The sequence below is a fragment of the Zeus faber genome (genome assembly GCF_960531495.2).
Source record: "Zeus faber genome assembly, chromosome: 4".
Lineage (NCBI taxonomy): Eukaryota > Metazoa > Chordata > Actinopteri > Zeiformes > Zeidae > Zeus > Zeus faber.
This window is the reverse complement of record NC_137191.1, coordinates 13,517,796-13,585,106: the sequence shown is the minus strand read 5'-3', so window position 1 is coordinate 13,585,106 and position 67,311 is coordinate 13,517,796. Positions and strand designations below refer to the sequence as shown.

Sequence of the window (67,311 nt, the reverse complement as noted above, 5' to 3'; positions counted from 1 at the left end):
CTGAGCTGAATTGGGGTCGGTGTCTGCTTCCCGTGTCTCGATTTCCCGGCAGAATATAACCGGCACAGCTTTGGGTGAGGATACCATCTTGGTTTTGGGGAACATGGTCTGCACCCTGGACGGTTCCTACATCCAGAACTCCCACCCGTCCATCCTGGAGAAGCTCAAAAACTGCCCGGACTTAAACAACCCTCAAGTGGCCGCGATGGAAACTCTGCTGCTGTCGGGGACGACAACCTACGGGTGAGTCCATAGAGGGTTTAAACACGAAGATATCCTTAAATTAATAAATCATTTAAAGATATGAATGAACGATCAATGAAAGTCTATTTTTGTTAGACAAACTAGTTATAATGGAGGAATTTCAAGTTGGGTGCAGATTACGCTCAGAGTCAGCAATGAATCAAGTTATTTTATTCATTTTTATTTCTTTGTGTTTGGGAACTCAGAGCTGCTTCAACATGGAACGGCCAAACTTTGAACGGCTTAGGGATCCTACCGCTCTACTTAACCAAAACCTTCTACGACAACTTTGATAAAGTGAGTGATATATGTTATATTATATTCTGAGTCTGTACCATAAACAATAAAGAACAATGTGCCTCATTCTCTCAACTTTGTGTGTGTATTCAATTTCCTCTTTCAGAAAACTAAGAGGACGTTCCTCAGGGCTTTCCAAAGGACTCTCAGGGCAAACGGCACGGAAAAACGGAAAATCAGGAGGATGAGGCGCGCCATTCGAAAGTCCATAAGAAACCTGTCCAAGCGATCAATCGGTAGGTTTCTCCCTCCATTTTGGGAAATGTGAATCGCTGTTGCTACTGTGCTCTTGCCATTTCCCTGTTGCAATTGTTCTGGGGCGTGTCTCCGGTGGGGGATCCAGCGACGTTAATCGATCATCCTGGTAATTCATGTTATTTCACGTGCTTTTAGACTGCGCTTGCACGGTGGGGCAGATCACCCAGGTCACGATCGGCGATGAAACCTTCCCCTTCGACTACGCCGACGCAACCCAATTCAACTGCTGCCTCAGCGCAGAGACTGTGAGAACCAACCTGGCGGCCATCACTCAGAAGGTGGACGATGAAGACTACCTCAGAATCGTCCTCGACAGACTGCGACAGGTAGTCTACCTCCAAGCCGACCGGGGTTGGTTTGACCGGAAACCATTTTTACCAGACATCAGTGCAATGAAATAGTACACGGCTATGCGTGCTTGTACTCTATGAGGTCCTAATGTCCAAATACCGTCTAATAATCAGTAGATGTGGATCTATGTTAGTTTTCATTACTCGTCCCATTGACCAGGAAAATAAGTTCCAGTGCTTTTACTGTAAAAATGACTTCTATTCTGGAAAGGACGTCCCACATCCTGTTCAAATACGGATTCTTCACTCCCTCAGGCATATGACCCGACCATACCAGAAGATCAGGTTCTCGTTCTGGGGCTGGCGTCTCGGACGGCGACCAGCGATGACGTCAGCGCGTGGACGATCACCGTGAACGACACCCTGGCGGCTTTAATGGACCCCTCCGACGGAGAGTGGGACCCGGCTTTGGTGGGTAAACGATTACCGAGTACGCCGTGTGGTTTCAAAATGTCTGGATGCTCATGCTCATCGATGTCCACTCCCTGTTACTTTTCCAGGCAAAGTCCATCATCACCAAGTATCTGAGTACGGAGGGGAACAGCCTCGGAACTGTGGAGCTCAACTCCATCAGAGGGGCCAACCTGTGTACCCTGGACGTCAGCGTTCTGAGGACGATCTCCAAGGAGAGTCTCAGGTGAGACGTGGGAGCGTGTGGGATCACTAAGGGTGTAAAATCACCCAATTCTAGTGGCCACCCAGATCACCCCCGTTGTGTTTTTCTTTTTACCACCATCATAGCATAGGTTTATAATAGTGTAATAATACTTGTTTATATATTGCCGAAGAGATATCCATTGACACTGAACATTGCAACATCGACATTTGGGTCAACAGTTAATTTGCTTCAACGCCAACTGAAAGAAATGCACCTAATTTGCATTTTGCTCATTGCAACAATTCTAACATTGAGTTAAAAACGTCCTTAAATTTGGATTGAAACGTGATTATATAATCGAACGATTTTACGACATGATGAGCTCAAATAATTGCGATCGGGTGATTATGTGACAATTGTGACAGCTTTACCCGCGACATTTCGTAAAATAAATCGGGGTTAAATCTCCACGACAAAGTTTTGACGCAGAATGTGACGCATTGCGATGTTTCGGCGTTTAGCGAAATTGTAGCTTGCTTAAAGAAAAACACCCACGCAGCTGCATCGGTGAAGCGGCTATTCCTCTTTAACCCTCTCGCAGCAAGGCCAACGCCCTGACGGTGTCCACCTGCATACTCGAGCAGAAGAAGGAGCTGTTCGCCATCGCCAGCGCAGGCTCCTCCAGAAACACCCGGGCGGCCGTGTCCCCCACAGAGTACCAGCTGATCGAGCAGTTCCTCGGTAGGAGCACGCACGGACACACGAGGCAAAAAGAGAGAGAGAGAGAGAACAGGAACGACAGTACTTAGTTATCACACTGCTTTTTCTCTTCCATTCCTGGCACCACAGGCGGCGCAGACAGTGAGTATATTCAAAACCTGGCTGGCTCCAATATCAACATGGACATGGAGACTTTCGTCGGACTGGATGAGAACGTTATAATGGTAAGGGGTGGGTTCAAATCCAAGACAGTGGATCAGAGTAAAAAAATAAAACAAAACAATTATAATAAAGTCCATGGTCATTTCAGGGTTGCCGTTTGTATGTTTGTGCAAACATGTTCTTACGCTCTGTCCCTGCCAGGCCCTGAACGTCGACCAGGTCAGGGGTCTTTTGGGAACCAACCTTCCCGAGCTGAAGTCCTATGAAAACCAACCAGTGGTGCAGAGCTGGACCAGGGCGCAGCTCCAGTCCGACCTCGACAAACTTGACGTGGCGTTATCGGGGGGCAGAGCCGACCCCACGACCACGGCAGGACCCGCCGCCACCACCGCCGCCCCCGCTCCAGCCGCTTCAACGGCAACCACGCCGGCAGCGACAACTCCACCTTCCTCGGCAACAGCAAGCCCATCGGCGGCAACGACGGTGACCACGGGTGGCGCTGCAGCCACCACCACAGGTGCGATACTCCCTTTTAGATCTCTTTTTTAAAATTTATTTTATGAATTGATGAAAAGTCATTGCTCGCGCCGCTCCTTCCCAACGTCTTGTCATGCCTTGGCCTTCGCTCGCAGGTAGCGGCGGTGCACGCGCCAGACCAGACCACACCCTCTCCTTCCTGGTTTTCCTGATTCTCTTCATCACTTCTCAGGATGTCCTGCAGGGATAAGGCGGCGCTCTGGCTTGTGCGGCCCTATACCTATACCTGTAATGCAAATCCATAGGAAAAGGGCTGAACTTATTATAAAGACTTTTATTGTTTATTTTCGTTTACAGAAAAAACATGATCATAAATAGATTCAAGCACTTGGTAATTACTGTAAGTGGAACACACATCACTGAATATATGCTTTATGATATACTGTATGTAAATTAGAGCAATTCGGCTGGAGTATAAAATGTATGCTCAGAAACCTTCTTATATACCTCATATATATGCTAATTTATTTTATGGTGAGTTATTTTGTCATGGTGGCTGGACTGATTTTTATGCGTACATTGCAACCAAGGGTAGGTTAACTGAAATATCAACATCCCACATATGCCTGGAGTGTGGTTTTTATTAATAAAATCGTATATATTGTTACACAATCACAAACATGCTTTTGCTTTATAGCCACTTCTCTGAATCAACATTTACCGCAATATTCAATGTTTTTAATTGATCTGATTTGAATTTCCGTCCGGGACTAATAAAGTTTCATCTTGTCTGCAGGACGCAGAGTTTACAAACTGTTGATAAAAGCAACAACATTTACTTTCCATGCATCACATTGAAAACTATAATACACTCTTTATTCTAGTGTCACCAAGAACTACTAAATGATCGATCCTGTGGGAACCTTCGAATCCTCCTTTAATGTCGACCGTGGGGATTACCAGCAAAAGACATCTTTAATATTCCATTTATAAGCGTTTATAAAGCCCAAGGGGAGTCTTGCATGAAGGGCAGATGTGCTTGGCGTCTTTCAGCCGGTCCACACAGAAAGGGATGAGACAGCAGCCAAATACAAATCTGGAAGAGAGGGATTTACTGTGTGAAATACAATATACCAAAAAAAGCTTACACATACAGTCTATTAGATGCTTTATTCATGTATTTGACAGTATATCCCTCTAATGTCAAAGTAGCCGGATTGAAAATCATTTCACAGTTCAAACTCAGTCAACGAGTACGTTCTCAGCAAATAAAAGTCGATTAGATGCTGTAGTGCCCTTTCTGATTTGATAGCACAGATGACACTTTGAGGACCAAGTACATTAGGACGTACCCGCAGAGGAACAGGCCTCCACAGAGCAGGTAGGTGAGCAACCCGGGGGAGAACTCCACCTGAGTGGCGACCGTCTGGCGGCAGTTTGGACAGACGACCTGGGCGGTGTCTCCTCCAAACTGACCGACTGCAGCTGGAAGGAAGACGGACGGCTCGTGATGTGAAGGATGGGAAACCAAGAAGAAAAGTGGACAGAATAACGGCGAATAAAGGATAATAACAGATAACGAGATGCAGCAGGAATGGAATAAAGTGAAGCGAATAAACGTGCACTGGACTTACCAACAGGCACTTGGGCGTTTTCCATATTCCCTGTAGATGAACGTGAGAAATTAAACGATAGAAGTTGAACAAAACACAGCGTAGCCCATTCTTGGTCATCGAAATCAATTTCTAAACAAAATAAAATTGCATTTTTAAAAAGAGAGCCATTATACTTACAGATTTGGTTTTTCGAAGGAGGTGCAGCCCGGGCGGAACCCTCCAAACAGATGGAGGCGGAGGACAGCTGTCCCTGTGAACATTGCCCTCTAAAGAGCACCACCTCCCCTCCTCCTACGTCCCTGTTTACGCCATCAGCAGTAATTCAATGTCCGGGTTAATTAGATGCAGCTCGCATTTCCACGTCGTGTCTGCAGCCAAACCTCACGGTGAGTCTGTGGAGATGAAGAGGAAGGGTGTCAACCATGACACCTCATGGGATTTATACTTTTTATATTTCTTTACACTTTTATTTTATTCAATTTTTTTCTTTTTACTACTCACCCAGCAGTCTCTGGAGTTCGGAGAAAAAAAACAACACATTTCACTACATGACGTACAGTACACACAAAACACCTTCAGCGATCCTTCAGCTTCCAAATCCAATTTACTCCAAGGGTCCATAGAAATTCAGAGGCTTTAAAGCATCAGATTAGGTAAGGTGGTGCTTCATAGTGTGCTTAACAGGTTTGTTTTCACTGTACACCTAAAAAAAAAAAAGCCTTTGGAGAGAAGTTCTCAACGCACGGTACATCTCCCATAGAGAATAGAGGTCCAGAATTCCATGGACAATCGACCATTCGACGGTAGAACAGACAACACTGTATATCTACTTTTTCTTTTCTGTGCTCATCTCTCAGTCGGAGGCTGCTGACTGTACAAAACAAAGCCATTCCACTGGTTTGGTCCACTGGAAAAGGCGATGGCAAAGAGGGAGACTGAGCTTCTGTTGGTGAAGTTTTAAGCTGTATGTCTTAACCTGAGCGATATTGAGACTGAAATGAACAGCGCATGTTTCAATTGTGCCAGATTGGATTATGCCTTTTACTCCTGGCTGAACTGTTAGTTAGGCACACACACACACACACACACACACACACACACACACACACACACACACACACACACACACACACACACACACACACACACACACACACACACACACACACACACACACACACACACACACAGTCATAAAAATCCATGTAAATTCGCCATCCTAAGATTAGCAGTATAGGATTCTGAAGAGAGCAAAATGCACTGATTGGCTGAAGTGATTTCTGGGTGAAGTTGGAAGCATGACAAAAACCGACGCAACCCCCCTAAAAAACAGGAAAGCACAGATAATCAATGCAGCCTGACTGCGCAATTTCCTAACGCAGGGCATCCCAATTTGGGCTCTGCATGAAAAAATATTTTTCCCCCTCTTGATTTTAATCATTTTTTTCTCACATGTTTTTTTGGGGCGGAAAAAAGGGAGCAACAGGAGGTAAAACTTGATTAGAATATAGCAAATTGTTTACAGTATAGGGGGCAGGGCCTGGTCTCTAATATAAAAGATGTGTTGGAGAATGGCTCCAACATAAACAATGAATTTGTGCAACTAAGGCCAAATGAAAGAATAGAAAGTTCCAGGGGGCATTTTTTTTCCCAATTCAATGTCCCCCCCCCCCCTTTTTCCAAATGGTGTTGAGAAATGACGCAACCAATGTAGTGAACATTAATTCAGTATAGATGAGATAAAATAAGCAGCTTGACATGTTTTTTTTTTTTTTTTTTAACTCAGTAAAATCCGGTGAAACATTTTACATGTAAACAATTGCAGCATCGTATTTCCTTATACCTGAATAATTACATAGAAATAGAAAGGAAATTTCTGTGATTCAGACATTCATGTAAAAATAGATTAATTTACAAAAAAAAGGTTAGCGTAGTGATCACACTCGAAAAGCAAAGTATCACTAATTAGTGCTCATAGATCAAAAACACAGAACAGGCCCATCTTCAGTACTGATTTAATACATCAGCTTCATTAGTGGCTCTCTCTCTATAAATAGTTCGCCTTTAGTCCTACTCTTACCTAACACCCAGTAGACTGCTGAAAGACATTAGAAAAAAACTTTCAGGTAAGAGCACTGTAGATAAGTACGGCATAGGTGCAGGGTCTCTGTAGTAACTCTCGTGACTTCTCCTTCATTGGCTGTTTGGGTTAAGATGGCCTAAAAAAAAAAAAAAAAAAAAAAAAAAAAAAAAAAAAGCAACTTATCTCTTATGTGAGAGAGCCATCCCAAAAATCCCATTATTAAGTTTGCAAATTCGGAGCGTGTGTTATTGTCATCAATGCACACATTCTAGTTTATCCCGAGACCTTCTTGCTAGGTAGAATTCATTGTGTTCCCCTAGAAATAAGAGAAACCTCCCAAACTAAACTTATCTTTCCCATGACAGGAGTTTTGGGTTCGTTTCCTTTTGGTTCCCCCCCACTTACGCGCAACATCTCTTTTGAAGTATAACAACCAAACCAAATAAACTACTTTTTTTTTCTCCTCCACTTCCTCCTTTGACGCTTCCTCTCGCGGCCACCTTGTTCTCTTGACAAGCATTATGCTCAGTGGCTGTTCTCAGGATCCTCTCAGACCAAGTGTCTGTTGTGATGAAACCCACTTTATATTTTTTCTTTCACGCTCCCATTTCCGCCTCCTCCTTTTCCATTTCTGTCCTGTCCTTCAGCGCCTTCAGGAGAATCCGGAGCAGCGTGTTCTCGTTCAGGAGGCTCTCCGAGGTGTCCACCAGCTCTTGCAGGCGTCTCACCGCCTTCCCGAGCTGAAGGCTTTTCTCCCGGTGTTGGTCCTCCAGGTTTTGCATTTCCTGCTGCAGCTCGGTGTTCCGGGCTTCTAAGGTCTGCGTGTCGAAGGTCAGGCGGCGGTTCTCGCGCCAGAGCCGCGCGAGCTGCTCGGAGAGACGCCCGCGAGCGAGGTGAAGAGTGTGGACCTCGGCTTGGAGTGCCTGGAGCTCCGCCTGGAGGGCAGTGGGCCCCGGCCCCTGTCCTTCGCCGGAGGATTTCGCCGACCTGGCCTCGGAGGGACGGGCGGAGCCTGAATGCTTCAGGATGAACCGTAAGAGGTTTGGCAGAGTGATGGACTCCTCGCTGGGAAACTTCACGCTCAGGTGTTTCCTTGAAGAATGATGATGATAACAGGTCACAAATGGGTTTGATGTTTGAGCAATGTTCACTTTCATGGCATCGACAAAACGCCCAAAAAAAACTTTATTTGTATGTGTGTCTCTATCTCACCTGTATCTAGGAAAAAGAAGAATGGACGGAACATGGTCGACCATGAACTCCCAAGGAAGGTCATTGCGCGCGACATTGACCCTGCATACAGGAGAGCGGCGGTTACAGCAGACCCATAATATTCGCCAATTCAATTTACAGTCATTAACACACACACACAGACACACACACACACACACACTTACCTAGCAATAGTCATGGTGCTGTTGCCCTGGAATAACCTGGCCAGTTGGATGATGATGTGGTTAAGAACAGAGCAGAAGCCACACCACTGTGTATAGTAGAACACCAGCACATCCTTGTGGAACACACACATAAAATAAAATACAATTAAACTTTCTCTGCGGCTCAAGGCCAACGTATCAGATGAAGTCGTACTCTCCGCCTCGCACTTGGCACCGCTCGCCTGTACCTTGTGAACATCCATGACGGCCGGCACGAAGGAGGAGGTGGTGAGCTCCTCGATGAGGTGGGGGCGGAGGGGATTCTCCTGCGTGTGACGTCTGGACTCGGCTCCGCCTCCCCCTCCCCCCTCGCCCACCAGATTCCTCTGCAGGGGGCTGTAGGGAGCGCTGAAGTTCCTGATGAAGAACTCTACAACACAGACACAAGCGCTCTGGTGAACAGGCGCTGATAATAGATGGATTAAATAGTGAGTAAAAGGTTGATGTAGCCTGGCGTCGTTGACACCCAGCTCTTACCCAGAGATTCCATCACGGAGGTAGAGCGGCTTCGGTCGAGGACATAATGAACCTCGTCTTTCAGGTTGACGATGGTGGCGAACGACAAGTCGCCGCTCCCATCGCCTCGCAGCCCCTGCTCACTGCGAGGGGAAGCACTTTTGTTGCCCGTTGCGCCGAGCCTCTCGGCAAGGGGCCAGTTCAGAGCAACATCCAGTACATAGAATCTCAGTGTTTTATTGGTCCGGCACTGGAGGCCGGTGACTCCCTCGCCTTCCCGGAAAGGGACAGAGGATGGAGGGGGGGAGGCAGAGTGAGGCACTAGGAGAACCCCCCCGGACGTCAACCTCCCGCTGGCTTCTGGGAAGGAGTCATTTAGCCGAGGGTTTCTTGTTCTACAACAGGCACTGTACGAACTAAATGGGTTGTAGCTGTTTAGAAAGTTACTACAGGCGAACGCGGCCGGTTCTGTTGCCATGGTTTCAGACGCCACGCGCCGTGTTTGATTGAGGCGTCTGAGGTAAGACTGTAGCGACGCTCCTCCCGGAGGCGCGGAGAGGAAGGCGCATTGGAAAGAGCTCGCCGAGCCCGACCGCGACAAGATGAGGCACAGCTCGCATACAGCGGCGGTGCCGCCCACACCGGAGCCGGGAACGACCACCGACTGGCAGCACACAGAGGGGAACAGAGACGCACAGGAGTGATAACGCACGGCGATGTCTGCAATCTGGAAAACAATGCAAACAGCTTTCAGAACGTTCCGTCATTTTCGTTGGTAGTTCAGCGAACGCAGCTTTGTTTAAGATCCACAGCTCACCTGCTTGAGAACGTGGTTGGACTTCGACTGCACCGGGTCGTGGGTCAAGAACAGCAGGAGTGCGGGGCCTTTGGACAGCTCCTGCTCCAGGAGACTGGACTTGGTTCCCGGCGGCTGCAGCCACCTGAGGACGCTCTCACTGTGCTCAAACACCCAGCTACAGATGCCCTCCGAGGTGAAGTTCCTTTCCCAGCGAGGAAAGATCTGAGAGAAGAAACCAAAATAATTTATTCTTAATGCAATACTATGACACTATGTGCCATACGTCAACACCTACTAGTTCTCAAATGTTCGAAGTTCACACCTTTTTTAATTTTTTTGTTCTAGTGCAATAAATCAGAACATTTCATTGGGTTAAATGTAAATTCATTCACAGATTATATAATGTACCCCCTCCCCCAGTCACCTCACTTTAATACACATACAGCATAATAATAACCTTTTCTAAACATGTTAACATCTCTCATCACTCACCAGGGAAGGGTTGAATCGTCGATGGAGGTAAACGGTTTCGTCGTCTTTCACGGAGATGGCCTCTGCCACCTGCCTGCTGGTCACCACCCCGAAACGTATCCCACCATGGAAATCTGCGACGGCAAACATGGACAGGGAAAATAAATGAAAACAGTTTCAAGGCAACATTTCAGGCGTATAAAATAACTGCCAAGGCTGCGTTCTTACCCCTCTTGAGGGCATGCAGGGCGGAGCACAGGTAGGTGATGTACCCTGGAGGCTGAGGGGACGAGTTGAACTGGAAGAATCCAACCACCCCTGGCTTCAAGTCCCCAAGAGGAAGGACACAATTGTCAAAGATGGAAGAAGAGAGAGTTGGTAGAGGACCGGCACACACACTGTATGAAACAGAACCTGGTTGGAATACAAAGGCCACTTACAAATACAAATAAATGGGGAATAAATAAAATCGGTGTATGCATGAGTGACCTCAAACCAGGCGGAGCGCTCCACACAGAGACTGCGTATTCACAATACATCGAGAAAAATTACAGATTTAATAGCATGTCTATCCTCCCCACCGAGCACCTATCTGGATGCAGCCCTCAACTCAGTCGGCCCAGAACCTAGAACCCACCTCATGGTCAGACAGAAAATCTTCCAGTCTGGCTCTTGACGGCAGGTATGTGAGCGGCGTCAGGACTCTGAGCACAAAACTCTCCACGTAGGCGGCGATGAACGGACCCCTGTAGTTGATAGGCCCAAACCTGCGACGCAGTACCATAGATGCACAAAACATCTTCTAACTTATTTTCAGCTGAAAGAACCAGCCCTCAAGTTTTTTTTTTTGTGTTGAAGGTTAATACCATTAAATTGTCATATTAACTATTAATTACATTGAAATTTTTAATCAATTGTTTTTTTTATAGCTGATTAATATTCTATTGTAAATAAAAGCCATGGCTAGATGTTATATGTGGTGCTTGAAATTGTGACAAGATTATTTTCATTGAATTTCATTTACACAAAACAATACTGAAGTGTACTGTCTCAACATTTCTTTACCTTTTGTAGAAGAGGTGGATGACTGGGTACTGATGGAAACGATTATGTTTCCGGCATTTTCCCTGACTCCACCAGCAATTTACAGCCACAAACTGCACCTGCGTTTAACAATAAAACAAAACAAGTAAAAATGTTACTGCAGCGCAAACCACAAACAAAATGTTTATCTTGGCCTTTTGCCACAATTTTTACTCTGATCCAAGTTTAAGTTTATAACCAAACAACAAACCAGTCGGCCAACGAACAACATTAATATTTGACATAAGGTATGCAGCTTCTGCACAATCGAATGAGAAAATGTGTTAAAATAAGAGTTTTTCTGAAATTTGGGCAATTAGTTAATGATTCATTTACAGTGATCCATTTAACATCAACATTATATCCACATTTACTATTATTATTATCTGTTCAGAATTTTTGTCCCCAACACAATTCATCCCCTAGCCCCACCTCCTCTGAGTTGATGTAAATACCATAATAACAACGTGCTGTCGTGATGATGGAACGAACTTCACGATGAACTTTTACAACAAACAGGTACACTTCCGTACCTGTTTGGCCAACTTCTTGGCGACCTTCTGGACCTCCTGCCGGGCTGCCATGGAGTGAGCACACCAGGGTGCATAGAAGAAGATGAGAGACACTTCTGCCACGCTCCGCAAACGCTCCACCTTGAGAAGGACTTGACAGGTTAATGACAACATACAAGCTCATGTTGAAGAGTGTGTATAAAGGTGATGTGAGGGGAAAATAGGGAATGTACATGAATGCATTGTGTGATTCTCTCTTTTAGCTGTCATACTTTTTAATGATCTCACTCATTCTGTATTTTTTTTCCCCTTCTAAAATCACATACAGTAATATTTGGTAATTATTTTCTTTGTATCTTGCCTGGTCCAGCTGTCCCAGGTACAGGTCCACAACCGGGGCCTCAGTAGAGAAGAAGCGCACTGGAGGTCTAGCCGCCGCCACCACATTCTTAGCTCGGCTGGGAAGAGATCATTTTAAATAGGGCATGAAGAGCCACAAAGATTGATGCTTCTATACATAGCACACATGTAAATTGATACTGTATACAATAACTAGTACTAAGTGTCAAGGAGTGACGAAGGACATGACTGATATTTTATAAACAAGTTGTGAATCATCTTGGCTGCAAGGGGGTGGATAAGTCAATATCAGATATTATTGTTCATTCTCTTTCCATTTTTCTCCCTGCTGGTTAAAGAGGATATACACCAATCAGCCACAACATTAAAACCACTGACATGTGAAATGAATAAAAATGATCATCTCGTTCCAATGACACCTGTCAAGGGGTGGGATATATTAGGCAGCAGGTGAACCGTCAGTTCTTGAAGTTAATGTGTTGGAAGCAGGAAAAATGGACAAGCGTAAGGATCTGGGTGACTGAGCGAAGGGCCAAACTGTGATGGCTAGACGACTGGGTCAGAGCATGTCCAAAACGGCCTCTTGTGTTGTGTTCCCAGTATGCAGTGGTTAGTACCTACCAAAAGTGGTCCAAGGAAGGACAACTGGTGAACTGGCGACAGGGCACCCAAGGCTCATTGATGCACATGGGGAGCGAAGGCTCGCCCGTCTGGTCTGATCCCACATCATGTGGATGGCCGGTTGCTTGTGGATCCTTTACCTGGGAAAAAGATGGCACCAAGATGCACTACGGAAGAAGAAGGCAAGCTGGCGGAGGCAGTGTGATCCCCTGGACAATGTTCTGCTGTGAAACCTTGGGACCTGGCAGGATGTTACTTTAACACGTACCACCTACCGAAACATTGTTGCAGACCAAGTACACCCCTACATGGCAACTGTATTCCCTGATGGCAGTGGCCTCTTTCAGCAGGACAATGCTGCCTCCCACACTGCAAAAAATGTTCAGTAATGGTTTGGGGAACATGACAAAGAGTTCAAGGTGTTGATTTGGCCTCCAAATTCCCCAGATCTCAATCTGATCGAGCATCTGTGGGATGTGCTGCGATCCATGGAGGACCCACATCACAACTTCCGGGACTTAAAGGATCTGGTGCTACCGTCTTGGTGTCAGATACCACAGGACACCTTCAGAGGTCTTGTGGAGTCCATGCCTCCACGGGTCAGAGCTGTTTTGGCGGCACGAGGGGGAGCTGCACAATATTCGGCAGGTGGTTTTAAAGTTGTGGCTGATTGGTGTGTAAACTGAAATATTAGAGTAACAGCTGGGGGATGACGGAATAATGCTCATTGACACTGGTTCTCTCGATCAACTTGCACGGTAAAATGAAAATTAAGAACAACCCGGATTCTTCACACACGGGTGGACCATCACAGATCTCATATATAGTACTATTACTACCTGGCACACGATCTCCATCACTCATACACCTATGAGGCATGAATAAACCCAACAATAAACAGTAACCCTCTGTATCAACACAGAATTCAGAAAAATTACGAAAGTATGCAAATTAGCACACTTATATATAGAATCAAAACCTTTATATATACTGTGTGTACCGGGGTGGACCACAAAATAGTTATAACAATAATAATATACACAGCATTGCAGTGTTAAGACGTATTCTAACAAGCTCGGTCCGTTTCAGATCAGCCGTGTGAGGCTAGGCAGAGGAGGACGTACAAAGCAGCTATGGTTATAGTTATGATTATAGTTGCTTTACCTGCAGGTGAACCTGACAGCCAGGACGAGCAGCACGCTGAGCGCCACAGCCCCGCACAGCAGCTCGGGTCTCCGGGCCATCACACACACCACCTGCCGGAGAGACCGCCACAGCCGGCGCAGCATTACCGTTTCTCGGCTCTCCGTCTTCCCATTTAGACGCCCCGGGTGGTGCGGAACACGTCCACGGTCTTCTCGGGTGGGTGGGGAGGTTGCCGGTAGGACAGACGGAGTGACCCGGGATTGGACGCGGGTCCTGTTAATGAATTCGCGGGTTCAAACACGAGTGGACCAACCTTCCTCACCCACGTAGACTTGTGACTTCCGCAATACCGACGCAGGGGAGTGTCACGCTGTTGCTGTTATTATAGTTGCTGTAGTAAAGCCTGACTACTAGTAGCCGTACTGCAGCATATGTACACAAAAAAATTTCAAAAAAAATTAAAAAATTAAAAAAATTGACGGGACTGCAATTCTACACCTCGTGACTAAATAAATATTTATTCGCTTTCGATTTACGAATGGCCCTTTGCAGTTTCGCGTGTCAACAAAGGATACAACTTGTACACGGTCCCTACATTGTGATGACGCGAGAAGTGCACTCATGCGCGCTTTTCTTTGGACACTAGATGGCGCTCGATGTATGGATGAACATATGGCAATTAATATCCCAATTAAATAGTAAAAAAAAACAAAAAACCTGAATTGGTGGTTTTACAATTGACTTGTCCTAACTTTACATAAGTGTTCGATTGCATGTTTCAAACATACAGCATGAAGATTGAATTATAAAATATTGAGTCTTAATTATACGGCAAGTATAAAGTACACCCTATTATATATTAACACTACTGTGTGTCGTCATGGCGTTCATAAAATCTGAAATACCCCAACAACGGATGGAAATTACAATCCCAATATTCAAAAATCTTTATTGATTCTTTTGGCAATTTCAACATCCTAAAATCCCAATTTAAGAACAGAATCACAGTGTAGTACTATAAGTGCAAATAACTTCAAAAAATAAAGATGAACTTTATGCACCAGATGAAAATGGAAGAGAATATTGCAAAATGTTTATTGAACAGAATGCGCAATGTAATCCTCAATATCATACTAGCAAAAGAAGAACTGTTTACTGAAAACATAATAAAAAATAGAAAAAATCTGAACCAACTCTGAATTTCTCGATCAAAATAAAAAAGGATATTATATATCACAAGTGCCAAAGCCCATGTAAAAGGGAACAATCCCCAAAATGCACTTCAACTATTTAATATAAGCCTTCAAAAACCGCTTTTTTTTTTCTCCTTTTGAAATAAGGTTCAGATGCCAAACCTTGCAGTAGACCAGTGCCATTCTACACTGAAATAAATTGCATAGGCATTTGCACATAATGTTTTTGTGTCCAAATGATGATTCTTTCATATGTAAATTATAATCTGTTACTGTAGATGTTACTAACAAAACAATGCTTGTGGGTTATGTTTCATTAGTAAATTATGAAGGAAAAACAACTATTTCTGCATTTTTTGGATTCAGATAATCCGCCCCCCCCCCCCAGTGAAAGGTATATGCATGATGCATAGCAAACCTTTCAAGAGGAAATACTAATGCTACAAGCCCTTGGCTTTCAGCAATTGCTATTATTTTGCATTAACTTCCAAAAGTTTGATGACACTTTCCAGTGAATGCTATAAAATACCACGGCCACACAGCTAGATAGTGCGTTATGCATGAGGATCACTGTGGCAGAGAATTCATATCTTTAGTATTACATTATTATTTATCTTATGGTCATTGTTTTCCATATTGTTATCACCCATTGGGGAAAATACTATCAATGATTATAGGACAATTTGGCTGCCCAAAATAAATGCATTTTCTTTTCAGCAACTATGCTTTGTTTTTTTTTGTTTGCTATTTTGTGCATATATCAGACGGCAATTTTATGAGATGGATCGGGATACAGACCATTTTCATGCCTGTGTTTCCGGGTGCATCAGCTGCTGCACTACCAGGTCTATGTTAATAATGGGACTGAAGTAGAGAGCCCAGTAGAACAGACAGTTGCACACAAACTGAGGGACAAAAGGCCACAGGAGAGCGAAGGCAAACCCCTGGGATAATATCTTCCACAAGTGGCTCCACATCCGGCTCGGCAGTGTCCTGAGGGAAGCAGGGTTACAGGTGAGTGTTTGTGCGAAAACTGTATGTGCGCGCGCCAAGGCAGAAGGAAACAAAGGCAGAGCTTGCACACCTGATCCTGGCTCCTGTCCAGAGCCTCCACAGGGCACAGCCTTCCAGCACGGAGAGCAGCATGGCATTGACAATGATGAAGCGAGACGTCCAGTAGTGGATTGCGAGCCAGTCCCAAGCAAACTCGGCGATCAGCTGGTACGGAAGCAGCAAATACTTGACAAGAAACTCCGCCCACTGTCGCCAGCTGGGCTCATGCTGGAAAAACAAGATAAACGCAGGAGAAGCGGGTAAAGCAATGTGGTGCTTCCAACCAACAGAGTAGATACAGTGTACATTTCACAATTAAAAAAAACAGTACAGATTCTGTTACATTGACATGTCAGGTCAATATTATATGGTCAATCACCTCCTTTTGGCCAAGTTGAGGTTCTAGTTTAATTTGACTTGCTTCTTTAAAGTGCTCCAGTCTCACCAGAGGTAGACACGATCCTGTAGTACTGTTCCACACGCAAACAACAACAGCAACGAACAGTGCCGAGCAGGAACATTTCTATACCGACCAAATATTTTTAGTTCATTTCGAACAAAAGTAAATCAGCACCAATTGAATTTTCCCAGTGATGTGAATCCCGGAAGGGTGAAGAATGTGTTTCTATTGTCGCATCAATAGGAAAAAGAATAAATACCAAAACATTCTGAAAAGATTTTATGAAGGTGCACCTGATACCGAAAGGGCTGCCGCCGTGTATAGCTACATCAACAACTACAATCGGTTACTGTATGAAAGGAAAAATAATTTGAATTAAACTGGAATATCTCATGAAAGCACCAATAGTCATGGCCAAAATGTTGTCAAATATTCTGATATTTGAATTTGACAATATCGCCCAGCTCGGGTGCATGATCCATCCACTGCCCTCTTCCACCTTACCTGCATGTCAAGCGGGAGGCTGCTCTCCACCGACTCCACTGAGCGCGTGAAGGCGGGGCAGCAGGTGTGCAGGAAGGGAAGAAAGGTTTCCGAATAGTCAAACACATATAAGTAGAAGAGTGTGAGTCGAGGGGAGCTCTTAAATGCATAGAGCAAGAACAGGGATTTGCCGGCATTGACTGCCTGGGGAGGGAAAAAAAAAACAACAAAAAAAAAAAAACACACAAGGACAAATGTCAATCTTTTTTTTTTTTGTTTTATACCTCATAACGCAGACACTTTTTTAAGTAGAAACTCAATTTGGAAAATGTGATGGAATCTTTTTTCAAATTAGCTGGTTGAGAGAGAATTCGATACCGCTGACCAGCGTCAACAAATATCCCTAGTGCTTTTTTTAAACACTGCCTGGATACCAATTTTCTGATTCATTAGTTGCATTAAAATATGAATAAAATCATGGCATTTAAATTATATTAACAACGATATATCTCTAAAGCTTCGGGTCTCGATAAGTCATACACAATGTAGGATAACAGCACCTTGTACTCCCAGAGATTCTGGGGGGGTTTGACCCCCAGGGCTTTCACTCGGTCCAGTTCGGCCAGGACAGCACGTCTGTGAGCCGGATTCTCTATGTTGTAGGGGGGCTTGGAGAAGTCTTCATCCCCCAGCATCAACAGTAACCTAACGGGGTGGGGGGGAAATACCCAAAACAAACATTAAAAAAAACTAAAAAACGTTGATCCACAGTATAGCAGTGGTGGCCAACTGTAGAGGTCTTGGTGAAGCCAGCTCCCAATAAAATCTAGCATAAATGTTGAGAGTTTGCCTTGGTCTCCGGTAGAGAGGAAGCGTTGGGCTCATTGCGCCTCCTCCTCTGCCCGTACCTTCCATTGACGTTCTCCTGCTGGAAGGGGCCTTTGTAGAGCTGAGCCCAGGAACCCAAACTCTCCATCCAAGACAGCACTTCCTCTGCGGTCCAGCGGGACACGGGCTTCCGGATCAGCATGTCGTGCTGCTCCTCCTCCCCGCTGCTCCAGTGATACACCAGCAGCATCACCTGACCACATGCCAGAACCTTAGAGGTGACCACTGACACTCAAACTTGAACGCCTTTAGTTCCATGGCTGAGCAAAGTGGTTATTAACGATGGATGAGATGAACGATTCACTCTCAACTTAGGATAGAGGGGTGTCGTACTGGGGACAGGCAACATTTGGTCGACAATTTCAACAATTTCTGCTTTCCAGAATTTGGCAACACACATTTGGTCTAATACTGCGGAGCTCATACGGCATTCAACCTGACATTTTATCATTTGGGGCCTAGCCAAGCATGAAATGTGGTTATTTTGACATTTTAGTAGGAGCGAGATGGGATTCAAAACAGGCAACCCATTTCGAAGGAACCCGTACAGGAAGGAAACTTTAAGGGACTATGAGATTATACAAGAAATGAGTGGTAATTAGAAATAAACAAATTCTACATCTAATTATTCTTGATTCTAGAATGAACTCAAATTTGAAACACGGGAGGTCTGTTTTGATGAAAAGATTAAGTATTAACGTACAATTCTAACATCTGCACTGTTATGCATAGCATTGGCTGGCAAGCAACGATTCAAATGTTGATCCATACTGTACGTGAAAGGGCTGACAAGGCACGGAAATTCAAATGAAATCTCACATTAGAACATTCAGAAACGGTGCTGTAATCTATTTACACACTCACGCAGTGACCTGCTCACACAAACACACTTCGCTGCCACGCAGCAAGACATACAGGGACGTTGCTCCCTGCTGCCACATTGACAAAATAAATAGTCTACATGACATCTGCACCCAACTTGAGCGGAACCTCTTTTCGCAATGGATCTAACAAGTCAGCGACAGTCAAAGCTCCTGAGATACGTGCAATTTTAGCATGTAAAGTTGCAAAATGACTTAGAAATAAACTTCTTGTGACATAGTAATGGGAAGTTCAAGCTTCCTGCTCACATCTGTGTAATAGCTGTTTTGCCAAACAACTTTGTTTATGTACTTCGTGATCTTAAGACATTTTTAAGCTCTTAATGGCTACTTAAATTATTAACAGAAGAAAGGTTATTATTCTTATATTATATTCAATTTTTTTTACACAGTCAGTTATTTATGAAGCTCTTTCACAGGGCTTGAGGTCAGATTTTCTAAATGTACTGGTATAATACAGTAAATTCAGTCCTGACAAGGCTTCCTCTTTTTCTTTTTGACTTGGGAGCCCCAGTAAGTTGAACCACATGTATCATGATGTGCGTTGCTTTTGCTTGTGGAAACTGCCGCTTAGGACAACACCGTGTGCAGGAAGGCACAAGAGTCTTACATTGTCATACAAGAATTCCTCTTAATACAGATTTTCGGTTCGTATAGATTTCACGATCTCGAGGTTGTGTACCCTCACACCAACCTAATTAGCCGTTCTAGGGAATCTGCCCCGTTGGTAAGAAATTTGAGCTCGCACCATGTCACTTTGCCTTTCATATTTGCTGGACAGAGGCGACAATCAAAACTCATCTCGGTGGAGACCCGTGAGACTGTGCTCCCCTGATGCAGCGGCCACGCAGACAATCAGCCGCCGCCGCCGCCGCCGCCACCGCCGGGACAGGCAGCAAAGTAGCTGTCTCTCCCGCGGTGGAATGAATAGAGGCGACAGCGCTGAACGGACATTTAATACGGAATCCACTTACAGCTACGCATGTGAGTGCAGTGAGGACTCCCGAAAAGAAGAAGCCTGCTCCCTTGTGCTTATTTGGCCTGGATCTTCCAAGGCTGTTGCCATACCTACATGAAAACAGCGAAACAGAAACAATTACAGAAAATTAAATCACACACAAGTAGACCAAGTCTTACTGTTCACTTCAAGTTGGGATGGGCAACATTGCCAAGATATGCTCCAGTTTTCACAGCTGCAATATCTGATTCTTTGATTTATTTGATACCTGCGAGACAAAATAAGAAAATAAAATATGGCGACTATGGCGTGAAAATGTGACCTCTTTGGAAAAGCCATATTGGCACACTTTCAAATACAATATTGCCCAGCACAAATTTCAAGAAATCTCTCCAATCAAAGTTTCCTGGACGTTGACACTGATAAACAACGTTTTAATAAACAAAGAAGACACAAATACCTTTGGAATGCCACCAAAATACGGGAGATTTTGGGATCAGCTTGGATCTCTGCTCTCCTCCTTTCCACTACATCGCTGAACAACTTATCTACTGCATCCCTTGAAGCGCAAGAAAAAAAAAATTGATTATAGAGAGGGAGTAGGAACTGACGTGTCAATTCTTGACATCAGGCTTTTTTCAAATGAGATACACGACAAGTTGTAACATTGTAATTATTGCCTTATTTGGAATAAATCAAGAACTTCCACTTGCATGTAAATGCACTGTTTATCAAAATCTCTTCGCATAGACAATCTTGCCCAGACAACCCGATTAAGGTTGATCAATCCCGGGCTTGTGTCCAAGGAACATGTGGAGTCCACAGATTGTCACTATTGATCCACAGTCTTGCTGAGCTCCACTCTGCAGCCTCTCCTGTGGCTGTGATGGCTACCCTGTTTTTATGGCTGTGATGCCCAGAAAAACTGAGGGTCTGGTGCCAACGTGCAAAACCTGCAAAACCTGTCCTTTGCGTCTCAAGAGCCAAGGTGTATTTCACCAAAGCCTAAATGCCTACACGTCTATTCACTTTTGGCCAAGCTTTACCTCAATGCGTCAGTATTGAGTACGTGTATTACAATACACAGTATGGCTTCAGGATGTACGGTGCAAGGGGCTTCTTTGAATTCTGGCTACCTCTCTGTGTCAGCATTTAAGGTGTCTGACAGCTAAAGGTTCTTGCCCACTTTGACAAAAGCAATGGCTTGTCTTGCTGGGCATAGATGTCTGCCTTTAGTTATGCAATCACCTTCCTCTATCACTCCCCTGCAGAGGCAGAAGAGATGGTGATGAAGCCTCTCGCCTCAGTAGGAGACTCGATGTGGACTGCATTGTTCTGGACTTTGGATTAGATCCATTTACTGAGCATTGAGCCAGTTCCTGATCCACTTACACCAGAATAAAAATATCATTGTGTGGCCATTAAGGACAATCTGTCAATCTTAAAAAGCTGTTTGTCGTTATATAGACTAACTTCACTTCCAACACATCAGGCGGAATTACGTTATATAGAAGTAATTCAAAGCATTAGGCTTGTTGTGTGTGTGTGTGTGTGTGCGTGCGTGTATGAGATTTTAATAAATCGAAGAAGTGAAACATCTGCACAACCATTAATGAAATGATTATCGTGCATGAGACACCATACCTCAGCAGTATGTTTACTTTTGGAAATCCCTCCCACTTCTCACGACACTCTGGACACTCATTCTTGTGTGACGACTCCCACCACCGAGCGAGACAATGGCGGCAGAAGTTATGGCCACAGTTTAAAGTGGTGGGGTTGACCAAAATCTCATAGCAACAATGACATAAAAATTCATGTTCTGACAGTGTGCTTCTGGCAACAGTTGACTGACAGGGTTCAGATGAGTTGGGATGGTCGTCCATTAACATTCCAATATTTTCAAAGACATCGGGTGAAAGTCCCTCCATCTGTACATGATTTAGCATTTCCTGCCTAAGAAAGAAAATGAACAAGATCAAACAGGGAGGAGAGAAGTGAAAAAGTGCGACAAAAATTAGACATAGCCACAAATGAGGCCGATTCTATACAAGGGCAACTGGAGTACGTACTTTGAAATAACTAACACAGTCGCGTTACTTTATTTAAAACATATACATATCAGAATTTGTATGTAAGCAAGTAAAGCATTAAAGTAAAACCGAAATGATACATTTCCCAAGTTATTTGATTAAAACATAATTCATTGTTTTATTTTGTTGTAGTATTATTAGGGGTCCAGCACGAATGGGCTGGGGCCCTATTGTTTTTGTTCAGATACAAAATGGCGGTCGAAGTGTCTGGTGCTCAGAAACCGTCAAACCCACAGACACTAATGAATGATAGTTGTATTCGGGGCAGTCCGGACACGCCGGGGTCCAGGTTTGATCCAAATTGGGCTGGATTTGCGGAAGGAGTTAGTAAAAACCTGGGTTTTTGTCAGCTCCGTCAGCGATACCAAAACATCATATGAAAAAACTGCAGACTACTGACTGGTCAGAGACTCGTCACTTGTGTCATCATTACGCGACTTGGCACCCAAAGGTTAGGTCAACAAAAGCTGCGTCATCATTGCGCAACACAGCACACCCCGAACCAACTCGCCGCACGTGCCACTGCTGTTCACCGGTCAGTTACTGGCTTACGTCTGCCCATTTTTCCTGCTTCCAACACATTAACTTCGGGAACTGACTGTTCACTTGCTGCTCTACTGCATACAGTATATCCCACCCCTTGGAAAGAACCATTGGAACGAGATGAGCAATGTTATTCACTTTACCGCTCAGTTGTTTTAATGTTGTGGCTAATCGATGTATGTCATCTTGAATTACTTAGTTATTACATTAACCTTAAAAACAAAAAGAACAAAAAAAAAACAAAAAAAAAACAAAAAAACATGCAGATGCCAATCAGTGCCAACCCCGGTGCAATCGGGGCGCCAAAACAGTATTTTTATTTGAGGCGTAGATTATTTTATTTTACTCTGTTTCTTTATGGAACTTAACAAGAACCGCGCGTAATGGGGACACGGGAACAGCATTAGGGCACGGGGGGGAGTGAGGGAAAGGTACAACGGCAAAACTAAACAAGCGAGATGACGAGATGTAGCTATGGTGATGTACAAAGACTGCAAAAAATATATATTAAACTAAATTATTATTATGTCTGTTATTATATATAAGAATTTATACAAGTAATAACCTGGAGCTGCAACTTTATCATCGGACCAACCGTGCCGCGCGAGACCACCATGTCCAAATCCTCCATCTGCTTCTTCGCTATAGCACCAAACAACCACCATGCAATTAATAAATAGAATTTTTTTTTTTTTTTAGATATCAATCCATGTTTTTTTATTTAAGTCATTTGAGTGCGATATTCCAGCCAGAGAAAATGGCATTACCTGTTCGGTAAACTCCGACAGCCGCGGCAGACTTGCGTTTGCGATCCTTTTGAGCGGCTCTGTTGTCGAAACAAAGGGAACCGCGTCTTGCTGGGTGATGAGACGTTTATTTTTTTTGGCAAGTTTTAAAGACAGATATGTCGTGCTATTTGCAAATGTTTCCTCCTCCATTTAAGAGATAACCTATGCTCCTCCCTCGACGGTAGGTGCCTTGGCTGAAAAGGAGCGCACCCACTGTCACGTCAGGTTAACAAAGCGAACACACACGCATTTATTATTTGATACTTGCTCTGCACAAAAATAACTAGAGCTCACTACAGCATGCATGCGTAGTAGAGTGGGCTCCTTGCTTTCTCCATGTCACATCCGGCTGTGACAAGTAAAGTAAAATTATTTTCACTTTTATTATTGATTTGACTATTTTTATTTTATTGCCTTACTAATCGCTTTTACATTAACATTTAATGTATGTTTCCCCCCAAAAAACTTTTGGGGCTATGTAAAAACTGAAAAAGTCTTCTCATTGAGTAGGTAGTTTTATAGCAGGCTAAAAAGGCTTTTGAAACAGTTATTTTTCACAACAGGAATCTTTATCATGTGAAAGGAGGTTATATTAAAGGTTGTTTCATACAATTGTGTGATTTAATTTGTGCTCGTTCAAAGACAGTGCGATGAAGGGTTGAAAGACTTTGCGCCGGTTCAGTTATTTCTTTTAGAGCGGAAGATTTCTTTGTTTCCCTGGCACAAAAGGGGGAATAAATAACGACGCGAAAACCAAATAAACAAACAAACAAAATAAAAGGCATCGGTATCGGCTATCAGCCAAATTGTTACTTTAAACATCAGTATCTTCCTGGAATTTCATTTGCTCATCAGTGTTGAAACCCTCGAAATTTGTACTTGGTATCGGTAGGAATCGGTTGGAAGTGATGCTGCGTTTCATGGGAACTCTGAAAACTGTAATTCGTAACTAAAAGGACTAACCTTGACCCCGTGTACTGCTGCCCGCAGCTACATTTATTGTTATAATTATTATTAATATGATGATTATTATTAATTATTATTATTATTATTATTAATAATAATGCTAATAAAAGAAACAACACGTGTTAGTCATCAGTCACCCATCAATTTTGATATCAGATCAGGACACAACCATAAACACTCCGTTCAAAGGTCTTTCTAAGGGGGAGGGGGATCGTCTGTGAACGCCGCACATTTCTTGCTTGATTTGTCACCGAATACATTTCGTGGCTTTGAGGGTTTTCTTTTTCTTTTTGTTTCTTTCTTAAATAAACCAACAAATTATGATTTAATCAGATCGGATTTTTGAGATTAGAATCAAGCATTGACCATCTCACAGCAACAACGCAACATGAACGAGTGTTTTATGTTAACAGGCTGCGAATGTGATATTATTATATTCTATAGCTAGCTACTTGTATTTCAGTCGGCGATCAAGCCTTTACAACAGTGGCAGTGACACGTCCACGTCAGGAAGCACCGCACACAGTTGTTGTTTTTTTTTTTTTACTCGACGCAACGGATGATAATATTCCATTGATTGTGACGCCGTAAACGCTGGATCTAAATCCCCACGGGATCCGGATTGACATGTCGGTGACACGCGGAACGCAACCACTTTACACGGGTCATCGCGATTAGCTCAAACAGTTGCGATCGGGCGACCGTGTCGTCGTTGTGGCAGCTCCGGTAATCGCTGGTCACGCGTCTCACCGGAACGAGGGCGTTTGGCTTCGACCGAACGGCAGCTTAGTTCAGCAGCTCGGCCGCACTTCCCTCGTGTTGAGCCGGAGTCTGCTTCACAATAAAACGACAATAAACACCGATACCGCCGCTAGCCAGCGCTGTCCGTATCGCACAGTCGCCCGACTGCCTCGACCCTCGGCTTACCTCAGAAAGAGCCTTCGGAAAGTGACGCGCTGGCGAGGCACATGTGGACGGCCGTGGGCGACGATAAGGAGCTGTTTGGAAGTCGGGCTTTACTTTTCACCGCGGAAGAGAGGTGTCCCCACCGGCAGCCATGTCTGAGCCCCGCTTCTGGAGAACTCCCCCGTCACGTGACAGGAACGCCCACTCCGGATTGGCTGGAGGGTGGGGGAGACCCGGAAGGAGCAAAATAAGTTAGAAAAACATGAAAGATATGAAGTATCAAGTTATTACTCAGTATTATTACTGTTGTTATTCGCGTTTATAATAATGATTCCGACAGTGTATGTGCATATATTGCATACGTGCAAAATGCCCTACTTTTTGTCACTGTTAATTGCTGATACAGAGGATTGTTTATTATTGATCATTTTTATTGTACAGTGACATTCGTTCATCACTTTATTATTATTATTCCAACCCATTGTTTTGACGTGTTGTAACACGGCAATTTCCCCCCGGGGTGAATATCTATCTATCTATCTATCTATCTATCTGTCTGTCTGTCTGTCTGTCTATCTATCTGTCTGTCTGTCTGTCTGTCGATCTAAAATTCACAAGGAACGCCTTGATATTATCGTCAGTAAACACTATGAACCAGTAGGTGGCAGCGCACCTCTGCGCGCCGCCTCGGGAGTCGCAGAAGACGACGGAGGAAAAGGGAAGCGGCTACTGCTTGTTGTGGCGGCTCCCCGGTGATGTCCTCCGAACGCGGCGACAAAATCACGCCTAATCAGAGGTAACGTCCGTACTGGCAACACTCAGCTCGTCGAGGTTTGCCGTCATGACATTCCATCACTTGCACTCGGTGTCAGGGTTTGTTGTCACGGCTCATGTTAGCTATGACCACAACCCTCAGTGATTGGACTGACGCGTAACCCGCAGTCCTTATACTGTAATAACGGTCAAAACACCACAGTGGCTTAAAGCTCATCTCAGAAACCACATCACGGAGAATCTAACGACCTGGTAACTTTGGACAGATTGTCCCCATCTTCCAAGTTACTTTCTCAGCAAGTGGACCTGGTATTTATATGATTGGCCTTCAATTGTTGGTGATCTTGGTGAATCCCAGGGTACAGGAACGCATCATTTCTATTTCCTCCTCATTGTACTGGAGGTTTAAAAGCGTTGCCTGATACAGTAGTTGACTTGCTCAGAGAGAAAACACTGCTACAAGATCACTCATAGCTTGTTAAATCATTGGCTTTGCCTATGTATGTATAAGTATATGGAGCATAATTGCTTCCAAGGTAATACTCACCCAATAATCAATTTCCATTTTTGCACCACTTTACACAGAGCCTGGATTATTATGTATATATCGTGTACTGCTACTACTCTATCAGCACAACCACACAAAACTGTATTTAATTGAACCATTTCTGATCTCCCAATAACGAATGCAGGTTGGAGTTTTGCGTGTTCCTCAAAGCAACAAGATGGACGTCCAAAAGGAGTAGCTGTCGGAGGAATATCGACGGCCCCTCGTCCACACAGACACCCGAAGCAGAGGGAGGAGAGGCCTTACGATACATGGAGGAGAGAAACGTCCCAGACGGCACACTGAGGAGAGCGCCGGGGCTGCCCGGGGCGTTGGCGATGCCCTCCGCGCGCAGACAATCCAGTGCCGCACGACAAGCGTGAATCCCTCGGGGGGAAACCGATGAGGTGGAGAGGATGGGGAGAGAAAGTAAGCACCCGGCCAACTAATGCCAAACCTTTCACCAAGAAATACATGGCACGCATCGTTATACGTGTGTGATAAACGTGTGACAATAGATGCAGTTCCCTATCTCCAAATCTTCCAACAATGAAGTTGATTACAGACATGCATTTTTTTTTTGTTGCAAGGAATACTCAATCTACAGGTATAATTTTCATCTTAATCCAACCTTGGAACCTAGGTCTAAGAAGTATGACAAGCTAATGGAAACATACCTGATCAAAACCCAGCCAGCTCTATACAATGTAAGTACTTCAACATAATCCACAGTGCACCTAAAGGTTGCATAATGCAACAGTAGGCTATTACACTGTAGTTAATCTGAGTAACTATGATCAATTTAATTTGGAAAAAGTCACTTGAGTTGCATTCTCTTCGTTTGCATTCACTTTCCGGCTCTTCAGTCACATTTGGTGTGTGTCCGCTTTGAAGACTATTTTACTGAACTGTACAACTTTTTAAACTAGGATTGCAGTGATGGTGACCCACCAGGACCACAAGACCTGAAGATGGCATCAGAATATCTGGATGTCCAATGTCCAACACGAGCAAAAGAAAAGCATCGGGAAGAAATTGTTGATTTTCTCAACAGTGACAATGAAGCCATTGACAGAACGACCAGTAGGTGGTAAAAATGAACAATGCATAGTTGCCTGGAGTTGAATTAATACTCTTGCATTCTTTTCTTACAAGTGTCTTTTGATTTCCACATGATTTGTAGTTTATTATTAATTTATTTGCCTGCATAAGTGTTTGCCAAGTAACACAACTGGGGTCTTTGTTTTCACAAAATGCTGCACACATGAACAATGTTAAAGCTACAGTGCTGTCGGTCAGGTGTCCCTGTACATGAATTAAATATCTGGTGTTAGGTGGCAGTCTTGGCCATGGCTCTGATAACACAGGAGACCCCAAATCAGCTCACGCGGCTAGCAAGGTAGCCTATCAATTATGAATGGCTTAAACTCATTGCTTTGAATAAAAGTAATCATCTTTAAAAAAATCTGGTGATGATAATTATGATTGTGGAGAAAACCACAGTATACAACAATTTTTTTACATATATTTCTTCATATATGTTTCAGAGGCAGGCAAGGACCAATGTGACAATGGATTCCAGTTTCTACCTACCTAGATCGCAGCACAACTGATTATTCCTTTACTCCAAATGATCTCCGGCGAAACTTCTGTGTTTCCAAGAGGCCATTGAAGCCGTTGTTTTTTATTATTATTTCTTGATCACAGGTTGGTGGCATCTCACCAGAGTCTCAGGTGCCCGAGCAAGACCAGAGGAAGAGCAGTTCAACACACGCGGTGCCGGTCACAACTGAGGGTGTAGGGGACGAACGAGTGGGAGGAGAAAAAACAGAGATTGAAACTCTTACACCTGCAAGTAATGGTAAAAAAAAAATAATAATAATAAATAACATGATATAAAGCCCAATAAATACTAAATGGAAAAAAAAAACTATTTGTGATGCATTGCTGCAGACTGCTCATCTGTTTGGACCCGCTGTTGCAGGAAAGCGACGTGGAAGAAAACCGGTTCAGGATTCACCAGCGGCGTCGCTTCGTCTTCCTGAAAAAATAGAAGAAGCTGCTCCCAATCCCAGTGAGTATTTGGTTATTTTTGGCTGGCGATGTTCAATAAAGAGAGGGAGTGACCGTGAAAGAAGTGCAAACTGTGAATGTTGCAAACTTATATGCAACTGGTTATAATGATATTGTGACAGGTGTCTCTATTAAAACTGTTTCAGGGGTGAAAAGAGAAAACAAACAAACAACCTTCACTCAGGTCCTTTCTGTTCAAACTCAGCACGGACACTTGTCAAAGTGATGATAATAAAATGGCAACGTGTGCTCCCTGCACCAAATATGAGTCGCCCTACTTTTCAGTCGCTAGCATTCTGCTACAGGGTGGCAGCCCACTACCACCAAACACAGCACAATCAATTCATCGCCCACTTGCACATTAGTCAGCTACTTGTTTTTCACTGCATCCCTAATAACCTCTATATAATGTCTATTTATCTAAGCATCTTATATGTAGAGCTATTATAATGAGTTATTTGAATTCATGTTGGTCCCACGTTACGCTCTATTTTCCGTTTAGAATACATTTCCAAGCTGTTCTTTTCTGCTTTCCCCCTTGGCCCTTGCAAGTGTGGTGGTATGAAGATGAATGATGCACAGCTTGTTTTCTGTCTGTATTAGTCTCCCGCTATTATGATCATCTTAATCACTTTCTTTCAAGGTGTATTCTACAAAGGTGGAGGAGTTGGACTTTAAACACTTTCTCCCACTTCGGGTTTGAGATGAGATTAAAAACAAAACAAAAAAAAAAGCATGTGTTTTTGCAGCGCATTCGTTTTACAATTTGCATTTTGATTCAAGCTTTTGCTTTCAACCGGCCAAGCGAGCAATTGTACCGAAAGAGGAAGTTACGACATCACACGACTCTTTGCCCGTTTTGCCCGTTCTTGGTAAGAACAGATACAGCAAGTACTGCAACTTAAAAAACCCAGGCTTCAAGGTTTCTTAGGGAGTGTGATCCATGATGATTGGGTAGCATTTTCAGCCACACCTTTATTCTTCAAACTTCGCGTTCCCTCTCGGCCCAAAGGTTTTTTTTTTTTGGGTTGCAACATGGGGGATAAAAAAAGTGAGAGTTAAGTGAAGTGACCTCCGTGCTTACGGATCCAGCTTGAGCTGAAGTGTGTTTTGTGTGACGTGATGCCGCTTCATCCCGCCGTTCGAACCATTTCCATTTCGAACGGGACATAAAGGAATACACATGTTCAGCGACAAGACGAGGTAACTCATCTTGAATCTTGAAAAAATGTACTTTTAAAACATTAAAACGAAAAAAACTCATGTTTTATGCACTTTTTTTTTTTACAAGTGCAACATCGACTCATTTGTATCGATAGATAACCCCCAACTAATAAATACTGATCATTCTTAATTTTTCTCACAACAGGGAAAAAACTACGCAAGAAACAAACTCTTCTTCAATCTGCAGAGGGAGAAAAAGAAGGTAATACAGAGTCATACATACAGTATCTACATATATACAGTATATACAGTATCAGTATTTCATGTGATGGTTTTGAACTTTCTTGCCCCCCTCCGCGCAGTGACGCGGCGTTCGGGAAGAAAGGCAATCCAACCCCCAACGGGAATACCTCCCGAGCTCCTCAAGACGCCCAAAGAGAAGACGGACTATCGCTGTTCAGTTTGCGGCAAAGTCTTTCCTCACGCGTACAAGTTAGAGCGGCATCAGCTGACCCACACCGGAGAGAAACCACACCGCTGCTCAGTCTGTGGAAGGGGATTCAACCAGAAGGGGAATCTCAAAACACATTACAAAGTTCATACAGGTAGGAGAACCTGACGCAACACCAAACCAAATATATTTTATTATTTGTTGTTTTCTATATACTGTATTGTTTCCTCTGTATGTTGTTTTGGTGGCGGTATGGCTTGTGCCCATATCTAGTTTTGGACTTATTAGACTGGAATTTTTTGGGGGAATTTTAGACTGACAATAATGTCTGATGCTCTAATAAGCGTGTTTGACCTTTTTGCATGTTGCATACATACGACTACTGAGTGATATAAAAATGGATTAATTTGTACACCGTCCAATTGCCCATAATGTGTTTCATGGCATCCTGAAATCGGCTTAGTTCCATGTGTCGCCGTGCAGGACGTAAAGACATTGTGGATTGGGTTGGTGAAATGAGCGCCATCGCCTCAGACCTGCCAGAGTTCTTTGAGAAGCTGCCGGAGGAGTCCAGGGAGGGCTCCTCCCTTCGGTGCCTGGACTGCGGGAGAGAGTGCGAAAGCCACCCGGCCCTGCAAGCACACCACATCACAATGCACACACAAGTGACCGCCGAGACCAACACACGCACTCCCGCTGCATCGCATCTGCGCTTTTGCCGCCACTGTGGCGTTCGGTTCATCGACGACAAGCAGCTGGAGGACCACATGAAAAGCCACGTTAAGGAGAAACCTTACTCCTGCCCTGAATGCGGCAAGAGGTTCATCAAGAAGAGCTACATACAGGTCCACCGGCGCATCCACACCGGGGAGAAGCCTTTCCTCTGCTCCCAGTGCGGGAAGGGCTACCACACCACGTCCTCGCTCAGGCTGCACGAGATGCAGCACTCGGGAGACCGGCCTTTCGCCTGCGCCGTCTGCGGGAAGAGGTTCCGCATCAACTCCTACCTGACGGCGCACCGTCAGACCCACGTCAACGAGAGGCCGTTTCGCTGCGGCGTCTGTGGGAAGGGCTACCCCAGGGCAGAGGAGCTGAAGGTCCACGGCAGAACACACACGGGGGAGCGGCCCTATCGGTGCGGGGAATGCGGGAAGAGCTTCATCTACCGCCAGGGCCTGAGACAGCACCAACGCACGCACGCCGGGAGACGCATAGGTCCGACCAGGCAGCTGGGGAGACCCAAGCAGCGGCCCGGGCAGGAAAACTGACCGTCTCCAGGGTTTATACAATCTTTCAGTGTTTTTTTGGGGGTTTTTTTGTCAGCTGTGGTCGTTTGATTCAGTCACAATCAGACGCTGTCTCCCAGTAGTGCTAAATAACCAGGCTGAAACAAATCCACCGCAGCGTCATCGCTGGTTTTATGTCCTTGTCTTTCTTGTACTTGTGTTATTTTTACACTTTCCTTGAAGTAACATTATTAGTGCCTTTATAAACTGCATGCCGAATACATGCACATTTCAATTGTCAATTAAACACACGTCAGTTTTATAAAATCCATAATATTGTAATAGATTTTTTTTTACACAAATGTCTGGCTTGTTTTTTTTTCTCCTAATGAGTACATTTGTTTTCAGACTTTTATTTTTATTTTTTTTGTTAGACCTTTTTTCTCTCACAGTCAGTTTTTGACCATCAACCAGAGACAGGTACCGTAATGGCGTCGTTGATGTTGGGGTTTAATGGGTGAAACATCACGTTGTTTCATGATGTTATGTGGGGGGGGAATCGATGGGAATCCTAGTGAAACACAGTGCAGTTGTGTCCGGGGGTCAGTGGGGCCTCCATTATCCCAGCAACCCTGTAGAGAAAAATTGGGCAGGTGCCTGAGCCACATGCTCAGGTAAATTCTAACAATCTGAGCGTTCATAACAAACAATAACTTCAGCTTTTGGGAGAGGAAGAAAGTCAAAGTTCATGACTGTTTATAAATATATATATTTTTATATATTTACATTTATATATATATATATAGAGAGAGAGAGAGAGAGGAAAAAGCACTGCAGTCAGCTCCCAGTGCAGTACAGACGCGGGGAAACTTTCTCAGGCGAAGTCTCGATGATAGGAAATGTACTTTTTGAGGCCAAGTTTTTTTTTTTCATTAATAAACAGAACGCAATTCCCATCCAACCATCTGCTTGTCTCACCAGCACAGCGATTTATTTGGTGTGCGGGATTTACAGATTAATAATGTATTCTGCGCACACAACACGTCTATCAACTGTTCAACCTTTCATGATGTCCAGGACGTCCGTCCCACATGACTGGCCGCATTTAACCCTTCCCTGATTGTAAAAAAAGAAAGAAAGAAAGGAAAAATCCATCGTCACGGTAGTCGCGCTTTTGCTTGGTCTCCATATTTGACAGCTGCGTTTACATGCTTCACTCGCTCCATCTGGCAACCACCATCCCCACTGCTGGTTGCCAGTGTTGTTTATTTTGGGCTGCGTATTAAAACGTGCTCCTCCCAGAGACTGCGGAGCAGCGACATCCCGCCGAGGAGGATCCCAAAGCGAGTGAGGTGGGTAATAAATGATGCTAACTAGCCTCACTAGTATCACAGTTAGCTGTTTCATGACGGGGCTGTTTTCATTTTGGCAGCTGTTGACGGAAATGTCAGAGAAAAATAAAGGTCACGAACCCTGGCAGGAAAGGACGTTGTATTCATCAGTAATTAACATTAATATGTCACAATCCTCAAATGCCTTAGTCGAGGGTCATATCAGACAGACATTGCAATGTCTGTCTTGAGTAAAATGTACTGGAGCATCTTCATCTAACAGGGTCCCTAACATGTCTTAAATTCAGTTTGTAGTATGTTAGGCCTTGAAAGTAATTAAATAGTGCTGAAATTTAAATTCATGAGGTCTTAAATTAATTTCAACGTAAGAATGTTTGATTTATCCATATATATATATGTATATATGTGTATATATGTATGTACATATGTATAATTTTTTTTAAATATAAATAAGTTTAACACTTCTGCATCACAGTAATAATTTCTGATATAATATTATAAAACTCTCAGCCAACCTGTCTGAAGTTCAGTGGAGAACGCTGTGGTTATATTACAGTACCTACTAACAGTGTGTGTGTGTGTGTGTGTGTGTGTGTGTAACACACACACACACATGCACACACAGCCACAAAATTAAAACCACTGACAGGTGAATTGAAAACAATGATCGTGTCGTTACATTGACACCTGTCAAGAGGTGGGATATATTAGGCAGCAAGTGAACAGTCAGTTCCTGAAGTTGATGTGTTGGAAAAATGGACAAGCGTAAGGATCTGAGCCCCTTTGACAAGGACCAAATTGTGATGGCTACACGACTGGGTCAGAGTATCTCCAAAACGGCAGGTCTTGTGGGGTGATCCCGGTATGCAGTGGTTAGTTCCTCCCAAAAGTGGTCCAAGGAAGGACAACCGGTGAACAACCGGTGGGGAGTGAAGTCTAGTCCGTCTGGTCCAATCCAACAGAGGAGCTACTGCAGCACAAACTGCTGAAAAAGGGAATGCTGCTATGATAGAAAGGTGTCATAACACACAGTGCATCACAGCTTGTTGCGTATGGGGCTGTGTAGCCGCAGACCGGTCTGCTGCTGGGAAACCTTGTGTCCTGGCATTCATGTGGATGTTCCTGTAACACATACCACTTACCTAAACATTGTTGCAGACAAAGTACACCTCTTCATGGAAACTGTATTCCCTGATGGCAGTGGCCTCTTTCAGCAGGACAATGCTCCCTCCCACACTGCAAAGAATGTTCAGGAATGGTTGACAAAGAGTTCAAGGTGTTGACTTGGCATCCAAATTCCCCAGATCTTAATCTGACGGAGCATCTGTGGGATGTGCTGGAACAACAAGCCCGATCCATGGAGGCCCCACCTCCCAACTTCCAGGACCCAAAGAATCTGCTGCTAACGTCTTGGTGTCAGATACCACAGGACACCTTCAGAGGTCTTGTGGAGTCCATGCCTCCATGGGTTAGAGCTGTTTTGGCGGCACGAGGGGGAGCTGCACAATATTAGGCAGGTGGTTTTAAAGTTGTGGCTGATCGTTGTATATATTAACAGGTCATATAATAATTATTAAATATCATCGCAATTACACTTAGTTAAAATTTGACTTCATTTAATTAACTTAATTTAACTCTCTGAAATCTGCAGACACCCTAATCTAAGTTGGTCATGGATTTAATATTCACAGAACTGTTTCAGGGACAAAAGTGTGAGATGTGGGGAAAAGCTTCAACGATGATTTTTTTACATGAAAGAATGACTTGTGTGGTGAGAGTATGCAAGAGGACACGGAAGCGGTGGGTGGTGTGATTAACTCAGATGGAGAAGAGATTGAATGGGACGCTGGTGGTGTTGGTGAGTAGAGGTTGATTCTAATTTTTCCATATCTCTATTGGAAATGATGATGAATACTTGTGTTGAGCGGATTTCTGCAAGAAAAGTGAAAGAGTTAAGAGCACCACATGTATCATATCTGTCCCAATGCTATGGAAGAGAGAGGATTTGTAGATGCAACCACTTTAGCCTGAGTTTTTATATGAAGACAAGATTAATAATTTATAACCACTTTTGTCCCAGCTGCTTATACTAAACTTGTCTTGGCATTCATAATATAGAGACTGTGCCCTTCTTAATAAATTGAATGTATTTTTTGCTTCATGCAGGGAGTGCTCCACATCTGATCGAGAGTGTTGATCAACAGTCGGTGGAAAGAAAAGATCACCACAACCACAGAAATCTACACCAACAGCGAATGGCTCACCAATGTCCAAGATGTGGCAAAGAGTTTGGTTCTCTGGAAAGACTGAAGAGGCATTATCTCAACCACACCCGAGGCAATGTCTTCAACTGTCCTGTTTGTGGGAGGAGATTCTTCCACGGGGACCTGCTGAGGGAGCACCTCAACAGACACGCTGAATGCCCGACTAAATCAAAGGAAGCTTCTGCTCTTTTGGATAACGAAGAGATAGCGAATATTCTCATCAACTCAGAAGGAGCTTACATTGAATGTAACCCTAAACGTGAGTGCATTATTCATGAGAAGTAAATGTGTATAATCAGAGACCGTGCAGTGAATTATTTTTGAGTAGCCTTAACACTATTTTAAAGATATGAAAAATTTTGCCTTTTTTTCTCAAGAGTGAAATAATAATAATTATTCTTTTGACCTGGGAGTCAACCCAGTTTTATGGGTTTTTTGAATGTTGTTTGAATCACTTTATTTCTGCTGTCTTGGCCAGGGCGCCCTCAAAGAAGGGACTTATAATCTCAAAGGGACTGATCTGGCTAAATAAAGGTTTAATAATAAATAATAAAGACCGGAGTGATTGGCACTAGAGGAGCTTCAGCCAAAGCCTACAATACAGTGTACATCAGGGAAATCACAACCATGTTCTCTGGTAACCACAGTTGCCCTGGTTAAAATATTCTCCTTCTTATCATCTATTTTATTTTCTAAAAGATTACACGCTAGTTTGGTTTAAATATGTATTTTTTTAGGGCTGTAACATCCATGGCTTTAATACATGCGGCAAACGCCTCCACTGTAACTTTTTCAGGCGACAAGCACACTGCTAAACCCACCAAAGCCCAGCGTTCTGAAACACCGACACAGGAAAAGCATCGAAGGAAAGTCGCAGAGAAGTTCTTTGGCCGTGGTGATTGCAGTAAGGAATTGCAGAGTGCCTTTTCCAGCGATCGGCACATGAGAGAGAAGCACGCCAAACGCATCCCACACAAGTGTCCTGACTGCGGACAGGCGTTTAGGGCCATGCAGAACTTGACGGTGCACCGACATATTTATCACCCACCGCTGGGAGCAGAGCAGTGTGCAGAGCCCCAGGTTCCAAAGACATACCCCTGCTCTAAATGTGGGAAAGAGTTCCCTTCCAGCGCCTCTCTCAACCGACACCTCATCGTTCACTCCGGAAGGAAACCATATGAGTGCACTGTGTGTGGACGGGGTTTCACACAGATCGGAAACCTTAAAACACACCAGAAGATTCATACAGGTAATGGTGCTGGGGTAAATCATCACATGGCAAAATATTTTTTCTCGTCCTTCTTTTCACAGAGGAGGCATTTCAGTCCTTTACTATCTTAGGTCACCAGGGTTTTATAGTGCAGTTGTGTGAAACTCACATTTGAAATATTTTATCATGTGGGCCAAATGATTTATTTTAATCAAGGTTACCAATGGTTACGCTACCTTATCACAATGTTTCTTTTACATGCAAAATACAGCACAGGTTTTGGTTTTAAAGAATACTTATTGAACAGAAATATCCACTGTGTCAGAAGACTTAATGTAGCAACAGAATTCCTTGAGATTCCTTGTTTCCTTGTGTTGTAGGAGGGACCAAAATGTCATTGGCAGTGGCTGGCAGAGGTTCCCCAACACTGAAAGAGGCTAAATCAACTGTAGAAATCTACATCTGTTGTTTGTGTTTGACCCAGTTTTCCACAAAGATACTGTTGGAGGAACACGTTAAGCAAGTCCACGAGTCCAAAAAACCGCACATCTGTATAGAATGTGGCAAAAGATTTGCGTATTTTCAAAAACTGAAAGATCATCAAGCGTTGCACAAGGGTCTTAAGCCTTATCAGTGTTCAAAGTGCGATAAAGGTTTCCAAACACCAATGGGACTTGAGAATCATATGAGGGACCACACAGGGGAAAAGCCTTTCCCATGTATCATATGTGGAAAACGGTTCAAGCAAGATTCGACCCTTCGCGCACACTACATGTCGCACACTGGAGAGCGGCCGCACCTGTGCTCCATTTGTGGGAAGCGTTATGCCAGAGCCGAAGCGCTAAAAGTCCACCTAAGAGTTCATACCGGAGAGAAGCCATACCAATGTGATGAATGTGGCAAGAGCTTCTACTACAGCCAGGGCTTTAACAAGCATAAGAAGACTCACGACGCCAAGCCCATAGGGCCCCCTAGGCAGCTGGGGAGACCCAGGCAGCTGGGCAGGCCCACAAAGACAAGACATCCCAAGAGGCTCCCAGATTGCATTCTGCTCGACTCGGATGCGGAGGAGCCCCGGGGTCCTCCGAACCTCGGTAGGTTGGGAATTTTACTGGAGCTGGTGTATTGTGTCTATAACATTGAAACCCACATAACACAACACATAACCTGTAATCCAAAATTACAATTTGGATGCCAAATTATTACAGAGTAAAAAAAACGAGGCTGTGAACAGCGATGCCATCATCTCTTCACCATGTGCAGGTGTTTCAAAATCTTACGATTTGACTTAAACACAGATAAGTTGAGTTACAACAATGATGAAACAAAATGTGGTGCCAATGCAAATAATCACATAGAGACCCATCACATTTTTTGTTTGTTGTAATTAATTTGCATTCATTGTATTTTTTTTTCATAGTTTTTCTATTGATATTTATATACATCTTTTTGCACGTGTAATTTTACATGTATTTGTAGATATCAACTCATTATGTTAGGCCTTTTTCTGTGTTCTTGACTATTTTCGGGAGAATCCATGTCCAAAAACAATCCAATGTCCAAAAACATTTTGTTTTTTCTTGTGTTAACTGCAGCTATTTTTTCAACATGGGTATTGTAGTATTGTGTTTTCAGATGTTTAGATTGAAATTTGACGTGTTATTTATCTTGTGGAATTGCTTCTACTGAAGAACTTGGCTTAGCGATTGTCATTGCATACATTATAACACAAAAACGTGAGTAAATAATAAATACAAATGAAAAACAGATTTTCTACATTTAAATTTTGGTGGGATTACATTTTAATATGACTGAGTGTTAAGGATCGGAGATATTCTGGAGTTATTTCAGGAGCTTCTCAGCAGAAATATTATCACTACTTTTTGGAACCCAATTGAGCTTAAAATCTTAATAATCCAGCCACAAATAATTGTTTTTATCTAAACCTGGTTTTTTTTTGCAGGAAGCAGTCCAAACCATGGTCTTAACCCTGAACATCATGCTCCAACTGACCACTCCCAGGTAAGGAATGAATAATAACCAAATTATATATGAATTCCAAGTGCTCTAAGATAAGATAATCAAATATAATATGGAAAATATCGCTTTTTGTTGTTACAACTTTAGTTATTGCAGCCAGCCATACTGTTTTCCAGTGGGATCTACAGTAGCATGAGTTTGAATGCAATGCTTAGGAGCACAATATAAGATTCTATCTACCCCATTTATAACATTAACTTACAGGACGTTGAGCTACTTCAGGAGGTGTGCCCTGCAGAGCATTCCTTTTGGCCGCCCGGACCTCCTCTCGTACCGCCACTTTTAGAGTTGGATTCAGGCCTTCCTCAGCTCCATCATCTATCTCAGAAAACATGGCGCAGCATGGAAGGCGCAGAGATGAACCACAGTGATGAACAGAGCTGCACAGAGACGGACTATGATCACGACAACTCATACACAGGTGAGTCATCTGAGTTGGACGTTCTGCAGAGGCCGCCAAAAGTGAGAAAGAGTGAAATATTTTTTATATTTCCTGGCATAATTCTCTATAAATCATTTGATCAAGCGGGCTTTATTTATTTTATTTTGCATAGGGGAGCCATGTAGTCAGACAGTGACTTGTGAGGAATCAAACACACAGATGCAGTCTCAGGGAAAACACTCTGAAAGGAAAGTGTTCCAGGAGACGCACAAAACCAGGAAGACGTACGATTGTCCGACCTGTGGGAAGGTGTTTCCTCACAGCTCCGCCTTGCGAAGGCACTTTGTAATTCACACAGGAAGAAGGCCGTACAAGTGCTTGACGTGCGGGAGAGGATTCACCCAGAGTGGAAACCTCAAGACGCACATGAGAGTGCATAAAGGTCAGAACGCATCATTTCTAACATATGCATATCATTGTGTGGGATAATAGGACAATTACGCATGAGTAACGTCCCTTTGTGACCTTTGTTTTTTCGGGGTTAAGTTGTAGATGTTTTTTTATTATTATTTGATAATCTGATATTTGCTCAAAATGTTCATTTCCATGTTCAACCTATTAATGTTAGTGCTAAAAAATTGCTTATTTAAATACTAACCGAATATTTTAGATCGTACCAGCAGAGTTGATGTTGAAAAATTTTATAAGGAATAAACTATAAATGTCTCTGTATTGCTTTAAGAAGTGATGCTGAGTGGGCCGTCACTTCAGGAAAGGAGTCTCCTGAAACCTCAGGAAGCTCCGCCGGCAGTCAATGTGTGTGCAGAGTGTGGAATGGAATTCCTTGTGAAACAACAACTGGAGGAACACCGGAAGACCCATCAGAAGCCGTACGCCTGTCCTGACTGTGGCAAGAGGTTCAAAAACGCGTATTATTTTAAAGTCCACGCACGCATTCACTCCGGGGACTCACCTTTTCTCTGCTCCGAGTGCGGAAGGAGTTGCGTGACGGCGGACGTGCTGAAAAAGCACGCGTTAACCCACACTGGAGCGAAAAATGTCCACTGTGATCAGTGTGGGAGGGCGTTCGCCCAATCGGCGCAACTGAGCGTGCACCTGAGAACCCACACCGGAGAGAGACCTCACTTGTGCTACATCTGCGGTAAAAGCTACGCCAAAGCGTGTGACCTCAAAGTGCATTTGCGAGTTCACACGGGAGAGAAACCGTACGCGTGCGAAAAATGTGGAAAGGGCTTTTACTACCCTCAAGGTTACAGAGCCCACGTCAAAACCCACGATAAGAAGCCAAAAAAGCCAACTAAACCCCTGGGTAGACCAAAACGACAACCACTCACAATAAAAGACTAATACATATGCTCACCGACGATTCACAAATAATAACCAACGCATTCAACTTCCGAGATGAGAGCCGACTGTAACCTGCCCATTTGTGAAATACATCTGTGTAGGTGTTTCCTGTAGGTTATGTATTGTAAATTCAATACAACTGTGAAGTGCAATATCAGCCTTGAAAGTTTCAGACTTTTATACTTTTATTTTATATTTCTTTCAAAGTTGGTTGATTCACCTAGTTTTGACTTGCGACCTGTTTGTTAATCCATTGTTTTTGCCCCACAAGATCTTAGGCTAAATAATGGAACTGGAACATGAGTAAATCTGAAAGCATGCTTTAAATGCAGTCTGCTGAAATATGTGACCAATGAGCCGATTATAACTTGAAAGGGATTGGTTGTAAGTATGTACATTTTGTTTTACATTGGTTGTACATTGGTTCCTTACTTATTGTCTTATACAGATCCTGTATCAATCCAGGGATTATCTATTATTAGAATTTATTTTGCCAATATCTTAAAGGTTAAAGTCATTATCGTCCAACTTAAGAGATGTTATCGAGCTTGTTGTTACCAAGTTTTAATGATGCACTTATACTATTGTGTGTGAGTACATATAGATTCCCTCAAAAATTAAAATTTTGCCCTAATTTTGACTCATTTGTACAATTTCATTGTCACACAAGAGATTATGCTTAGTACAGTAAGTCTTTCACTGCTGCAACCACTGCAATCTAATAAAATAGTCTATTTCCCTATACAAACGATAAGAATATACAAATAGTATGATAATATAAGCGTATTATGTTTCTTTCATAAATATATCCTATGGTTATTCATCATCATCAACATGGTTATTGGGAAATTTGGGCTTGCACTTGTGATTTGGTCCACATTTGCATGGGTTGATTATTGGCTGCAATACAAGATGTAGTGAAGGCGCGGCACAATAATAAATAGTATTTGCTGTGGTTTAAAGATGCACTTGAATCCTGTTTTATTGTGGGGAAAAGATAGAAGGTTAGGATTGCAGTGTTTATTTGTGTCCGTTCCCCTCAAAAGCTGCTTTTTTGTCATTAAATGTATGTTTGTCATTTGTATTTGATCATTAAATACATTTGACATTTTGGAGGTTGATGTCATGCCAGTCTCACAAATGACTCCTTTTTTTTTTTTTTTCTCCAGATTTTCGGAAACGACTGCCCGACCAGCGGCTCAACGGGAGGACTTTTATTTTGAAGTGAACCGGAAGTTCATCTGGTCCTACCAGCCGCTCCTCACAGTGCATCCAATGCTATTAGAATCACTGATGAGGTAGGTGGAGCAGCTTAAATATAGAGTTCGATCATAAATGGCGTAGAAACGAAAACACAGTAGGAGTGTTTCCCAGTCATTTGTTTGGTACACCTGTCTCCAGCGAAGACGTTGCACTGGGGGAAAAGTCCATGTCGAGGTTGGTCAAAGCTCCATTGTCTTGTGAGACGTCATGCTAGCTTGCTTGGCTAATGTTTTTATTCTCCTGTAGACCCCCTTTGCGGCATCTCTACTGTAGCCCTAATGTGGTCTCGTCTAATGTACATCTGATCACACTGGCTGCGCTAGTCGTTTGGCAGCACTCGGCGCAATCTGCCGCTGATCGCGGGGGATCCATCACACTGAGGGCTGGCGTACAGTGTCATTGTTTGGCGTCTATTCCACCAAATGAACGTTGTAACTTTCAAATCAACCTAAGGGAGGGCTTATGTGGTGACTCGCTAGCAGACCGTGATGTGGATCAGATGGCCTAGCGCCCTGTTCCCATTTCTACCTGAAATCAGATACCGCCACTAGCACACACTGTACAGTGTCGGTAAATCGGTACGCTTTCCGTTTGGGTGAATGTAGGTGTATAATGGCAGACCCTTCCTCGAAACATCGGTGTCCATTATGATCCCTAACGGGTTTGTGGTCTGAGAGGAGCACTTGTCCCTCCGCCGGGCCTCCATTCAATTGGTCGCCACTCCAAACCAGTGGTTACGGGACATTGTTGGTCCATAACCGAGTAATATAACAAACAGAAACAATTTGACAGCGAGTCCCATTCTTTGGAACTTAAGCATCTGCATAAAAAGGGTGATTGTCCTGCGTCTAATCGTGCCTGGATTAAATCAGTGCATGTGCCTACGTTGCCTTAATCGCCTCCATATCTTGGCGTTTTCCTCGCAGCGATTGCAACATAATTAAATAGGCAATCTTTACATGCACAATTAGGGCTGTCACGATCGTGAAAATTTAGTTGGAGATTCATGTGGTTAACAATTGCGTCCTCTTTTTTTCCGAGATTTGCAGTTATACAGTGGAAGGAACAGGAAGAGAAACGCCACGGATATTGGAACATACATTTGGCTAGACAGTTAATTTGCCTCCACCCAATTGATGAAAGTGTTTGATGCGATTAAATGTAACATTTCTGTCATTGGCTCAAAATTACCACGAAAGTGAAAGGATGATGAAATGTAAAACGGAACAATTCAGCAAAATGATCGCGATAATTACGATCGGGCGATTATGTAATTATTGTGACAGCTCTATGCACAATTGCAGATTTATATTCACGGGTGCATTCCCGTTCAAAATGTAAGACTTTCCCTGCCATGTGAAGGCACACTCTCTCAAAATGTCTTGATTCAGTCCTTAGCGTGTGGATCGCTGTTCGCTGTTTATTTGAAGTTTATTAATATTACCAGTGTTGCGTGTCCTAATCGCGACGTATTGGACACTGCGCGTCCTTGGGTCCCCAGCGACACACCCGCCAAGTGTGAAGCAGATCGAATGGAGGGTTGTTGAGATAATCAAAGGGCAGACAGACAGACTGACCGAGATTCCTGCCTTTGTAGATAGATAGATAGATAGATGGATAGATAGAGATATAGATAGATAAGTAGATGGATAAGTAGATAGATAGATATAGATAGATAGATAAGTAGATGGATAGATAGAGATATAGATAGATAAGTAGATGGATAGATAGATGGATAGATTGATAGATTACCAAAGTAATTCATTTGAAAGGTTAGTTCATGTTTTGTTTAAAAATGCAAATACAAATTTTCATAAATAGTTAATATTTCGTCTTTTCTATGGAGAGAAATTTGCTACTCGATCACAAATACACACAATGCATTCTTTTGGCCTTAGGTCAGTGCTGGTGCTGACACTGTTACAGAAATGAAAAGGTCGCTTTAATCTGCAGTTTGTCAGTCGATGGTTTTAAATAAAGAGGAAGACAGACATTGGTTTTTACTTGTACAAAGGTCGGATCAGAGATGTGCTCTCGAGCAGCTCTCTGAGACGTACAGTTTAGTTTCAGGAAGTCAGAGAATATATGGTCAGTTTGGCGTCACACGTCGTAAGAGGGGCGTGTCATGGTTCCAGTGTGATTGGGAATAAAAGTGTAGAGGAGACAGCAACTTAAACGAACAACGACATAAAACTATGCATCGGCATGGAGCACCGGCAGGATGGATACATACACCTCAAGGCCAATCATGGCCCAAAGCCAGTGCTCAATCCATCAACATGGATGTTGTAGTACACAGTTGGACTTACAGTATGTGAGCAAGGATCAGCTATGTTGTTGAAGCGTGTTAAGTATTGAGAAATTGAGAAACTTTTCAGTAACTTAATGCATTTTCTAAAAGGAGATGTATCACGCTTTTTTAAGGCGTAAACTTTTGCATCTTTTTTTTCATTTTTTTTTATATATTAAGATGCATGATTAATGTTTTTTTTAAATAAATGTAATTAAATTTTTAATGACTGTCATTTCTCTTCCTCTGCCTGTGTCGTGCAAGGTTGTTCGCCATTTGAAAGATGGGCTCTGAGAACACGCAAGACTTGAGTCCTGTGCTGATACTGGTTGAGGAGGATCAGCAAGAAATCGGAGGCCTGATCAACTCAGATGGAGAAGAAGTGGATTTCTCTCAACTAAGTGAGTCGATGAGATTTAATTGACTTGATATGAGAACAGCGACTGTTGGAAATCTTTGGAAGTTTTTTAAAAGTAATAAAAAACATAACTCAGGGGGCTCAATTATCTTGAAGTTTTATTTAATCAAAAAAATGTATATTTAGAACTCAAATCTTGAGAGGATACTGCAACGGGGCTGAATCTTATAGTGGCCAAATAAATGAAGCAACTGTCTAAAGCAGCGGTTCCCAACCTTTTCGGACTCGCGGCCCACTTGAAAATCTCAAAAGTGTTGGCGGCCCACATCCGACCAGAAGTAATGCAGTAGCCAAACAGTGCGTTCTCAGAGGACGTTTATTTTAACCATCATATGCATTCTCATACATACAGTGCAGTAGTGGTAAAACAAAAAAAGAGGTTGGTTAAAAATAACGTTATATGTGACCCAAAGCGTACTTTAGGGTCATTTGGCGGCTTTCGAGATTTTTTTTTTTTTTTTGCATCGTTTGAAAGTGGAGAATCAGAGCTTCCAAACAAGGTGTCACATGTGCAAATCAAGCAAATATCTTTAAAGCTATGACTTGTTAATGACAAGGTTGTGGCAAACTGGGATTCTGGGATAATCACCTCCAAAGTTTTACCCACACCAGGTTCATTCAGCCAGCTCCCAGAATGCAAATGGGGCTGGCGGACAAACAAAGCCTCATGGCTACTAACATAATGCTGAATGGGCCAATCACGAACAGCGTCAACAACACAACTCATTTTGTTTTAAAAAAAGCTTTTATTTAGCAGTAAGAATATAAATGTTTTATAAAGTGGAATTATTTTGGACTTTAAAAGTACGGACAACACAACAAAATGTAGAGTATCGATCTCAGAAAATCTGAAAATCTGTCACCAACCTCAACGGACTTCATCACGTCATCAACTTGCGTTGATGATCGTCGGTCTCCTCCGGTGGCTCTTGAAAATACTCCGTTTCATCGTTTGAAATCCGCTGTTTGAAATGTTTTCCAAGTCCGGAGTAATATCAGGTTCAGCAACGCTGTCGTTCTCCGCGTCGATGTGGGAGAACTGACTATCATCACGGAAAAGTCCAGTACGGGCTGCTAACACTGACTTGGATCCATCGCACTGGTCAGATTTAGGTCCGAGATATGATTCAGAGCTTCCTCCACCCGCTTCGCGTAATCCATAACGATACGGAGAAGAACGTTTTCACAGACAAGTGAGACCGAAACACCCCCGTGCTGCGCTTTAACCCTCTGTTGACGGAAGTGATGTAGGTGCGTGACGCAAAGGGTTTTCTTCCTCGCCGTTTCATGACAGTGGCTGCTCCTCCGTGTGTAAGATTAGTGGGATTTAAAGGTTGACTTCTATCAAAACGGTTTCACATTGACATCACATCACATGGAATATGGAGGAGTGATCTTCACCTCGACGCTCGCTTTAAAGGAAACTGTCGATCGGCGTTGTTCAGCGCTGTTCTTCGTCTCGGTAAGTGAACTGTGTTTCCCCATGTAATCTAACGGGAATATTCAACCTCATGGTTTAACATTTTTCTACTATTTATAAATCAAACTCGGTTTTGAAAATACGTTGAGAGATTAAAAAAAAACAAAAACACAAAGGAACGCAAATCTGGAAAAATCGAATTTTCCTTCAAGAAAGGTTTATTCAACTTACACTCATTCCAAATTGTTATGCAAATTGGATTTAAGTGTCATAAACATTAAATTTTTTGTTTTTTGATTAAACTCATTGATGGTATTGTGTCTCGGGGCTCTTTGGATCACTGAAATCAATCTCAGACCCCTGTGATAATTAGTTTGCCAGGTGAGCCCAATTAAAGGAAAACTACTTAAAAAGGACGTTCCACATTATTAAGCAGGCCACAGGTTTCAAGCAATATGGGAAAGAAAAAGGATCTCTCTGCTGCCGAAAAGCGTCTAATAGTGCAATGCCTTGGACAAGGTATGAAAACATTAGATATTTCACAAAAACTTAAGTGTGATCATCGTACTGTGAAGAGATTTGTGGCTGATTCAGAGCACAGACGGGTTGGTGCAGATAAAGGCAGAATGAGGGGGATGGTAGCTCAGGCGGTAGAGCTGGTGGTCTAGTGATCTAAAGGTTGCTGGTTCGATCCCAGGCTCCTCCTGCTGTAGTGTCCTTGAGCAAGACACTTAACCCCTAATTGCTCCTGATGGCTGCGTCCGTCGGTGTTTGAACAATTGTAAGTCGCTTTGGATAAAAGCGTCTGCTAAATGACTAAATGTAATGTAATGTAATGAGGAAGGTTTCTGCCAGACAAATTCATGGGATTAAGAGAGCAGCTGCTGAAATGCCGTTACAAAGCAGCAAACAGGTATTTGAAGCTGCTGGTGCCTCTGGAGTCCTGCGAACCTCAAGGTGTAGGATCCTCCAGAGGCTGCAGTTGTGCATAAAGCTACTATTGGGCCCCCCCTAAGCAATGCTCACAAGCAGAAACGGTTGCAGTGGCCCCAGAAATACATGAAGACTCATTTTCAAACAGTCTTGTCTACTGATGAGTGCCGTGCAACCCTGGATGGTCCAGATGGATGGAGAAGTGGATGGTTGGTGGATGGCCACCATGTCCCAACAAGGCTGCCACGTCAGCAAGGAGGTGGCGGAGTCATGTTTTGGGCCGGAATCATGGGGAGTTAGCTGGTAGGCCCCTTTAGGGTCCCTGAAGGTGTGAAAATGACCTCGGCAAAGTATATAGAGTTTCTGACTGACCACTTTCTTCCATGGTACAAACTGAACCGTGCCTTCCGTAGCAAAATCATCTTCATGCATGACAATGCACCATCTCATTCTGCAAAGAATACCTCTGTGTCATTGGCTGCTATGGGCATAAAAGGAGAGAAACTCATGGTGTGGCCCCCATCCTCCCCTGCCCTCAACCCTATTCAGAAACTTTGGAGCATCCTCAAGCAAAAGATCTATAAGGGTGGGAGGCAGTTTGCACCAAAACAGTAGCTCTGGGAGGCTATTCTGACATCCTGCAAAGAAATTCAAGCAGAAACTCTCCAAAAACTCACAAGTTCAATGGATGCAAGAATTGTGAAGGTGATATTAAAGAAGGGTCCTATGTTAACATGTAACTTGCCCTGTTAAGATGTTTTTGATTGAAATAGCTTTTGATTTCAGTAAATATGACCTAAAGCTGCACATTCAACAAATGACCATTTTCAGTTCTTTACAACCTTCTAAATGTTTTGAAACTCTGTTGTGCATAATAATTTGGAACAGTTCATTTTGAGTTTTTTATTTTTGAAAAAAATACTGTTATCATTGGGAGGTTTGGTTTGTTCAATAACATTCAAATTATACCCTAACGGTTTATGACTTGAAAATTATACTGACTGTCATTTGCATCGACTATTTAGAAAAATTGGAGAAAAATATAATTTGCATAATAATTTGGAACGCGGTGTATTCTGGCGATTTTAGAAATGCGTGAGATGGCGAGTTTTGCTGTGGTGGGACACATATCTATGGAACTTTCGCGTAACGTTAGTCACGTAAAACCAACAATAACAGGAGCACATTAATATGAACTCACTTCATGAGACGGCTGATGTTGCATGGCAGACACCAAATGCTTGATGCCTGGCTTCAGGGACGACAATCTCACAGAGATACGTAGTCGGGAAAGGCATCAGTAATCGCAAAGCTCTGTTGGACAGATCGGGATACTCAGAAGCGACATGAAGCCAAAAGTTTATCAGGTACTTCTGTGAGAAAGACAGTTTCAACGCGCTGTCACAGGAGAGATCCACAAGAGCCTCCTTCTCTTTTACGCTCAGGCCTGCGAGGGTGTGGTCACCGTGGCTGGCGAAGGAGGTTTCAGATCCAGCTGCACTGCACATCTGGGATGGGGAAGTATTCGCACAGCTCGGTCCTCAAACCACGCAGGCGCTCTTTGACACGACTGATCACGGTGACGGGAAGCCGCATTCCTTCCTTGGTCAAGAAATCCGACAGATTCTCAAACGAGTCAAAGTTTGGCCGCTCGACTCGCCTGGCCCTCTTATCCATTTTCCATAGAAACGACTCTCTCGTACGCTCGTCATCAGCAGTCAGAGCAGAGATTGCCGTCTCGTCAATCCTGCGTCTGACTGAGTTATCAGACAATGAGATGAGGTTGATTGGCTCGGGCGCCTTCTCTCTCGAAATCACCCACACCATCTCTTTTGTAGCAGGAAGAATTCAATTCTCCCCGATTGTATGCGGCTTAACAGCCTTGGCGATGAGTCGGGCGACCTGATAGGACGCTTCCGCTGCCTCTGTGTTGTCTGCCCATACATGATGTCTGGATGACTTTCTACTTGCCCTGATGCTCCTTGAGTTTATTATCGAGAAATTCAATCCGCTTGGACATGTCCTGTTGGTGCTTTGTCTCAAGGTGACGGTGTAGTTTACATGGCTTCAGAGCTGCCTTTGATATAATCTCGGAACACACCACGCACGGCGGTAACGGTTCGTTTTCCTTGCCCGTCCAAAAAAATCCCAATGATAAATATTCAGCGCTATACTTTCTCCGAACCTTTCTTTTTCTTTTGACAGGCGGGACTGTCCTACATGTCTGATCCATTTTGATTAGCACCTCAAGTTTAAAAATGTACAGGTGCACGTCGATCATGTTCGGCTTGGACGTAGTACGTCCTAACATAGGTTCCTATCTATCAGTGATGATGCGTTTTTGAAGGTTTTAAAGAAAACATACCATGAAATGATTTTTTTTTTCCTTTACATTTAAAAACGTTTTTGTTATTATTATTATTAGTTTTTTTATTATTATTTTTCAATAAAATCGATGTGTTTTGCCCATTATTTGGCGGCCCACTTGCAATACTCTCGCGGCCCACCAGTGGGCCGCAGCCCATAGGTTGGGAATCGCTGGTCTAAAGAGTCACTCTTAGCAGCGAAAAGATTTACATAAAACATTGTCTGTGGTTAAGGATAATGTTTTCAAGATTTCACATCTTCATTTACTTGAATCTTTATTCCCCCAGGAGAGCATCTAAGCATCGGTTCGGGAGATGAGGAGTCACTTAATACGTTCGACCAAAATCAGAATGGAAAAGTGCTTGCATCCCACAGCTGCTCGGTGTGCGGAAAGGACTTCCCCTACGCCTCGAAGCTGCAGCGCCACCTACGGACTCATTCGGGAGAGAGGCCCTTCCCCTGCTCCATGTGCGAAAAGAGGTTTCCGGAGAAGGGCCTGCTCATGATCCACGAGCGGGTCCACACCGGGGAGAAGCCGTTCTCGTGCCCCTTCTGCGAGAAGCGCTTCGCCAGCCAGGGTGAGCTGAGGCTGCACAAGCGCACGCACACCGGCGAGCGGCCGTACCACTGCAACATCTGCCTCAAGAGCTTCTCCCGTCACTGGCACCTGAAGACGCACCTCGACGCCATGCACTCGGAGGTGGTCGCCGGCTTCACGAGGAAGAAGTTCCCCTGTTCGGAGTGCGAAAAGAGCTGCAACTCCGCGGCCGAGCTGAGGGACCACCAGCGCACGCACACCGGCGAGCGGCCCTACCAGTGCTCGTACTGCGACAAGCGGTTTGCGCTGTCGGGGACGCTGGTGCGGCACGAGCGCCTCCACACCGGCATCACGCCGTACCGCTGCCTGGACTGCGGGAAGACGTTTGCGCAGCAGTGGACGCTGACCACGCACATGCGCACGCACACGGGGGAGAAGCCCTACAGCTGCATGCAGTGCGACAAGTCCTTCATCGCCCCGGGCGAGCTGCGCAGACACACCAGGATCCACACGGGTGAAAAGCCGTACACCTGCACCGACTGCGGGAGGCACTTCTCCTTGGCGGGAACTCTGAGGAACCACAAACGCTCGTGCATTCACGCCCAAAACGGACCCAACACGGACCTCAATGCAGCATCCGCCCAAGAAAGCTGCGGAGAATCGTCCCAGCAGGAGCTGGGCGAAGTAAGATAAATGGATTTCATGCCACGTTATTATAAATGTTCTGCTACTGCTCTTCCAGAGGCCAAATGTCTTAACTGCCGTGACCTGTTTTGTAGGATTTTGGCAACCGCACTGCGCCAAACGAGACAGAATCCTGTTGTTCTGCGGATCCTGAGTCTCAAGCGTCCCAGTGTGAAACGGCCTCGGGAGGAGCCAAGGACCGGCCGGAGATCAGTCCCCTCATGAATGTCATGGTGAAGCACGAGGACGAAGAGGAAACCTTGTGCGGTACAGAAACATTATCATTGTCATTATTCCCTTGTTATGTTATATGCTGCGGGCAAAACACAACTTTTATCGTGGCTGCGAGCATTATTTGACCGTCCGTGACCTTGTGTTTTCTGCACATCCCCACAGTGGAAGATGTTGACCACATCTGCGATGACGAGGAAGGTGGCGCGCGCTGCGTGTATGAACAGCACACGGAGAACGGCACGGAGATTCTAATAACCGTCAAGGACGACGAAGAGGAGGAGAACGTTGTCGACAGTACGCTCACTTAAATGTAGAAATGTCTGGTTTGGCATCATTCATTGCAGGGTAACCAGGGTAATGCTCATGATAACGTACCAATATCCAGTTAGTCAGGGTTTCCACAGGTGCTTAAAGAGTCTCAAAAAGTCGAAAAATCCAGTCATCTCCATTTTAGGCCCTAAAATGTCCTGAATACGATTTAGACAGGTCTTAAAAAAAAGTGATTGGGTTGCAAACAACTCTCCTGTTTTCTTTTTCCTCTACTTCTTTTTCACGTCAATTTGGGTGACTTGTTAATTTAGATTATTATTTTTTTTTTAATCTGTCCGAGAGAACGATGCCATCCGCAATCGATTGACTAGTGGACTTGTTCTCTGGTATTACGTCAGAGGACACGGAAACAGCTCTCCAGTCGAAAGCGCTCCAAAGCACGAAGCCATGCTGTGTTTGCGGGGACTCGGGAAAACTGTAATTCATGTCGGAAAGTGATGCCGCATTCATGGGAACTCTGAAACCCCCTCCCCCCGTTGGCCACCACCACAATATTATATATTTCAGAACTGTGGGACTCAGATTTTCCTTCATATCCTTTGTAGGGTTTTTTTTTGCCAGTATGGATGTGAAATAGGTCTTAAATTGCATTCATAATAGTCTTAAAAAGGTCTTTAAAGTTAAACTTGTTGAAACCTGCAGAAACCCTGTAAAACGTACTCTGCTCGGGTCAAGGTGTCGAGAACTAAAAGGGTTAAATGTATTGGGGGAAAATAGATTATTTTAAATCCTGCTCTGGGTCCTAAAGCTGCGGTATTCTCATCAGCTTGGTGTCTTCAAGATTAATCATTGTGTAGTTTAGACTATACTTAGATTTTTAGTAATAAGTCAGCTTATAGACAAGGCTAATAAGACTCTTCTCTTGTAACATTTCTAAAATATAATTATTTATTCATTATTTATTAATAATTATTATTTATGTATAATGAATTGGTTTAAATTTTTTATTGATATTATAAGTAATGTTAACACAATGGTCCTATTGAATTGTTTATTACCAAATGCTGATAATGATAGAATTTTTCTACCGATGAAATTTGGTTGGACGTACTTTACATTACCTCATAGTTCAAAGCAGTTGATTTTTAAGCATATATATATTGGTAGATATAAATATTGGGTCGATAATGACTGTGAGCCAAGTACGTCCTCTCACCCGGTCCATTTTCGGTTTCTCCATAGTTTCAGACAAGGCCCCCGACCACGCAGCTTCCGCTGAGCAGGAGGTCGGTACCGGGTCGCCGGCACAGCCGGTGCCGAAGAACAACGCGTCCAAAAGCACCCACTGCTGCGGGCTGTGCGGAAGGGACTGCCACAAGATGTCCGCCCTGCAGATACACATGAGGATCCATTCGGGGGAGAAGCCCTATCAGTGTCCCCTCTGCGCAAAGCAGTTCACCCAGAAAGGTCAGCTCAATGGTCACCAGAAGGTCCACACGGGAGAGAGGCCGTTTTCCTGCCCCGACTGCGGGAAGAGCTTCGCGCACTCGGGCGCCATGAACAGACACCGCCTGACGCACACGGGGGAGCGGCCGTACCACTGCTCCATGTGCGAGAGAAGCTTCAACCAGTCGGGCCGTTTGCGGGAGCACGAGAAGATCCACTTTGGGGAAAAATTTGACTGTCCCGAGTGCGACAAGAGTTTCACCAGGGCCTCGAGCCTCAAGAACCATTTCCGGCTCCACACGGGGGAGCGGCCGTACAGCTGCGACGTCTGCGGCCGGGGCTTCAGTCGCTCCCAGAGCCTGAGACTCCATAAACGAAAACACAAGGACGTCCGAACCGAGGAGGAGTCTGCATTCAGTGGGAAGAATGACGACGACTCCTCGCAGAGCGACACCTCCCCAGTTGATATGAGCGTAATGGAACACAAAGACTGACTGCACGTGTCAATTGATATAAACAATAGAATTAGAAATTATTTAAAGAATATCATACGGTTTCCAAGATTCTAGGTATTATTGTACAGATTGAAAAACAGAGATCAATAAAGAAAGTGCCTCTGAAAAGCTGATCATACAACACCGTTTCACCTCAAGATGTTTTAAAAAATATCATTTTTTTTAAATGTCCTTGGGCCGGACAGTGGAAAATCAATCAACTTGAATATGTTCCGAAGGTTGTTTTTTTTTTTTTTTTGTTTTTTTTTGCCCTGATTGCGTTTATTATACCTGCACTATCTGACGTGTTGCCTATACAGTATTATGGAGCTTTATTCCCCTGATGTGCTCAAGATATCACTTCCGGTGAGCACGAGAGCGGTCAAGTACCCGTGACACCTGACCAACTGAGTTTGCTTATACACTGACATTCTATACACAGCGGAAAGAATGTGTTACGTCCTCCGTGGGGAGAGAAAAAAAATAATAATAATAAAAAAAAAAGGTGACATGGTGCAAGGTTTTAGCAGTAGACCACAGTAGCGCACGGTCCGATCAAGCGAAAGATCCAGTGGAAACGATTTCCCTAAAAACCTTAGCTACTCCATATGTCAATTAGATATACAGTAGAGGGCCTGTTATAACCTGTTAATCTATTTTATCTATGTGAAATTGAAGTGTGATATGATGACACCTATTAAAATTATTTGTGGTCGTGCAAATTACTCTCGGTTTTTTGCGTCCGTGTTTTTCTTTTTTTTTTTGCATAGCCTTTGCAATTCAAACTAACTATGTATGTGGAAATTGGATGCTGGGAGAATTATCTCGTCTCATAAAAGAGTTACTAAAAATGGTCTGGGAAAGGGTTGACGGTGAAATTCACAACTGGAGGGTTTGCTCAAGGTCACCGCGAAGTAGAGAAAACAGACACCCTGACAACCCTCAAGGCCAAAAAAAAGGATGCTATGGTAATAACGTAAACATTGTATGGCTAATTTTGTGAACACCTGCCTGTCATTGCCTCTTATTGTATGGAATATGTGCATTACTCTCAAAAATAAACACAATGAGAAAACACCGCGGCAAGAGTGTGCTGAATTTATTGCTTGGGACAAATTAGTTCTTCAAATGAATTTTGCTGAGCAATACAAATGGTGCGTGTGTGTAATGTTACAGTTCATTGTGTGTGTGTGTGTGTGTGTGTGTATAATGTTTCAATTCAGTGTGCTGGTGTGTATAATGTTTCAGTTCAGTGTGTGTGTGTGTGTGTGTGTGTGTGTGTGTGTGTATAATGTTTCAGTTCAGTGTGTGTGTGTTATAATGTTTCAGTTCAGTGTGTGTATAATGTGTCAGTTCAGTGTGTGTGTGCATAATGTGTCAGTTCAGTGTGCGTGTGTGTGCGTGTGTGTATAATGGTTCAGTTCAGTGTGTGTGTGTGTGTGTGTGTATAATATTTCAGTTCAGTATGCGTGTGTGAATAATGTTTCAGTTCAGTGTGCTTGTGTGTGTATAATGTTTCAGTTCAGTGTGCGTGTGTGTGTGTGTGTGTGTGTGTGTGTGTGTGTAACGTTTCAGTTCAGTGTGCGTGCGTGTGCGTGTGTGCGTGCGTGTGCGTGCGTGTGTGTGTGTGTGTGTGTGTGTATAACGTTTCAGTTCAGTGGTAGCGGGAGCTCGCTCGCCGACAGCGACGTTCGCGGACGTGGTAAACATTGCCATGGTAACAGCGAGCTCCACCAATCAGAGACGTCGCTGTCACACGGCGGTCTTGTGGGTAGCGTAGTACTTCTCCGTAAAACAAAGGTTAATATCACACGGACTCGCGGCCCCTACAGGAGCTTACACCATCGTTTTAGCACCTCACAGCTGGCGGTCCGTCTCCCTTGGGTGAATACGACATTACGGCCAATAATCAAAATCTGGATGAGGATTCACTTCGGGAAACGCCCTGTGGAGCTCTATTACGAGCTCGGTCTGATCAACACGGAGCTGGTATCCGAGCTGGGAGTGCTGATCAGTTCGCAAAGCCTTTTGTCTTGTGAAGCATGATAATTGTCATCGTTTATTTTCTGGGCGTGGAATCTGAAATGTGCGTTTCACGCCACGACGGCTGCGAAACACCGACCGAACGCGGTCAGCGCTTCCAACTGCTGACGCGAGCGAGCGACCTCACAGCCGTCACTCCCATCTCCCACGTGACTCGAACGCAGCATCGGGGGGGGGGGGGGGCGGGGCCGGAGCGTTTGACACCAGCGCGCAGCTGAAAACTACAAAACATGAAACATCCGCGGCACGAAAGTGGTGCCGATGCCGCTGATCCGTGCTCCGTCGAGGGGTTTCCTACGTCTTCCTCGTTTATGGGCGATACGGGTACAAATTGAAGCCCCATACATTTTCCCCTCCGGGTATGTAAATGTTAATGCCATTACGATATGACGGCTTTAGCTAACGGCTAACGCTAACTAGCATTGACCAGGACAGAATGGAGTCGTGCTTGCGCAGAACTCTTTCCAAACGTTCGCGTCTGGTGACCCCAAATGACGCCGGCGATTTAACATTATATCCTGCGGATGTCCCAGCGCCTATACTGACGTGCGCAGCGTGTTTTGTGACGGCGGACCGTGTAGGACGCCGGGTCGTTAGAACGGATCTGTTTTGCCTGTAAAAGACGCCGGGCATATTCGGGACATTCGCATTTGTGTTTGCACGGAGGGAGAACGTCATTGAACGTCAACGCGAATAAACGGCTTAACATTTTTACATCAACTGTACATCTGTTGAGTCACACGTTTACCGATGTTCACTGACATTTCATTGGGTGTCAAAAACGATCTACTTTCTTTTTTCTGTTCCTCTTTTTTCCCGTTAACAACAAGCAGCGCCAAAGGAAATGAAACTAATGAATGAAATGCCCGTTTTGTTTTTCAGTCTTACATTTATAGGCTCCCCTGCTCAGGCAGACACTTCTTATCATGGTGTCGTACAAGCGACTGGACCCTGAGAATGTTCAGTTGTCTAATCAGTTGTCAGAGGAACCTCCTCCGCTCCAAGAAAATGTGACGGTGAGCTCACACTTTCAAGATATTCCCACCGTGGCTTTGGATGAGAGAGCGTTTTTAACCTGCTCTTGACTGCTCCGCATATTTTCTTTGTCTGACTTGGCCCTTTCTCATAAGGTGAAGGAGACGGAGGAAAGTGAGCATCCCTTGATCCCGCGGAGGCCTTCGTGCTCGGTGACCACAGGTCTCCTTGTGCTGGGTGCGCTGCTGCTGGTCCTCCTTGGCAGCTGGTTCCTGGCCACCATGTTCTGGCTGCACAGTCCCTCGAACCAGCAGCCGCACAGGCCACCAGTGCCCTCAGCACAAACCCCAATCCCGGAGGAAAGGACGGAGGAGGACCCTGGACTTCAGACCTGCGGTGAAATCCCTGCGTCCTGGAGGTTTGACTGTTACCCTGAAAGAGGGGTGGTGGTGACACGAGAGATGTGCCAGGCCAGGAACTGCTGCTTCATACCGGCATCACCTGCTTCCTCCTCGTCTCCCCGTCCCACATCGGGCAAGAATGGCATTCCATGGTGTTTCTATCCCAAGGAGTTCCCTTCTTACTCGCTCGTGTCGCTGAATGACACGGCTCTGGGAGAGAAAGCCACACTGGTGAGAGAGACGAAGACCTATTACCCAGGAGACGTCCTCACGCTAGAGCTGGAGATCCGACATGAGACGGATGAAAGGCTTCGTGTACGGGTGAGTGGAGTAATAAAAACTATTCACATTAATACATTTAGTGTTGTTTTGGGCTATGTATTCTTTGGCTGCTACTACTCTATCTATTATTTAACCAATATTTCTCAGTCACACAAAATTATCTATTGACTTATTCTTATTTCATATTTAGATTACAGACCCTTTAAACTCACGGTTTGAGGTGCCGATAACAGTCCCAAATGCCACTAAGAAGGCTGAAAGCCCAGCCTACTCTGTCGAGCTGTCCCGAAACCCGTTTGGGCTCATTGTGAAGAGGAGCTCGACGGGTACTGTGCTGTAAGTAGGACTGGGATGGACTGCCGGTTTTGGATTAGTTCTCGTTTACAGAGTAATGCCACACCCGGTCTCCACTGGCCGTGCATCTGGGGGAGACTAGACTTGAAAAGTCTGCAAAATGATGAATTCTTAATATGGATTCACACTTTGTTTTCACCCTGCATACCTCTATTTCCCTCTAGTCTGAACACCACGGTGGCTCCTCTGTTCTACGCGGATCAGTTCCTCCAGTTCTCCAGCTCGCTGCCCAGCCAGTTTATCTATGGCCTCGGGGAACACCGCTCCTCCTTCCTGCACGATGTCCAGTGGAACACCCTAACCATGTGGGCCAGAGATGTGCCACCTATGGTAACGACAACACATACTTCTTTAGTTATTATTATTATTTTTATTATTATCATTATTTTATAAAATTATAGATAGAGATATATTTATGCAGTTTTGATATAGCACATCTACGACTCTTATGTGTAATTAGAAGATGGTGCTAAGACGATGCTAACAGCCTTGTATCCTTTTCTACCATGAAGGAAAAGACCAATTTATACGGAGCCCATCCCTTCTACTTGTCCATGGAGGAAGGAGGGAATGCACATGGATTCTTTCTGCTCAACAGCAATGCAATGGGTGAATGCACTGCTTCAATTCAATATTTGTATGGTATTGTATTTTTGATAAATGGCTGATTTACAGTTGCGCAACAATGTACGGTTTAAAAAAAAAAAAAATACAAATAATTGACATTAATGGGGACTTCAGGCAAAGAGGAAGTTCAAACTGATTCATCATTTTATGCCTTTTTAGCACCTAGTTATTAGCACCTCTACTTTTGGATAAGATTTTGCTTGCATTAACTGAAATCTGATGGTTTTGTACAAATGTGTGTGTCAAGTGTAGGGGAGTGTTCTGTCAAAAGGCATCCAGACTGCAAACGATCCCACAATCACATTGAGTACAATACAAATACCTTTGTTTTATTCAGTTCCAGGCTACGTAATGCTGATTTTAATGTGGCATCATACATATCCGTGACTAAACAGAGATGACCCTCGCTTGATTTCACATTCATTTCATTTGAATTAACCTTCAGACGTGGCCCTTCAGCCGGCCCCGGCCCTTACTTGGCGCACCATCGGTGGGATCCTCGACTTTTATGTCTTTCTAGGTCCCGATCCTAGTTCAGTGGTTGCACAGTACCTGGACGTCATAGGTGAGTATGTTTCAAAACTCACACAGAGTCGTGTATGTTAGAGTATACGCGCTCGGATGAAGCATCCTTTCTATCTATTACTTGCTATCAAGTTATTCTGTTGGGCTGCATCAACCTGCTTCTCCCATCAACCTCTTCTTATGATAATTGTTTTCCTTGATTATGTGCATCAAGGGAGATTTTAAGATTGAGTTTTCCCTAGATAACCTTGATCTTGCGTTACACTTAGATAAAGTGGCCACATTCAATTGTCACAACGATATTACCTTTTCTCCCCTTTTGTATGTATTTACCCAATAGAATTAAGGGGGGGGGATCAACTATTAAATAGATTTTTCAAGTGTGTTAAAAATATTTAATTTGCTGGATAACCTTTTTTTGAGTGGAGCAAGTTGGCATGATTTAGCGGAACGACCTGTAAGAAATTTTAAACTCTACCTCTTGATGTGGTTTGCCATTCCTCCTGATGCGACTGTGTTGTTTTCTGACTTTCTCACACAGGCCGCCCAGCGATGCCAATCTACTGGGCTCTAGGTTTCCATCTCTGTCGCTGGGGTTACAGCTCCAGTAATGCAACCTGGGAAGCCGTCAGGAACATGAGAAATTACGGAATACCCCAGGTAAACAGTACTCATGTGTTGATTCAATGTGCTTTACTCCCAGAACAGTGTAAGGAATAATTTCATTTGCTGTGTGTTTTTTTTTTTTTTTTTTTTTTTTTTTTTTCTTCCCCAGGATGTCCAGTGGAATGACATTGACTACATGCAGGAGTTTCTGGACTTCACCTTTGACCCTGCAAATTTCCCCACACTTCCTGACCTGGTCAAAGATCTTCACGCTCACGACCAGCGCTACGTCATGATCTTGGTACATTTACATTTACATTTAGTCATTTAGCAGACGCTTTTATCCAAAGGGACTTACAAGGGAGAATAACATTCAAGCTACATTGCGACATTAGTGTAACAATAAATACTGCTTAGTAGTGCTAAGTAATTGTAAGTAAGGAGAGTAGGTACTCTCTGAAGAGCTGGGTCTTCAATTGCTCCTTAAAGACAGAGAGGGAGGTCCCTGCTCTGGTCATTTTTGGCAGCTCGTTCCACCAACGTGGAAATACAAATGAGAATAACCTGGATTGCCGTGGTTGTATGGCCGGCAGAGCCAGGGACGCTCATTTGATGAGCGCAGCATCCGGGGGGTAACATGCTTTTACAAGAGCATTTAAGTAGGTGGGAGCATTCCCAACAATCAATCTGTAGGCCAGCATAAGAGACTTGAAGTTGATGCGAGCGGCGCACACCAGTCGTGCCGCTGCATTCTGTATCATCTGCAGTGGCTTCACCGCACAGACCAGCAAGCCTGTTAAGACAGCGTTGCAGTAGTCGAGATGGGACATCACCAAGGTTTGTACCAGCAGTTGAGTGGCATATTGGGTCAGGTACGGCCTGACTTTTCGGATGTTGAGTAGTGCGAAGCGGCAGGACCGGGAGACGGCGGCAACATGGTCCGAGAATGTCAGTTGGTCATCAATAATGACACCTAGATTCCTTGCAGCCTTGGTAGGAACAAGATATAGAGAGTCAATTTTAATATCAATGTTGTTATAAATACCTTGTTTGGCCGGGAAGACCAGCAGTTCCGTCTTCGCCAGGTTTAGTTGAAGATGATCGCCCTTCATCCATGAGATCCGCGTCGAGACAGTGGGGTCGTCGGGCGGGAAGGACAGATAGAGTTGAGTATCATCCGCATAGCAGTGATATGAAAAGCCATGTGAGCGGATGATCGGGTCCAGTGAGGTGGTGTACATGGCAAAGAGGAGGGGTCCCAGCACCGAGCCTTGGGGCACCCCTCTGTTGAGGTTGTGAGGCACAGACAGCTGGCCTCGCCATGTCACACTGAACGAGCACCCAGTAAGGTAAGATTCGAACCAGGAAAGTGCACTGCCAGATATGCCCATACTTGAGAGTATGGACAGGAGTATGCTGTGATTGACAGTGTCAAAAGCAGCTGATAAGTCTAGCAGAATGAGAACCGAGGATTTGGCAGCAGCTCTAGCAGTTTTTAAGGCCTCTGTCACAGACAACAGGGCTGTTTCGGTGGAGTGACCACTTTTGAAGCCAGATTTCAGTGTATCGAGAAGGTTGTTTCTTGACAGGTATTCGGTTACCTGTCTAGAGACCGCCCTCGCTATGGTTTTGGAAAGGAATGGGAGGAGAGAGACCGGCCGATAGTTTTCTACTTGAGTGGGATCGAGTGAGGGTTTTTTGAGCAGTGGTGCGACCCTAGCCACTTTGAAAGCGGAGGGGAAAGTGCCGGAAGTTAGGGAAGATTTAATCATATGTGTAATTGCCGGGGTGATAGTCGGTGATATGGCTTGAAGGAGGTTAGATGGGATCGGATCTAGCGGACAGGTAGTAGGACGGCTACATGTTAGTAGTTTAGATACCTCACTTTCAGCGAGGGGGGTGAAACCAGGGAACAATGAGCCTAGGGCTGGTACGTCGTCTGCACACACCACTCACGTCTTTGCTTGTTTACGGTCACAAGTGAGTGACTTTTGTTGTCTCCCCCCCTGAACCAGGACCCAGGTATCAGCAGCACGCGGCCAGAGGGGTCTTACTGGCCTTACGAAGAAGGGTTGAGAAGAGGAGTTTTTATCAACGACTCCGATGGGAACACGCTTATTGGGAGGGTATGAGATGTGGTAACTTCATCGACTTAAAATTCAAGTATAGAAACAAGTACTTTGTGATTTTATGGTCCTCTTTTTTACTCTCAGTATTTCTACATCCTCACCCAGTTTAGGTAATGAAGTTTTCCATTTCTGGAACGATTTTAATAGGATGTCATTTTGGATCTCATGTTATGTCAATTGTAAACAAAACAGTAGATTGGGAATTTGTTTTCTCTTCTCCCCCCTTTCAGGTGTGGCCTGGTTTGACGGCATATCCGGATTTTTCTTATCAAGTGACCCATGAATGGTGGTATGACAACCTTAAAAGGTTCCACGAGAAGGTGCCATTTGATGGATTATGGATCGTAAGTATAGGAATTGAAGAATATGAACAAAAAGGATAAATACATCAGTAGTGCTCCAATAATTTCATCTTTTTTTAAATTGCTCTCATTCGGTCACTGGCTTTAGGACATGAATGAACCATCCAACTTTCTGGATGGTTCGACCAAAGGCTGCCCTTCAAACAGTCTGGAGAATCCTCCGTACACACCAGGTGAGAAGGATGCAAGCATTGAGTCATGTGCATATACACTGACATTCACACACACTTGCAATGAAATCATCTTTTTTTTACCTTCCTAGGCATCTTAGGAGGGTTGCTGAGAGCTAAAACTGTATGTGCAACAGCGAAGCAGAAGGCTTCCTTGCATTATAACATCCACAGCCTCTACGGCCTCATGGAGGCCAAGGCCTCTGCATGGTCAGTATTTATGCATGACGCACACAACTCATATTTTTTCCACCCAAGAGGCTACCCTACTCCGATTGTAAGGTAACCGGTATTTCACTTCATCCTTTTCTCCCTCTGCTTCCTCTTGCCCAGCGCTCTGAAGCGTATTCTGGGAAAGAGAGCTTTTGTGATCTCTCGCTCCACGTTCCCCAGCCAGGGAAAGTACTCGGGGCATTGGCTGGGAGACAACAGGAGCCAGTGGAAAGATCTGTACACTTCCATAGCAGGTTGGAGCACGCAGCCGCGATTGACAACATTAGAAAACCATCTTTTATATTGTCTGTGTCATGCTCCCTTGTTCACTTTCTAATCTAGGTGTTTTGACCTTCAACCTCCTGGGCATTCCACTGGTGGGGGCAGACATCTGTGGCTTCAGCGAGGAGCCGCAGGAGGAGCTGTGTGTCCGCTGGACGCAGCTCGGAGCTTTCTACCCCTTCGCACGCAACCACAACTCCATCGGCATGCAGGTTTGTGCTTAAAACACACAGCACATTAAGATCGTAACACAAGATACGTATATTCGAAATTGTTTGTTCCCAAACTGAACCGTGCGTTCTACGTCTGTGCAGCCCCAGGACCCGACCTCCTTCAGCCCCTTGGCCAGATCAGCCATAAAGCAGGCTCTGCTGCTGCGCTACTCCCTCTTCCCTCTCCTGTACACGCTCTTCCATCACTCAAACACACAGGGCCTCACTGTCGCCAGACCACTGATGTTTGAGTGAGTCACATTCATCCATCATTTTGTTTTATTTTATGTTTTTGAGCTTCTACCCACTGTAAATGTATTGTGAACTTTTTCTCAGGTTTCCAGGTGACATAGGCGCGTATAACATCGACAGACAGTTCCTGTGGGGGAAGAATTTATTGATAACACCGGTGTTGGATCCTGGAGTCGACCACGTGGCTGGCTACTTCCCAGAGGGACTGTGGTACGATTACTACACGGTAAGAGACGTGTGCATGCACTAGCGCACTCATTCAGAGGAATCCAATTTCACATTGTGTTGAGTGGTGAACCCTGCTGTCAATTTTGCAGCTTAAAGCACACAAAAGATCTGGAATTTTCTTTAATTCTAATCAAACACTTTTCTGGGTCCTCCCTCACCCAGGGCGACTCTGTGCACAGTAAGGGGGAGGAGCTGTCCCTCCAGGCCCCGTTGGACAAAATAAACCTGCACTTGCGAGAGGGCAGCATCATCCCTACACAGGTGAGTAGGACGGTTCACCAACCTGCACTCTGCTTTGTAGGTAAGACGAGACAAAACAGGACTTAAATGTAGTGTTTGCAACACCAGTGGATGTGGGGAGCGGCAACCGATTCTCATTTTATTTTCTGAGTTAATTATGAGGCAAGGACAACAGGTTGCGCCTTAACCTCTGTGCATCTCTGACCGTCTTGTGCTGAATGTGCCTCTGTTTACTAAGAGTGATCACCCAGTTTCCATTGGCAAGAAAAGCCATTTTTTATTCATTATTACTACTTTCATTGTATTATTGGGTATGAAATAACCTGCAGCCGGAGTACGCACCAAAGTACTCCATCGGCTTCCTGGCAACAAGCACCAACAGCCTCCCTGCAATAAATAAGAAAATAGAAAAAAAACGTTTAAATCGGTCCACTTAAAAAAAAAAAACAATAAATAAAAAAGTTGTAAGTATGATCCTCCCATTACACCAGAGCCGCTGGCCCCATCACTGTGCAGCACAAGCACCTGTCGCAGACATACACACTATAGTCGGCTCCTCCTCTTTGTTTACCTATGAGGCTCACCAGGAAGTTCCTTATATGGAGAGATGGGGGTGTTCTTTATGCTAATTAGCAGTTTCACTCATACTCCTGTCCATTTAGAATGGTTCATATTTATCAACATACGCAGGTGTTTCAGAACAAATGTGGCCAATACGCAGGCGTGTTGACTTTGCGTATCCAGCTCTTTTGCGCACAAAGTAAGAACTTTTCCACGCACATTCCTGAATAAGGCCCTAAGTGAGTCAATAGTAAAAAGATAGGAGACTTGACACAAAAATCCATGCTCTGTTCGGCGATGTTGGCAGGAGTGATTATGTTGTAACTCTGCCAATTTATCTGTTGCGTCTTTGAATCTCTATTTCGCCGACTTGATCATCTGACGTTGTAACCCGTTCAAACGCTCTTTCAAAATTTTGACAAAGAACACAAGCCAGATATTGAACTACTAGTTGTCTGGCCTCTCAGTTCAGATGGCTCACATTACAGTGTAAACTACCTGTTCAACTTCTCAGGCTCGTGTGTGTGTGTGTGTGTGTGTGTGTGTGTGTGTGTGTGTGTGTGTGTGTGTGTGTGTGTGTGTGTGTGTGTGTGTGTGTGTGTGTGTGTGTGTGTGTGTGTGTGTGTGTGTGTGTGTCCGTCCCCCCCCCCCCCCCCGCGCAGAGGCCCAACCTCACCCTTTGGGTCAGCAGCAGTCAGCCTCTGCATCTCATCTCTGCTCTTTCCGATGACGGCTCGGCGAGCGGAGATCTGTTCTGGGACGACGGGGAGAGCATCGACACCTACGAGACCGATCAGTACGCGTACATCATCTTCTCCGTGGTTCAGGTGAGCTCCGATGCAGACATGCAGTATGTGGCATCCGTCTTAACTTTCCATATCCATGCATTAAGCTGTATTCTATCCGGGGGAGGATCCAGATCCTCTGCTGCCTTAACTCATATTATCCTTGTTCATCGTCATGTCAGATTAAATCACAATGTTTGTTTTTCCCAGAACGTGATGAGGTCCCAGGTGCTTCGTAGCCACTCGGAGGCCTCGTACATCACGGTGGAGTCGGCCTCGTTCTACGGAGTAAAGGAGGAGCCCAGCAGAGTCCTGGTGAATTCCCTGGATGTAGCGTTCACCTACCGAGCCAATAAGGTGGGAACCCTTTTTGGTCAGACAACACGGCTGTCATGTCTCTTAAGAATGGATGTGTTGCGCTTTAAGCTGCTGTGTTTTATTCTTTTTTTTTTTTTTTTAACTATGGAACACAAACACTCATGGTTGAAATTGTTTAACTGAGTTTTTAATTCTCCACCTGCAGGTGTTAACTGTGGCAGAGCTCGGTCTCAACCTCAGTCAGAACTTCACCATCAGCTGGATGTGACCTGACTACAACTTACATTGATGGTCTCCATCCAATAACTTATGAAATGGTTTCCATGAAACTACTGGTTTCATGGAACCAGTTGAACTTGTGAACAGACTGTTGGCCTGTAAGTGTTTCAGCTCTGCTCAACGCCTGAACTTCTGTTTAAAAAAAGAGTTCCATTGAAAGGCTTACCTCCACTGCTTTATGCAGTCCTTAAGATGAAAGAAACGAGTGAGTCACTGAGTATGATTATTTTAATTGATTGCACAAAATAACGTTAAAGCTTTAAAGTATTTTCTTTGCCACCAACTGGGTTGATAAGGTAAATGTAAAATATTTAGTTTAATTTTTTTTATTTTTTTTTCCCCCCCGGTGATTGATACAGTATTATCTTTATCTCGTAGGATAAAGGCAAACCAGTTCAAATGTGGTAACAACTAAAAAAAAAACCAAACGAACCAGTCGATGGGTTTAAAATGGGACATGGAGCTAAAAAATGTCTCCACCTCTGGCTGCAGAAACAACTTTCTCTATTGATGATCGTTTGAGCTGACGGACACCCAGTGGCCAAATGTGATACTTCTAGTCACGAAACGAGGACAGAGGTGGAAATTCAGGAAACTTAATTTTAGACACTACTCTTCTCCTTATCTTCTAGACACACGCTTCTCCTTATCTTCTAGACACACTCTTCTACTTATCTTCTAGACACACACTTCTACTTATCTTTTAAGCAACAAGGAAACTGCTAAATGGAACTACATGTGTGCTACTACAGAGAAATTAGGAATGCGAGGACTGGGATAATACGAAAAAAAATCCCATTAAATGACAAGAGTAGAACATATTTTTAACACATTAATTGACTAATTCCTTTATTTTTCTATTCCGTTATGAGTTCAGATAGAATACTGGTGGCATTTGACATCTTTGGGATTCCATTCTGCTCTGATCAAACTGTTTTTTTTGTTTTTTTTTTTGTTTTTTTTTAATTAGAGGCCTGAACATCCACCTTTCCACTAATTGGAAGCTGTTGCACTAAATTCTGTTGGTAGTTAAACATTTTCTTCATGAGCCTATTTTGCACCGATGAATATTGCAGTTGTTTGTTGAGTGTTTTTTTTTTTGTTTTTTTGTTTTTTTGTTTTGATTTTGTTTTTTTGGGTGCCTTGTTAACTATCTAGGGATTGCTTACTTTGCTCCGGATGGACTTGATCCCTTATTGAATTTTTATTCATTGATTTTAAATCCTAAACAATGTTGTGTCATGCCTTGGGGCAGATTTAGCGACAATCTTTCCCCAAACTCAGTTTTAGTGGAATCTCCTGCCCTGAGAGGCTTTTGTTTAATAGAGCCTAGAAAAATATTTCCTGTTCCCATTGCCAGATAACGATGTTTTTGACATTTTATGGAGAACATTTACTGAAAGACGTCAAAGTACATTCTTACCGAAAGCCCCAAAAATAGTTTGAAGAATAGTTCAGTAATAATTTGCAATGTATTGATGTGCTGCTTGCATGTATCTTGGCTCCAGACATCCATAGCCTAAGGCCCAGAAATGTATCATCATCAATTCTATGCTGGCGCACAGCGTTACTTTCAAGCTGAACAGCAGATTTTGAATCAGTTATCTTGTGAACATGTGACTTATTTTTGTTGTTGTTTGACTATTGAACATGTTTTAATTGTGCTCGAGACCTCAATGTGCTTCATTGTAAAGAATTGAATATATTTTAATAAACGCTCTTCTCATTCTGAATGTATTTTGTACCGTATGTTTTCTCCCACCAACTGGAAAATATCTTCCATTATAGGTGACATTATAGCTTTCTCGGCGTCCCACTTATTGTAATTAGTATTAGAAAATAGTATATTATACAACACTGTTCAGCATTAGCAGTCTGTTGCTCCATTGGTTCAATCCCCAAAAGCTGATGTCCTGATTGGCTGTGTAGCTGCATGGGGTCAAGTGACCATCGCAGCGCTAGGTGAAGTTGATAAGCGGAGGAGAAAGATGAAGTTGTGTTAAAGGTCATTCGTTCTCCCGAGGTATGGTAGAACTATAACTATAACTTATCTGTAAACAATGAATTCCAGTACTATGAGTTGCAATGGCTGTAAAGGCGGAAATTGTACCGATCCAACTTTGATCTTTGTTTTATTGCTGTTATTCCAGGGCCCATAAACAACATTGCAACAGGTTGGCTGATGCCCGGATGTTTGTAAATCTGTGTGTGGTTTTAAGATCGGATGGCCTCAAGGGGGGGAACCAGAACCGTTTTTGTCGTAACCTAAGTTCCCCTTTTTTTTCCGATATGATCCAGATTCCCAGGAGCTGATCAGCATTGTGATCCCACTGATGATGGATGATAGTGAAAAGGAGATAACATCGGCATCAAACAAGGAATCTAGTTCGCGACGGGCTGCGTTGCTATCTGTGTTTACAGCTCCTGGTAATTGGTCTTGGCCTTCACGGATCAATGTGCTGTAGAACTTCTTCAAAGCGAAAGCAAAAATGTTCTTCCTTGTTTCCTTTACACAGTGGGTGGAGTTTGTCCCCACCCCAGGAAAAAAAACCCCCAAAAAAAAGATAAACTCGGCCCACAAAGGACATGTTTTCTATGGCTCTGGACAAATGCTGCCGACTAACTGTTTCCAGATGGAGGTGTCAGGGGGGCACATATATCACTTCACGTGGGAGGAGGGTGAAAAGAAAGAGGGGGACCATGAGTGAAAGGAGCAGAAAGCAGCAGGGTTCTCTGCTCTGCTGACTGCAGCATGTCCTGTCTGGATTTGGGGGATTAGGAGGTTGCGTGTGTGCTTGTTCAGCGGAGAGACAAAAGCTTGCGGAACGGCGACCGACCTCCTGCGAGCAGGGCCCTCGTTTGACATCAACACAGTGTGAAGCGTCCAGGTTTAAAATTTGGAAACGGTGAATTTGGTCGAGATTTGGTTGTGATCGCGACACTGTTTCCATTAATACCAGGTGTTCAGCAGTCACCAAGCAGTTAGTTTCTAAAATCACGGGGGGAATATTCTAAAAACCATGGTGCAGTAGATAGAAAAGAAAAGAAGATACAAGGATTAATTAAATAAACAAGTGACGCTGGCATTTCCTGTTGTCTGGTTGTTTATGGGAGAGGGCGTGGGCGTGCAAGTCAGGAGTTAATGTCCTTTTAGTTGTGCAACTGCATCTGTGCTGCCGTCCAGATAAAGAGCATGAATGATACCAATACAGTAACCCAGCTCTCTCTCTCTCTCTCTCTCTCTCTCTCTCTCTCTCTCTCTCTCTCTCTCTCTTTCTCTTCTCTTCTCTTCTCTTCTCTTCTCTTCTCTTCTCTTCTCAGCAGGTCAGAACAGGACATGGCAGCTTAGCTTGGCTAGTACAGCAGCCACACTTGGCCAAATAGTTTCTCTGACATTTTTTTTTTTTTTGAATGTCACA

The 67,311-nt window shown here is 44.0% G+C and overlaps 5 protein-coding genes across 7 annotated transcripts; 3 read left to right on the top strand and 2 right to left on the bottom strand.

The window, feature by feature from the left end:
- Positions 1–7,400: 7,400 nt before the first annotated feature.
- txndc11 (thioredoxin domain containing 11) lies at positions 7,401–13,842 on the bottom strand (the record flags this gene model as incomplete). Its single annotated transcript, XM_079999425.1, has 13 exons — positions 13,707–13,842; positions 11,923–12,019; positions 11,583–11,702; positions 11,032–11,129; positions 10,604–10,733; positions 10,195–10,288; positions 9,988–10,100; positions 9,514–9,717; positions 8,718–9,423; positions 8,429–8,610; positions 8,202–8,314; positions 8,017–8,097; positions 7,401–7,896 (listed from the first exon to the last, which is right to left on the bottom strand). The coding sequence occupies exons 1-13, from the start codon at positions 13,829–13,831 to the stop codon at positions 7,401–7,403; spliced, it is 2,559 nt and encodes an 852-aa protein (XP_079855551.1). The 5' UTR covers positions 13,832–13,842.
- Positions 13,843–14,617: 775 nt separating this feature from the next.
- Positions 14,618–25,000, bottom strand: LOC307229812 (bifunctional apoptosis regulator-like). Its single transcript, XM_079999896.1, has 9 exons — positions 24,862–25,000; positions 21,189–21,500; positions 20,005–20,103; positions 19,561–19,654; positions 17,726–17,898; positions 17,378–17,522; positions 16,839–17,021; positions 15,966–16,162; positions 14,618–15,874 (listed from the first exon to the last, which is right to left on the bottom strand). The coding sequence occupies exons 2-9, from the start codon at positions 21,491–21,493 to the stop codon at positions 15,685–15,687; spliced, it is 1,386 nt and encodes a 461-aa protein (XP_079856022.1). The 5' UTR covers positions 21,494–21,500; positions 24,862–25,000; the 3' UTR covers positions 14,618–15,684.
- A 506-nt stretch (positions 25,001–25,506) lies between these two features.
- LOC307229811 (uncharacterized protein) lies at positions 25,507–31,328 on the top strand. Its single transcript, XM_079999895.1, has 9 exons — positions 25,507–25,636; positions 26,307–26,590; positions 26,805–26,868; positions 27,091–27,244; positions 27,869–28,022; positions 28,146–28,235; positions 29,604–29,660; positions 29,761–30,003; positions 30,333–31,328. The coding sequence occupies exons 4-9, from the start codon at positions 27,152–27,154 to the stop codon at positions 31,115–31,117; spliced, it is 1,422 nt and encodes a 473-aa protein (XP_079856021.1). The 5' UTR covers positions 25,507–25,636; positions 26,307–26,590; positions 26,805–26,868; positions 27,091–27,151; the 3' UTR covers positions 31,118–31,328.
- Positions 31,329–40,992: 9,664 nt separating this feature from the next.
- On the top strand, positions 40,993–53,085 carry LOC307229806 (uncharacterized protein). The gene is made up of 6 exons (XM_079999888.1): positions 40,993–41,128; positions 43,509–43,645; positions 48,670–49,604; positions 49,700–49,871; positions 50,001–50,132; positions 51,351–53,085. The coding sequence occupies exons 2-6, from the start codon at positions 43,528–43,530 to the stop codon at positions 52,046–52,048; spliced, it is 2,055 nt and encodes a 684-aa protein (XP_079856014.1). The 5' UTR covers positions 40,993–41,128; positions 43,509–43,527; the 3' UTR covers positions 52,049–53,085.
- A 1,907-nt stretch (positions 53,086–54,992) lies between these two features.
- gaa2 (alpha glucosidase 2) lies at positions 54,993–65,604 on the top strand. 3 transcript variants are annotated; one of them, XM_079999886.1, is made up of 20 exons: positions 54,993–55,107; positions 55,222–55,788; positions 55,940–56,085; positions 56,268–56,433; positions 56,616–56,712; positions 57,176–57,295; positions 57,797–57,915; positions 58,031–58,162; positions 59,877–59,987; positions 60,221–60,334; positions 60,441–60,525; positions 60,615–60,732; positions 60,856–60,989; positions 61,078–61,229; positions 61,332–61,480; positions 61,566–61,707; positions 61,872–61,970; positions 63,173–63,337; positions 63,506–63,652; positions 63,819–65,604. In XM_079999886.1, the coding sequence occupies exons 1-20, from the start codon at positions 55,018–55,020 to the stop codon at positions 63,879–63,881; spliced, it is 2,916 nt and encodes a 971-aa protein (XP_079856012.1). In that variant the 5' UTR covers positions 54,993–55,017; the 3' UTR covers positions 63,882–65,604. The 3 variants fall into 3 exon arrangements, 2 of the variants coding, with proteins under 2 accessions (XP_079856012.1, XP_079856013.1); XM_079999887.1 differs by having other exon boundaries at positions 54,995–55,107; positions 55,228–55,788; XR_013844142.1 differs by lacking the exon at positions 63,819–65,604 and having other exon boundaries at positions 63,202–63,337; positions 63,506–63,516.
- The last annotated feature ends 1,707 nt before the right edge of the window (positions 65,605–67,311 follow it).

Coding starts and splice junctions, on each gene's coding strand:
- LOC307229812 (XM_079999896.1), bottom strand. CDS start 21,493: ATGCTAAATCATGTACAGATGGAGGGACTTTCACCCGATGTCTTTGAA. Junction 17,899..19,560: donor CTGCACTCACATGCGTAGCT/GTAAGTGGATTC, acceptor GCATGTGGTCAG/GTGATGCTGCTGGTGTATCA. Junction 16,163..16,838: donor GCCTCCCGCTTGACATGCAG/GTAAGGTGGAAG, acceptor TTGTTTTTCCAG/CATGAGCCCAGCTGGCGACA.
- LOC307229811 (XM_079999895.1), top strand. CDS start 27,152: ATGTCCAATGTCCAACACGAGCAAAAGAAAAGCATCGGGAAGAAATTG. Junction 28,236..29,603: donor AGAAGCTGCTCCCAATCCCA/GTGAGTATTTGG, acceptor TTCTCACAACAG/GGAAAAAACTACGCAAGAAA. Junction 29,661..29,760: donor TGCAGAGGGAGAAAAAGAAG/GTAATACAGAGT, acceptor CCCTCCGCGCAG/TGACGCGGCGTTCGGGAAGA.
- LOC307229806 (XM_079999888.1), top strand. CDS start 43,528: ATGGGCTCTGAGAACACGCAAGACTTGAGTCCTGTGCTGATACTGGTT. Junction 49,872..50,000: donor CGAAGAGGAAACCTTGTGCG/GTACAGAAACAT, acceptor ACATCCCCACAG/TGGAAGATGTTGACCACATC. Junction 50,133..51,350: donor GGAGGAGAACGTTGTCGACA/GTACGCTCACTT, acceptor GTTTCTCCATAG/TTTCAGACAAGGCCCCCGAC.
- gaa2 (XM_079999886.1), top strand. CDS start 55,018: ATGGTGTCGTACAAGCGACTGGACCCTGAGAATGTTCAGTTGTCTAAT. Junction 56,713..57,175: donor GCTCAACAGCAATGCAATGG/GTGAATGCACTG, acceptor ATTAACCTTCAG/ACGTGGCCCTTCAGCCGGCC. Junction 61,481..61,565: donor GCCAGACCACTGATGTTTGA/GTGAGTCACATT, acceptor ACTTTTTCTCAG/GTTTCCAGGTGACATAGGCG.